This window comes from Choloepus didactylus, chromosome 2 (assembly GCF_015220235.1).
Source record: "Choloepus didactylus isolate mChoDid1 chromosome 2, mChoDid1.pri, whole genome shotgun sequence".
Lineage (NCBI taxonomy): Eukaryota > Metazoa > Chordata > Mammalia > Pilosa > Megalonychidae > Choloepus > Choloepus didactylus.
Genome location: NC_051308.1, coordinates 104265680 through 104319724, shown reverse-complemented (window position 1 = coordinate 104319724; position 54045 = coordinate 104265680). Strand labels below are relative to the sequence as shown.

The 54045-nt window shown below is 43.8% G+C and overlaps 2 protein-coding genes across 2 annotated transcripts; one reads left to right on the top strand and one right to left on the bottom strand.

The window, feature by feature from the left end:
* Positions 1-6767: 6767 nt before the first annotated feature.
* Positions 6768-25267, top strand: SLAMF7 (SLAM family member 7). The gene is made up of 7 exons (XM_037825564.1): positions 6768-6916; positions 18277-18600; positions 19876-20148; positions 20365-20484; positions 21431-21540; positions 22835-22894; positions 23728-25267. The coding sequence occupies exons 1-7, from the start codon at positions 6862-6864 to the stop codon at positions 23797-23799; spliced, it is 1014 nt and encodes a 337-aa protein (XP_037681492.1). The 5' UTR covers positions 6768-6861; the 3' UTR covers positions 23800-25267.
* A 10092-nt stretch (positions 25268-35359) lies between these two features.
* On the bottom strand, positions 35360-45756 carry LOC119512462 (T-lymphocyte surface antigen Ly-9-like). Its single transcript, XM_037807139.1, has 7 exons — positions 45660-45756; positions 45344-45367; positions 43878-44228; positions 40946-41218; positions 40328-40669; positions 39957-40223; positions 35360-38349 (listed from the first exon to the last, which is right to left on the bottom strand). Exons 1-7 carry the CDS (start codon positions 45754-45756, stop codon positions 38276-38278), a joined length of 1428 nt encoding a protein of 475 aa, XP_037663067.1. The 3' UTR covers positions 35360-38275.
* Positions 45757-54045: the final 8289 nt, after the last annotated feature.

The window sequence follows — 54045 nt, the reverse complement described above, 5'->3', positions numbered from 1 at the left end:
TAGTTTTCTTTTCCTGTTTTTTCATGATTTTGGTATCAAGGTTCCTCCAAAACCCATATGACCTCCCCTTTCCACATTTGCTATAGATTTCTCATCATTTCTCATTCCCAGAAATTATCTTCTTTTTGGCCAAGGACTTATGCCGTAATACATTTGATAATATTTCATCTATTATTTTCTATGTTTTAGTAGGAAAGTGTCCACATGGACTCATCTTGCCACTTGACAAGAAGTCCTTTCTTAAGATCTTCACCATTATTTCAATGGAGTCAGAGGAGAGGGGAGATATAAAAACACATAATATACTTCTGCCTCAGTCCCAACAATGTAGACACATTTCTCCCTATACTTCCCACTAATCACAGATAAAAACCTTGAACATTATATATAAAACTAACGTAAGAAGATTCTAAAAAGTGGGGCGAAGAAGGACTGACTAGGAACCTTCCCAAGGAACAATATGTTAGTGAGTTCACTCTTTTGGGTTTTTTTTTGTTTTTGTTTTTTATTGTTGTTGTTATTGTTGTTGCCTCTTATATGTCCTGAACTGTGTGCTGGAGAAGACCAAAACCCAGAAATGCCAAGAAAATCCTGTTCTCTCTTTCCAAAGGACTTGGAAGTGTACAGCCTAGAAAAACAAACATTTTTCACATTAACCACTCTATTCTAGCCAAATACTATGGAAAAACACACACACACACCCCAATACCATCAGCAATGGTTGAGTGGAGAGCCTAGACTCCCACCCTCCTCTGGCAACAATGAAGCATTGCTTCCCCTCCCTGCTTGGAGTAGTGTCGGAGAAGGTGAAAGGGGAGGCTGGAATTTCACAGTTATCTAGCAGTAACAAGATGGTCCTCTCCCATCCCATGCCTGCAATGTCCAAAATCACTCATCATACCAAGAACCAGGAAATTCTCAACTAGAATGAAAAAAACAATAAATAGATACCAAAACCAAGATGACACAGATGTGGGAATCATCTGACACAAAGTTTACAGTAGCATCATATAAATACTTCAACAAGCAATTGTGAACACATTTGAAACAAAAAGTAGAAAGTCTTAGCAAAAAAAAAAAAAAAAAAAGAAGGAAATATTTTTAAAAAACCTAAATAGAAATGTTAGAATTAAAATTTAATAAATGAAATTTTTTAAATTCACTGGATAGGCTTAATTGCAGAATAGAGATGACAAAGGAAAGAATTAGTGTACTTGAAGATAACACAGTAGAAAAATATCCAACCCAAACAACAGAGAGAAATAGATTCTTTAGAAATTCAAGTAACCCACAAGATGGAACAAAAAACAGATGGAACAAATTGAAAACAAATAATAAAATGCCAGACTTCAGCCCTAAACATATAAATAATTACATTAATGTAAATGTTCTAAATATGTCAATTAAAGACAGACATTGGCCAATGGATTTCTTAAAATGACCCACCCATATGCTGGATACGAGAAACTTACTTTAAATATAATGATATAGGTAGTTTGAAAGTAAAGGATGTTAAAAATATGCCATGCAAGCATTAATAAAAGAAATCAGAAGTCACTACATTAGTATCATATAAAACAGATTTCAGAGCAAAGAAAATTAACAGGGACTTAATAAAGAGTCTATCCACCAAGAAAGCATACCAATGCTAAATGTGTATGCACCAAAAAACAGATCCTTCAGGTACATGAAGCAAAAACTGATAGAACTGAAAGGAAAAATAGAGTTCTATGGGATATTTTCCTAGGAGTAGAATTTCTGGGTCACAGGTGATACATAATATTAGTTTGACAGATGCTGCCAAATAATTTTCCAAATAGTACCAATTTACATTACTTCCCACAGCATTTGAGAGTTCCAGCTGTTCCACATCTTTGCCAACACTTGGTATTTCTTGTCTTTTTCATTTTAGCTTTACTAGTTGGTGTGTAGCGATATTGCATTATGATCAAATGGCATTGCCTTGTCATGTAATGAAGTTGAATGCCTTTTCATGTTTATTGGCCATTTGGTATGTTGGTATATTCCTTATCACTCATTTTTAAATATTTTCTAATTTTCCTTGTGATTTCTTCATGGATTATTTAGAAGTGTAATTATTTGATTTCCAAAGATTTTGGGCTGCTTCTTCACATTATTGTTGTTCAACACTAATTGAATTCCTTTGTAGTCAGAGAATACATAATGTATAATTGTCTTAGTGAACATACCATATACACTTGAAAAGAATATCTATTCTTCAGTTGTTGCGTGTAGTGTTCTACATGTAGCAATTAGTTGAAACTGATAATACTTTTCAGATAAAGTAAGACTGTACTGATTTTTTGTCTGGTTATATTGTCAGTTACCAAAAGAATGATAAAATCTCCCACTGTGATTGTGAAACTGTCTATTTCTTGCTTTAATTATGTCCAGTTTTGTTTCTTGTATTTTGAAGCTCTGTTATTAGGAGTATACACATTTATGATCATTATTATTCTCAATAAATTGATTCCTTTATCATTAGGAATTGGCCCTCTTAATCTCTTTGTCATGGTGATTAATATAGCCACTCCAACCTTATCATACTTATTGAATGAATGATATATCTTTATTGATCCATTTACTTTCAGCCCGTCTGTATCTTTTTATTTAAAGTGCTCCTCTTACAGTTAGGGTATTTTTGTATTGTGTTTTTTTTATCCATTTTGACAATCTTTCCCTTTTAATTAGAATGCAATTATTGATATAGTTTGATTTAGGTCTAACATACTATTATTTGTTTTCTGTTTGTTCTGTGTTTGATTTTATAATTTCTCCTTTCCTCTCTTTTAAAAATTATTTGTAGAATTTTGGGAAGAATTCCATTTTAGTCCTTCTACTGACTTTTTTTTTAATGTGAAAATTAAGAGGATTTTTATATGATCTTGCAGAAAACCATTCACATGTAAAAGTTGGACATTTATTCACACTGTATTTTACATGTAAATTCTTTAATTTGGGAGCAGACAGAATTTTTCATTTCAACAGGACTTTCACATCATTACAGACACAAAATTGGCACACTAGATTAAAAAACTAAATCAAACAGCTAGACAAAGTATGCAGCTTTTATGCCAATTTAAATCTCAACATGCGCCACCCATCATACATGATCCTGGTAGCACCTGCTGTAAGCATATTAAAATTTTAAACAGAGGATGTCTGAGGTCACAAATGATTGCTTACAAAATAAAACCTCTTTTCCTAGTGCTACTTATTTCATTATAGAAAAATATTACGAATAAAAATTAGTGCTATTCAAGGTGTTCATTTCAAAATCACAGATGACCCATAAGTTCAAGCTGAGTTTTCCCCCTCTCACATAGAGACATCACAATACACTCTATGAAAAACTGAACTACTTGTTAAATGTACCTGCCAACTGCTAACAGCTGAGTAATGATGCATTTTTTAATATGCTGACTGATTACAAGTGAGTGGAAATTAAAACTTTTGCAGATACTGGGGACACTTATAATTTGTTCCTAGTTTCAGACTCAGAAAAAACTGCTAGAGAAACATGACAAAATCTGTATTTCTTGCTGATATAAGAAATTTTGTCTAAAAATCTGTAATTATAAAACAGATTTGCCTTTTTATAAAGAAATGACTAACTTTTCATGGTTGGATTCTTATTTGGAGATGACTCAAATTTTAATGGGGGCCCTCTTTACCTGGAGGGTGGGGGTGGGGGTGGCCAGGTATTTATAAAGTGTTTTCCACCAACAGAGGGTTGTTTCAGAGAGGGATACAGAGCACTGTCACAGCCGATCAGGCTGTGATTGTTTCCTTTCCTGTGATTATGTAAATTGTAAAGAAAAGGGGTCTCACAAGCTGTATACAGCAGTTTACACGTCAGTGTTTCCTTTACATGTGATACCATAAAGTTAATTTATGACAAATGCTTGTCACGTGGGTTTCTGTAGGCACGTCGAAGTCAATCTCCAGCTTTACTGCAGGGACGAGGTCTTCATCGGGATCATGATCCTGGATTCCATCTCCTGAATGAGTGGGACTGTATAATAGACGAGCTCTTCCCAGCCATGTTTATGCCATGCTGCATTCCGTCTGTCTTCCCTGGTCTGAAGATCCTTATAAGTCCAAAGATAATGCACCATATATAGCTGCCCAATCTGAGAGAAGAATCTTCCAAGGGCTTCATCACCGTCCTGCCTGGAGCGAATTGCACGAGCCCTGCCTTAGTCTGGTAATAATCAGAAGCATGTACTGAAGAGGAGATCACCATCTTAAATAGTGACCAGTAATTGCCCCATTCAATCAGGGTTCCTGGTCTAAGTTGATAAGACCTGAGTTCATATATGTTAGGTCCTGACCGGGGGATAGACTCATTCCAGAAGCTGAACTGCAATAGCAGCTGATTCTTCCTAGAGAGAAGCATGTCGCCTCTTGCCTTACGGAAATGCGTAAATTCCTGATTTTCTCTGAGTTTATTCATGACCTCGGTGAGGGCTGGATAGCCTCCTTCATGCCTCCAGAGGTGGACGGAGCCCGGGCAGGAGGCTGCAGGGAGCGGCGCGTCCTGAGAGGCCGCCGGCCGAGGCCACTCCGCAGGCCGCAGCACTCGCGGCTCCATTTTGCTCCGGCGCCTCGGCTCCCATCGCCCCTCTACTGACTTTTCAACAATACTTGTTTGCTTTAGTTTCTCACTGGTTTCTCTTTATTGGCCATTTGGATATCCTTTTTTATGAAGTACCTATTTAAGTCTCTCACCACTTGGGTTGTCTGGCTAATTCTTATTGATTTCTAGGACTCCTTTATATATATACACAGATCTGGGTATAAGACCTTCGTGAGATACATGCAGCACAGATACCTACTCCCCCACTGTGGCTTGCCTTTTCACTATCATAATATTGTGGCTTTTTTTTTTCATTAAAAGTAGTTCTTAATTTTACTGCAATCTAATTTACCAAATTTTCTCTTTATGGCTAGTGCTTTTTTGTGCTGCTTAAGAAATCTTTGCTTACCCCAAGGTCATAAGCAGAGCCTTTTATTTTTTTTCTAGAATATTTATTGTTTTATGTTTCATATTTAGATCTACAATCCATCTGGAATTTATTTTTGTGCATGGTGTGAATTAGGAGTCAAGATAATTTTTTCCATGTGGATATTCAGTTGCCATGTGGATATTCAGTTGATCCAGCACCATTTATTGAAAATTCCATCCTTTTCTTATTTCACAGAAGTATCACCTTTATCATAAATCTAGTGACTATATAGGTATGGGTCTGTTTCTGATCCTTTTGTTATATTCTGTTGATACATTTGAATATCCTTGTACCAATACCACACTAACTTAATGTAGCTTTATATTAAATGTTGCAATCTGGTAGTGTAAGTCTTCCAGCTTTGTTCTTCTTTATGATTACACTGGCTATTCTTGGTCTTTGAATTTCCAAATAAATTGTAGAATCAGCTCACATTTTAAAAAAAAACCTGCTGAGTTTTTATTGGGAGCCTGCTGAACCTATACATTAATTTTGGGAGAATTGGTATCTCTACAACATTGAGTCTTCTGATTCATGAATATGGATTTCCTTCTTTATATTCAAGTCTTAAAATTTCTGTGCCCTTATATTTTAAAATAAAAATTGGTAAATTTAAGTTGATAGCCAACACGTTAAGAAGCCAAAACGAATTTTAAAACTTACTTTGCCATCCAAACTGAAACATGAAATCAGTTTGTCTTCAGTGCAAAGTTTGTTCTGCATCAGTCTCTGATTACACACTAGGAAAAGTACAAGACATGCATAAATTTGAAAACATAACACAAAATTTTACACCTTTTCCATGTTTTTCCTATTTTTTTTAAATTTAGGGAAGACCATTTAGTTTCATGTTTAGTTATTATAAACTAATAGCGATTTAATGTTATAGTTCTATTTCCTTATTAATAGCACATCAGAGTTAATTTGGGGAAAAATTGAGGGCAAAGACATTGTGGTGGAAGATAAGGAGCAAAGCTTTAGGTCTGAGCTTTTGGTTTGAGTACAAGAAGGGGAACCCAAGGAGAAAGGAAGAGGCAGGGCTCAACACATTACATTGTAGAGCCCCTGGCATTTTGCTACAGCCCAGAGCTGTGCAAGGGAGAGATGCTCCATTCTGGCATAGGACAAAAGGTGTTACAACCTTCCACACTATGCTATCACTGTATTGCACCCCTCCCCAGCTGCACACAGGTGCATGCCACCTCAGCTCCTCTCCGGGCTTAGAGACCCAGGCTGGCTCCTGATGCAGCTCAGGCTTTCTCCAGCCATATTAATTAACAACCTGGACCAAATACTCAAAATTCTCTAAGCCTCCATTTTCTCATCTGTAAATCAGAGATTGTCATATCTCATTCACACAGTTGTTATGAAGACAAAAATTTTAAAAGTGCATGTACTCCTAAGACAGTTCCTGGCACATAGCAAGACTCAATTAATAGTATTATAATTACCTACAGTGCCACTCTTTTGTCCCCCATATAACCTCCCGTTTTCTTCCATTTCCTCTGTTTCTGGGTCTCTGCTAAGTCATGTGGTGTAACAGAAAAAAAGAACAACATGGTTTGGGTCAATTCTCAGTCTCTCTGAGACTGTGATTCATCAGTAAAATGGAGATTCCATTACTTTGGGGGTTCAGTTCATTTTTCCCTTCCTTTATTGAGCACCTACTCTTGCTAACCACAGAGAACACATGAAACAAAGTCAGAGATGACACAGTCTCACGTTTCAACCCTATGACCCCTCCTACTTTTTAAAGCTCAGCTGGAGGAAGATAAGTGAGCCCTACAAGAGAGAAGCAGGCTCATTTTAGTCATTGGCGTCCAGAGGAAACATGGTTGGTTTCCCAGCATGCTTCATCCGCCTCTCCCTCCTTTGCCAACTGACAGGTGAGTTCAGCCAGATCTTCTCCTGTTCTCCTGACTGCCTTCCCCATCCTGGGATGTGGATCCAGGCTTCTGGGTCCACTCAGGAAGCTCTCCTCCCTCATCTACCATTGCTTTTTCCCATCCTCTGGTCCCTGTACCAAGGAGGGCAGGAATGGCTCTGGGGATTGACTCTCCTTCTGACTGTCCCCAGGAAGGAAGGGCTGAAAGAAGTGGCACTGGGTATCAGTAGACCTGTGTCCTAATCCAGACTCTTCCATGAATTAGACAAGGAATGTCAGACCTTTCCTAAAGACTTCCCAGAGTCTTCATCTTCCAGCCCCTCCAGTTGAGAGCAACTTTAAGAGGAAAATGAGGTTGTACAGGTGAAAGAATATATTTTTTAAATGATTATGCTTAACAACAATATTAATGGAAGGAACCATTTGAATGATCCGACTTAAGCAACCCAATCAGTTGCCACTTGGAAAACACATTCCTAACAGGCATTTTATGCTTAATCCCATTGGGGACTGAGAACTTTTCTATATCTGTCACTGATATAGTAATCTTTGAAGATTTTACTCTCTCCAGAGCTCTCAGAAAGGACAAGGAACCCTATAAGAAGGTTCCACCTTCTGTGGACTTGGACAGCTATTTCATTCACATGTACCCCAGGCCTGCCTAAAGGGCATAAGGAGGGAGAAAGTTACAAAATCTCAGCAGCACATATACAAGCAGAAGGAATGATAGAGCTTAGCAGTCATACTCACAAAAGAAAATCAAGTTATCAGGAAGCCTGGTTTACAGAGCGGTTAACCAATACGATATTTCTGAGACATTAGTCAGCTATAATAGGAATAAGCAATCTTGAACAAAGGAGATGATAGCTCTGCAATGGTCAGACCTCTTGTACTATTATAGAGAGAGCCGGGCACCATATATGAGAGACATTTACAAGCTAGAGCAAATCCAAAGAGAAGAGCGAGGATCCCAAGGATATTGAGAAACTCCAAGGAAAAAAACATGTATTGAATACTACTTTCAGGTTGCTGTTGTGTAACATCTGAAATAATGAAAGGCTGTAAGGTGAAAGAAAGCATAAATATGTTCTTTGTGACTGCATGGAGATAGACAAGGTCCAGAAGTAGAAGCTTTGGGGGTCAGATTTGGGGTCTTTTCATGAAAAAGTTTCTTATGATCAGAGCTGTGCAGAGAAAGTCTGGGAGACTGCAAGCAGCAGACAGTAGCTGAGCTTTCTTGTAAGTGGAGGAATTCCTGTGAAGCTAGGTGGCAGTTAAGGGAGTCTTACAGGACATTCAAGCAGAAGTAGGGAGTTTGGACTAGGGTTCCTGAACACCAAGATTCTACGAGTGTGCTGTGGTGTGTATGTAAATGAAAGAGCTTGTATAGTCTCAAGTGAAGAGTTGAGCATATTGTTTTATTATCATTTCATACAAGGGAAGAAAGATGCTCTGCTAGAGATATACAGAGGAACATGTCAGGATGGGCAAAATCCTGGGGGTTTTTCCAGGGTCTGGTCCTCAGCTTTAAAGATGAAAATCTCTGCTATATATGGAGAGACACTTCTGGTCAGCTTCTGGGCCTGGGTCATTGCGACTCAGCTCAGAAAATAACACCCTTCAAACCTTCACGGTCACTCTGCTGTGATGTATTTCTGCCCCCAAGGCTGAAATAGTCACATCTGCTAAAAATTTCGGGCTGACTGCACTCTATGTTAGACAAGCCCATTTGACCTCCAGGCCTGGTGTGACTCCAGCTCTCTTGCTTCAAAGATGAGGAAAATGAGGCTCAGAGAGTTTAAGTGACCTGCCCAGGACCACACAGCCAGTCAGTGCTGCTGCCAACAGGCCTCACTAAGATAAGGGATCCATACCAGTAGACTCTAACCTCCCTTGAATCTGTTAGAAGTTTGCTTTTTCAGGAAGCACCTGACTCTAAGCAGGTGGTCCTGGAATAGTTTCTCACTTTTAAAATCACTCCCTGAACAGAAATGAAGAGCAGAAGTAGAACCTGGGGGGTGGGGGTGGAGAAGCTAACAGGGCTTTCAAAGCCCAGGTGCCCACCCAAATCCTGAACTGTGGGCAACAGGATGCAGGTATAAAACTGTCTCAGGAGGACCCCTGCCCTGCCTCATGTGCTCTTCCACAATTGGAAGGTCAGAGGCCCTCCTGCAGCCTCCAGTGGGCAGAACAGTGCAAGGGGGGGCCGGCCCCAAGCAAAGGACAAACTGGGTTTGACTGAGAAGCTGTGTTATCTTGGGCAAGTTACTCATCCTCTGAACTGCGGTCTTCACAAGTGCATAATAGATAATGATCTCTATCTTGCAGAATTATTGCAATGCTTTGAATGAGATATCAAATGTAAAGTAATTACAATGATAATCACCATTTATTATGCTCCTCCTACAGCTAAGTCATTTTCCATACAATCTTCTCACATCAGCTATAAAATAGTCATTATCACTCCCCATTTTACAGGTGAGGAAACCTAGACTCAGAGAAGTCAAATGTCTTGGCCAAGGTTGCCAGCTGTTAAGAGGTAGAGCAGAAGTTCAGGCTCCAAAGTAGTGCCTCCCAGGAGCCGCTCAGTAAATGTGTATTTGAGCTGAAATTTCCTCAGGGAAAGTCTTTTGGGATTCCTCCTCTTTCCATGCCCCCCTAACCAAGACTTCCCTGAAGGTCCCCAGAGACCCTGTGGCACTGCCACAGACCCCACAGGTGGCAAGGGGGCACAGTTTGAGAAGCCCTGTCTTAGGAGTCCTGTTTCCTAATCCTGGCCTTCCACGGACTTTGGGCATGTCACCCTAACCCTTCGAGCATCAGCCTCCTCATCCGTGAACTGGGATTGGACAAAGTAGTCCCTAAGATTCCTGCTAGCTCTGAGATACCCTGGCCCTAGGTTTCCACGAGGAGGGTGTCACGACTTGCTGGTGCATTCTGACGGAGTCCTAGGAAAGGTGCTTGGGGACTGGGCTGGGAAGCAGGAGGTATGACTTTGCATCTTGCCCTACCCCAAAGTCTTCCTTCTGGCTCACCATCCTTGGTTCTGGCTTACAATTATTTGTAAGCCTTTCTCATAAACTGGCCCTCTCCCCCGACTTAACGCCTGAGGTTTGGGGGAACGGAGAAGAGGAAGAGGTGATAACCAAGGAAAGGGAAGTGGCAAAGGGGAGGAGATTTTGTCCCTTCCTGTTGTGGAGGGTACCTCAGGGCTGACTTTTCTGGGGCCACAAACATCTGAGTTTTAGCCAGAGCAGAAAGCAAAGGGGCTCCTACCCAGCTCCATCCACCTCCAAATGCAGGGTGGCTGGGGGACATTCACTCACCTCTTCACCTCCTGGCTCACCTTTCCGAGAAGCCATCCAAAGTAGTTTTGGGAAATCTCTCTTTCACTTTTAGCTGCCCTTGAAGAACTGAGATGAATAAATGGGAAGCCTCCTCAAGGCCGGTGTCTTATGACACTGTGCTTGCCCTTCTCTCCCACTTCCCAGCAGTTGTTAGACTGCTCTGTACTTCTCAAAATGCTTTCAAATCCACATTCACACTTAACCTTCCCCAAAGTCCAGGCAAAAGGCGTCATTCTTTTTCTCCTGTGAGATTTCAGGAAACTGAGTCTCAAAGTGGCGGAGGCGAGACCACGGAGTGCAGAACCCAAGCCTCAGGGTCAGACATAACTAATTCCTCATCCTGCTTGTTACACTTCTGCCCCTTCACAATTTGGCTCCTCAGAAAAGTCACTCAGCCTTTCAGAGCCCCAGAGTCCTCATCTATAAAATGGAGCTGAACCTACCTTTATCTCAGGGGGATGCTGTGATGATCAATAGAGATAAAGCCCACTGAACTGGTTTACAAACTACAGAGAGATGCCAAATGCTGGTTGCTGGAGTTAGTATGGAGGAACCAGGATGGAACCCAGGTCTCCTGACTCCCAGTTAAGCCAGAGTTCTTTTGTCCACCATCTCCACACCTCCCTGGCCTGGGCCCCATGACCCCATCACCAGATGATCTGGATCCTAATGTCTATAGATGGGTCACTGGCTAGTTCACAGCAAAAAGTGTGTCCAGTCACCACCCAGTAGGACATCTCCTTCTGGGGAATTTAAACAGGAAACTGAAAAGACACTAGTGGTGGATTTTCAAGAGGTGAATGTGAGAAGAATTGGAGACTTCCTCAGGAAAGGGCTTTGAACTAGACTTTACTGATCTTGAAAAAGATTTACATGGTCAGAGAGGAAGATAAAGCACAAACAAAAGCATGAGGTGGAGAGTGAGCTGAGGGTCAGGAGAGGGAGGAGATGCAGCTGCAGGTGGCAGCCAAGAGGGTGGTGGTACCAGGCTTCATCTCTTCACACAGCTTTGCGTGGTCACCCTGGCCATAGAGCAGAAGTGCTGGGCTTCTCTCAGATAGGACCAACCTGGGTTGCATGACTTCCCTGAACTAATTACTGTGCCAGGGGAAGGCTATCACCTGAGTGAATGCTGGTCAGTCTTACCCAAGCCACCTGGCTGCTCCAAAATGAGAAAGCAGTGGATGCAGAGGAGGCAACCTGCCGTAGTCACTGAACTCTTTCAGGCAGAAGGGTGGACATCTGAGGAGGGTGAATGAGTCTCCTGGAGCCCAGTCTCCCAGGGCCTTGTAAGCAGGTGGTATCAGCCACCTATTCTCTGTCTGGAGAGTCTTCTGAGCCCCAGATCAAGTTGAGTCTCCCCATTGTGTGTTCACACAGAACCTGGTACTTCCCCTTTCATAACACATGAAATTACTTATTTAATGACTGTCTCTCCTGCTAGAAACTCAGTGAGTGCCGGGACCATGACTGTCGTGTATCCCCAGAACCTAACACAGCTCTTGGCACAAAGATGGAACTCAGTAACTTCTTGTTAAAGGAGGAAAGAATGTGTGAACTACCAAGTGTGACCTGCCTAGACATTGTAAAATTCTTTGGGTTCACACACTGCAGGTGGAGATGCCCCACAGAAGGAGAGCATCAATTCAGCCTGTAAAAGAAGGCCCTTGTTTCTAGATCTCTTGTTCCAGAAAAAAGAGAAGAGAAAGCAAAACTGGTTAGAGATCACAACCCTGCTCCCACAGGACTACTTTCTTCTTGCATTATCCCTCTTCCCATCCTGAAGATGCAGATAAGATAGCACACTGTGCTTCACCCAGGTTCATGTTGGCAATTTGCCCTCATGTCTCCCTCCAATTTCATTCTAACATGGAACAATGAATTTGAAAACATTTTCTTATGCTTCCACCTAATTCACATCTCTTGGCATTTACCCTGAAAATATAGTACCACGTTGGTGAAAGGATGAAAGAAGTTAATTGCCCAGGGCTTAAATGTATGCACACTTGCTGAAGCCATATCCTTGCAGTTTCGCCACCTCTCTGCCTTAAACATCCCCCCAAAACCTAATGTGCAAGTGAAAATGACTCAAATGTTGTCCTAAATTCAGAGATTGCACCCACTTGTGAATAAGTGATACCCAATCCTTCAAAATCACTCCATTTTTGAAGTGAAAGAATGAAGGAATGAAATGATCAATCAAAAATTCAAAATGAAATTGATTTTGTCTATAAAAGTTACTAGGACTATTGTGACATCCCTTGAGATGACCAAAGAGAGAGCACTAGAAAAATCTTCCTGGCCTTCATATTAGGGAAATAGGAAGAGCAGCTTTTTGGAAAATCAGTTTACTTAACAAGATGACTCAATAAAGGCTCAAAGTATCCTACGTGTTTATGTACTGACTGATAAATTTCAGGGAAAAAAAAAGGTTTGGAAACAGGAGTCAGATCCTAAAAGTTATTTGCCCAGGAAGAGAAACCAGTACGCTGGGAGACAAATTTGGTGAAGAACTGGTAGAGACCTCAGGCCTGTATCAAGTGAGTAGGTAGCCTTCAGACACATCAGATCTTCTCACCCCATGAGGCTGGTAGAGCAGCTTGTGCTTGAGGGAAGGTCACCAACAGACATGAAGGGGAGAACTGGGGTTCCATGAAGGCCCAAGGCCTTTGGAGTTGACCCCTGAGTCCTTGAGCAGGATGGGGAAGGGGGTTGGAGAGCCCTGGAGCTGGCACTAGTGCCTCCAGAGCAAATGCCAGAGCACCTTTAAAGGAAAGAGGCAGGTTTCGGAGCTGGAGAGACGTTGGGTAAATCCTCAACTCATTATCTTAGACAAGTTCTTAGTTTTTCTGTCTCTCAGGGTTCTCATCTGCAAAACCAAGAATCAGCAAACTTTTTCTGTAAAGTGCCAAATAGTAAATATTTTAGGTTTTGCAGACAATACAGTCTCTGCTGCAACTATTCAACTCCACCTTTGGAGCACGAAAGCAGGCATAGACAGTTTGTAAATGGAGCATAGCCATGTTCCAATAAAACTTTATTTACAAAAACAGGCATTTCAATTTCGCCCATGGGCCGTAGTTTATTGATCCCTATGTAAAAGATTCAAAATCCCTAAACAGCTTTAAGTATTAGGCAAAATCTTTACAATAAATGTCTAGCACAGAGTAGATCCTTAATACATGGCAACTAGTATTTGGGAGCTCTTGCCAAAGTAGTTGAGGAGAAACAGATCTCTAATGAAACAATTTTAGCTATCTGGATAGGCCAATACAGATTCTTACCAGAAATGGCATGAATTACATCAAAACTGGGGTATCACAAAAGGGGGATGCAAAATGAGACGAAATAGTTTCAGTGGCTGAGAGATTCCAAATGGAGTCGAGAGGTCACTCCGGTGGACATTCTTATGCACTATATAGATAACACCTCTTAGGCTTTAATGTATTGGAATAGCTAGAAGTAAATACCTGAAACTACCAAACTCCAACCCAGCAGTCTGGACTCCTGAAGACAATTATATAATAATGTGGATTACAAGGGGTGACAGTGTGATTGTGAAGACCTTGTGGATCACACCCCCTTTATCTAGTGTATGGATGAGTGGAGAAATGGGGATAAAAACTAAAGGACAAATGGGGTGGGATGGGGGGGATGATTTGGGTTTTCTTTTTACTTTTATTTTTTATTCTTGTTCTGGTTCTTTCTGATGTAAGGAAAATGTTCAGAGATAGATTGTGGTGATGAACGCATAACTATGTTATCATACTGTGGACAGTGGATTGTATACCATGGATGATTGTATGGTGTGTGAATGTATTTCAATAAAACTGAATTTAATAAAAAAAAAAAAAAACTGTGGTATCAGGAAATGTTATGGACTAACAAGTTATAAAATGAGATAGAACCTAGATGCCTGAACAATAGCACAGGGCCAGTTAGGCACAGAAGGCACAGGACCTAGGGCCCGTGATGGTTTTCATTTTAATCTGCTTTAAAATTAGAAGAAAAGAATATAATAGTAATAACAATAATGAATATATAATAATGAATCCAGCCTGAATTACATTCATCTTCATAAACCAAGTTTCAAAATATAATTTTTAATATATTTCATGGAGGAAGGGACCCATGAAGGCAGAGATGCTAGGGCCCACAAGGGTGGTAAGGCAGTAGCATCACTGTACCACAACTGTCAGGAGCCCATAGATTGGCTGCTGTGTTGGGTTTTAAGTATTTTCTTTGTTTCTTCCTATTTGTGCTTTCCATGATGTTTTTTTTAAATTCAATTTTATTGAGATATATTCACATACCATAAAATCATCAAAAGTGTCCAGTCACTTCCTCACCTGGACTGGTGTTGATGTTGTCACAAAGATTGGAACTGGCAGTTTGATGTGCTGAGCCCTTGATCATGGGACTTGCCCTTATGAAGCTCGTTACTGCAAAGGAGAGGCTAAACTTGCATATAGTTGTGCCTAAGAGTGTGCCCCTGAGTACCTCTTTGTTGCTCAGATGTGGCCCTTTCTCTTTCTAACTGAGCCACCTCAACAGGTGAACTCGCTGCCCTCCCCCCTACGTGGGACCCGACTCCCAGGGGTGTAAATCTCCCTGGCAATGCAGGATATGACTCCCGGGGATGAATCTGGACCCAGCATCGTGGGACTGAGAGTATTTTCTTGACCAAAAGGGGGATGCAAAATGAGACGAAATAGTTTCAGTGGCTGAGAGATTTCAAATGGAGTCGAGAGGTCACTCTGGTGGACATTCTTACACACTATATAGATAACACCCCTTAGAGTTTTAATGTATTGGAATAGCTAGAAGTAAATGCCTGAAACTACCAAACTCCAACCCAGCAGTCTGGACTCCTGAAGACGATTATATAATAATGTAGATTACAAGGGGTGACAGTGTGATTGTGAAAACCTTGTGGATCACACCCCCTTTATCTAGTATATGGATGGATGAGTAGAAAAATGGGGATAAAAACTAAATGACAAATAGGGTGGGATGGGGGGATGATTTGGGTGTTCTTTTTTCACTTTTATTTTTTATTCTTGTTCTGATTCTTTCTGATGTAAGGAAAATGTTCAGAAATAGACTGTGGTGATTAACGCGTAACTATATGATCATACTGTGAACAGTTGATTGTATACCATGGATGATTGTATGGTATATGAATACATTTCAATAAAACTGAACTTAAAAAAAAAAAGTGTCCAGTCAAATGTTCACAATACCATCATATAGCTGTGCATTCCTCACCCCAATCTATTTTTTGAACATTTTCCTTGTACCAGAAAAAAGTGAAAATAAGCATAAAAAATAAACATAAAGAAGAACACCCAAAACATCCACCCTCCCACCCTATTTTTCATTTCGTTTTCTGTCCCCATTTTTCTACTCATCCATCCATACACTGGACAAAGGGAGTGTGATAGTGTGATCCACAAGGCTTTCACAATCACACTGTCACCTCTTGTAAGCTTCATTGTTATACAATCGTCTTCAAGAGTCAAGGCTACTGGGTTGCAGTTTGATAATTTCAGGTATTTACTTCTAGCTCCTCCAATACATTAAAACCTAAGAAGGGATTTCTATATAGTGCATAAGAATGTCCACCAGAGTGACCTCTCAACTCCATTTGAAATCTCTCAGCCACTGAAACTTTATTTCATTTCATTTCGCATCCCCCTTTTGGTCAAGAAGATGTTCTCAATCCCATGGTCTCGGGTCCAGATTCATCCCTGGGAGTCATATCCCATGTTGCCAGGGAGATTTACACACCTGGGAGTCAGATCCCACATAGGGAGGAGGGCAGTGAGTTCAGCTGCCAAGTTGGCTTAGCTAGAGAGAGAGAGGGCCACATCTGAGCAACAAAGAGGCATTCAGGAAGAGACACTTAGGCACAATTATAAGCAGGTTTAGCCTCTCCTTTGCAGTGACGAGCTTCATAAGGTCCATGATGTTTTAATAAAGCTCCTTTTGAAAAGTTTCAGCCTGAAATTATTTTAAGGGGAAGAAACAAAAATAATTGTGGGTTTTGTTCCTTTAAGGAGAAATTCTGGTTTTTGTTGTGCCACAATTTTAAGGGGAAGAAACAAAAATAATTGTGTGGTTTGTTCCTTTAAGGAGAAGTTCTGGTTTTTGTTGTGCCACAATTTCTATGAGCTTTGACTAAGATCTTCCATTTCTGCTATTTCATTTTTTCACCTGTAAAATATACGCTTTGAGGCTGGGACCCTCTGCCTGATTTGCCTTGTTCTTCTTTACAACCCCAAAGACCAGCAAAGTCCCTGCCCTGTAACAAGCATTCAGTCAAGGTTAAGTGTAGGAGTGGCTTACAAGTCTGAACAATGTGTGGAAACAGCATGGGGCTTGGAGTCAGATCTCTGCCACTCAGAGTAAGTTGAGTAAGTTATTTAACCAAATTGTGCCTTGGGTTCCTTATCTGTAAAATGGGAATATTAAGAAATCCTTCCTCTAAGGATTGTTATGAGGGTGAAATGAGATCACAATAGGTGCTTTTAACCCTCTATTCCCTATCTGAATTCCGTTACTGCTCTGTGCTTCCATGAGACTTTCTAAGGGGGATGGTCAGTTCCTCAGATCTTATCTTCCAGAGGATGACTCATTCCACATACCTGTTCACTGGAAATGCTCGGTTGACCACTCCTGGAGGTCCCAGCAGCTGCTATTCTTAACTGTTTTGTTAGCAAGGAATATTCTCTGGGGTACACTGAGATTGTAGTGAAATAAAAAACATCCTGGGGAAGTGAAACCCTACTATAATTCTTATAATTCGCGGTGTGAGCACCACGAGATAGCCGTGGCATGTCACAGAGCTCCCCATCACTCACCCTTTTCCTTCCCACTCAAGGAAGTGAATTAGAATGCAAGTGGGGGAGAATCTCAATTGGGCATGACCTTGAATCCGCTGTAATCTACCTGAAATCAGAAAGATAAACCATTCCCCAACTTCTAAGCTATCACTATCATTAGGAACTTCTATCGCACCCCCTAATGTCCTAACCCATGGTTGAGAACCTCTGTCCCCAGGGGAGGCAGGTGGCTGCCTGCTTCATCTGTATCAGAATCAGCCCTCTCAGGACCAACCCGGGAGTCACAGGGTGAGGCTTGGACAGTGTTCCAGTTTGCTAATGCTGTTGTTATTCAAAATACCAGAAATGGGCTGGTTTTTATAAAGGGGGTTTATTTAGTTACAAAATTACAGTCTTAAGACCATAAAGTGTCCAAGGTAAGGGGGTACCTTCACTGAAGGATGGCCATTGGTGTCCAGAAAACCCATTATCTCGGAAGGCTCATAGCTGGCAACCACTTGCTCCCAGGTTACGTTTCAAAATGGCATTCTCCAAAATGTTGCTCTTGGGGCATTTTGTCTTCTCTTAGCTGCAGCATCTCCAGAATGTCACTCTCAGTTGCTCTGAGGTCCTTGTCTGTGAACTCCTTTATACAACTCCAGCGATCCAATTAACACCCACCCTGAATAGGCAGGGTAAAACCTCCATGGAAATTATCCAATCAAACGTTTCACTCACAGTTGATTGAGTTACATCTCCATGGAAATACTCAATCAAAGAATTCCAATCTAATCAACACTAGTATGTCTGCCCACACAAGATTGCATGAAAGAACATGGAGTTTTGGGGGACATAATACATCCAAACTGGCACAGACAGTAACCTCCCATCTGGTCCCTCCAGGAGAACTTGTCTAGACTGCACTGGGCTTCCTGAGTCTACCCCAGAGCTTGATCTTTTCAGCCAGTCATCTCTGGGAAAGGAGTTGGGTCATCGGCAGTCATTTCTCTCAGGCAGAGAATTCTGACCTCAGGGCCTGCATGTGAGTGAGGTTCAGAAGGATTTTCCCCGGGGCTGGTGGGGTTGGACTGAGGTTTCTCTGGACTTCGCCCAGGGCTCAGAGGGTGTTAGTAATTGGTGGCAGGGTCAGGAACTTGGGTTTATTTTAAGTTCCCTCTCTGTGTCTGCAGGGTCAGCAGCCTCTGGGGCCCTGAAGGAGCTGTTTGGTGCCCTTGGCGGGTCTGTAACATTCCCTCTGGAGCTCCCAGAACAGCCGGTTGACAGCATTGTCTGGACCTTCAACTCAGCTCTTGCCATCATACAGCCAGCAGGGGCGAACGAGTCAGCTAACGTCATAGTGATCCAAAGCCGCAACAAGGACAGGGTGAGCTTCCTGGACAGAAACTACTCCCTGTCTCTCAGCCAACTGAGGAAGAATGACTCAGGTGCCTACCGTGTGGAGATACACAGCTTATTCCAGATCTTCACCCAGAAATACGTGCTGCGTGTCTATGGTGAGCAGAATCAATTCCAGGGCCTAAGTGAGGTGGTGAGCTGACAATGGAGAAGTTCAAGCAGAAACCAGATAAACACTTGTCAAGAATGTGGGAGAGGGGATTCCCATGTGGATGAAGTAGATGTAGCTGACCCCTGAGGTCCCTTCCTGCTCATGGATTCTGTAAGAGGCTGTATGGTACAGCAGACGGGTGAATAGAGGTTGGCAATCACAGACCTAAGTCAAATGCTGGGTTCTCTGCTTACAAGTTATTTAATCTCTTTAAGCCTTGGTTTCCATATTTGAAATGGGGAGGAAGGTAATACGTACCTTAGCTTGTTTACTGTGGTTTGAGCGTCAGTCACACCTCTTCCCTTCTAGATTCTAACCAATTTAGAAATAAGCACAAGAATCAGAAGAAAGATAAAACTGTCAGCTTTATTTTGGGTAAAGCTAGAGCTTTCCGTCTAGACCTTGGTGCCCATCTAGGGAAGTCGAACAACAATTACTCAACCAGCGACACAGAGCATAGCTGCCTCACACTCACTGGGCCTTAATATCAGGGATGCTGGGAGATGGGCCTGCAGACTTGCTTGTAGGAGGCAGCACATGTACCTTGATCCGGTGTGTCCTCCACAGAGACATCGTTGAAGGTAGCAGAGACATGCATTCTGCAGGCAAGCTAGCCTGGGAGGGAAGAAAAGGGCAAACCACACAAAAAAGAGTGACATTTGACAGTTCCAACCCACCTAGTGGAGGAATGTAGGTGATGGGTGTCAAACTCTCACCATCTCACCAGTGAACCATTGCTCATCCTCTGATGAGAAAGATTGAGCATAAGGTAGAGCGGGGGACCAGAAGTGTTACTCCAATACTGCTTTCTCCTGGAGGGTAAAGTGAAAGCCTCTTCAAGGAGCCTGAGGTCATGGGAATAGGAAACCCCTAAGAAGACAAAATGAGCTAACATCTAAAATGCATGCAACTCAGTGCTTGGCATATGGCTGTGTTTGTAAATGGCTGTTGCATTCTTGTCACATTGTAAAAAAAAAATAGTTATTTTCTGTTATTATTGTGGTTAGCATTAATTTCATTACCATTATTATATAATTGTGGACTAGAAGACCTAGATAGTTCTCTTTCCCAGATAGGAATGAGAATTCTGCTCTGCATTGTTGCTTCCTCTGCACTCTGGAGCAACCAGAGAGATTCGGGTTCAAGGTATCCAGGGCTAATTCAGAGAAAGGAGGCCTATAGATTTGGTTTCCACCTGTGGTTGTCCATTTCTCTTTCACAGAGCACCTACCAAAGCCTCAAATCAACGTGGGTCTGCAGACCAATGAGAACGGTACCTGTATGACAAATCTGTCTTGCTCCATGGAACAGGAAGGAGAGGATGTGATTTACAGCTGGAATTCCCTGGGGCAGACAGCCAATGAGTACCATGAGGGCTCTATCCTCCCCATCACCTGGAGGCCAGAAGAAGGCAATGTGACCTTCATCTGCATGGTCAGGAACCCCATCAGCTGCAACCTGTCAAACCCCATCTCTGCCTGGAAGCTCTGTGAAGGTGACTGTCTCCCCCCTCTCTCCAGGAGCCTCTGCCCCTAGGACAAATACCTTCTTCAGCCCCAGGTACCCATGGGAACAGGCCCTGTGTGAAAAGTGGAGGCCACTGGGAAGTCACCGGGCTGGGAGGGAAGGTGGCAGTTTCTCCAACATGTGGGTCTGTTTCCCTCACTGACCTTTCTCCTTCCCCTGTGTCCCACCCATTCTCTCTTCAAAGGTGCTGCTGGTGGCAAAGATACCTCTGTGGTCTTCCTGTACCTCCTGTCGTCATTCTTCCTGCTCAGTCTCCTTGTACTGGGGCTAGTGATTTCAATAATAAAGAGAGAACGGAGAAAAGGTTTGGACTTCCTCAAAGTAGAGCATGTACTGCTTTTGTCCTCATCCTCATTCATGCATTTGCTCTCTCATTTACTCAACAAGCTTATATTGAGCTGCGTGCTAGGCTTGGTGCTGGGCATGACATGGAGAACACAGTCAGCCTGCTCCTTAGTTCTGGAGAGGAGAGAGTACTGGAGTCCCTAATTGAGTCCTGAGCCCAAGGTTCTCCCAGCCCCTTTCTGGTACCCCCTCCTCTGCTTCCCCCATAGGGACTCGCTGCTGTGGCCCTTCTGTTGAGACAGTTCCCACACTGCTGACTCTGCTCCCCTGATCTGGGAAGCAAAGACCTCCAAATTGAGGTCCCCAAAGCCCAGCACCCTCCCCTCAGCCCCTCTTACCCCCATTACTGTCAGAACCCCCAAACCAGTCGCAGCCCTTTCCATGGCATCAACCCCAGAGACCTCTCTACTTCCCTCAGTGTAGACACATCCCTCCTAGAGAAGCCTTAAGAGGCAGAAGAGTGAATCAACCTCTGTCTCTGTCCACCCAGCACCCCATGTTCTGTGTCCCTGACCCTTCTGATCTGGCTTCTCAGGCCCCCACCGATACTGTCCATGTGGGATGTTGGGGAGGGACCTAAGTAAACATCAATCTTGTGTGAACTGCAGTCTTTGAGATCCTCTCTCCCTCTTGGAAGCACTCGGAATACATTTCTGACCTCTGCTTCTCACTTTGGCTGCCTTGGTCCAGAGAGCAAGAAGCAAAGTGACTAGGGAAACCAATTCATTCCAGTTTGCCTGGGACTTTCCTGTTTTAGCACTGAAAGTCCTGTGTACTGGGAAATTCTTCAGTTCCAGGGAAACCAGGCTGGGTGGTCACCCTAAGTGGGTTGTTCAGGTGGGAAGGGGGGCCAGTGTGAGAGGTGAGTGGTAGGAGGGGCCAGCTCTGATTCTCTCCTAAATCAGTTTCAGAAATCATTGAAGAGAAGAAGGGAATGGACAATCATCAGGAAATTCCTAAGTTCTACCCGCTTTCTGGAGAGAACACAGAGGATTACACAATCCCTCACCCTAATGTGAGTCCTCTCCCACATTTCCTCAGGCTGATCCTCCTCTCTGAGGCCCTCCCTGTTTTACTTGAGATTTTTCCATGAGTGGAGGGGGCGGTGGGATGAGGCTGTATAGCCCAGTGCACCTGTGTCTCCCCCAAGTCGTTATGAATTCCCTCTTGGGTAGGAGAACTAGGAGAACCCCTAGTTCTGACCCAGTCAGGAATGCTCACACTGGGGAATCAGCCCCTCCCCTCTGCAGCTCACACTGGCTGCTCAACAGGCTGGTTCCTCTTAGGTTATGTGGCAGGCAGAGAAGTGTGGATTTGGCATTATGGTAGGGTCATGGTCTCAGAAGACCGGCTCTTTTTCCTCTGAAGCAACTCAAGTTGTTATCAGAGGAGGAGTCAGAGGGCCATAGTGGCTCCCAGGCCCAAAGGCAGGCTTCTCAAAGGTGGGCTACTGAGTAGAAGTGAATGAACCCAAACTTAACTCAAAGGAAACTCTTTGAAAAGAAAATCTAAACAACAAGAGACAGTTTGGGGACACGAAATGAGTGGACAGCTTTGAAAGGCTCCCCAGGAACAGCCTGGGCTACCTCATTAGAGGTCACAGAGCTGCTTTCCACACCAGAGCCTCAAACCCCCAGTTTTGCTCCAGCCAATCAGGTGCTGTCTTCCAAGAGGAGACATTACATTTATCTTCAAAGTTCTTAGTGTCCTGAAAGCTCTGTCCTTCTTCACAGGGGAGACTACTCTGTGCTCCACTCAGCCTGATATATGTTAAATTTTAACTTTATAATCATCCTTTCTCTTCCCCCGCCCAATGCACAGCCTTAGGAGGCCACAGGACTCCCTTAGATATTCAGGATTAAACTTAACTGATCCAGGATGCTTTTTCTTCCATAAGGAAGGGGCTCATGGTATTGTTTTGTTTTGTTTTTGTACTGTCAGTCATCCTTACTAATTTGTTTCAATGGCACTTTTGGCTGGTGGAAAAGTTTATTTGCAACATTAAATTATCCTTTAACCACTTTAGGAGGCTCATAGCTCCTGAGAGTTACCTATTTTTTAATTCATTGATATACAATACAATAAAAATAATGCAATGGCGTCCTGAAAAAAGTTATTACTAATTATAACAACAGTCACCAGCAAGAGCACTTCCCACTTCCCCTCCTTGTTCCAGAGCCCTTTCTTCCCTCTCGCCATCTCTGTCCACCTCTGCTTTCCCCTCTCTGGATTTTGAGTGTCTCTCTGGCCTTGTCTATGTGACTCAGTGATTGAATGATGATTTCTTTTTGTTGCTTGTTTTTAAATAGAAAACTGTATCGGAAGATCCAGTAAATACGATCTATTCCATTGTGCAGACACCTAAAAAGGTAAAAAGCTTTACAACTGAGCTTCATCTTGGTGATCCCATCTCACTTCCTGGTTCATGCTTAGATTAAAATTTCTTGGGTCCTAGGGATCCCATATTCCCTGGTATTAAAAGACATCCCACTATTTCCCCATCTCCTACTATTAGGATTACACAAGGATATGGGGACCACAAGAGAACTGTGTCTTTGGAATGGAATGGGGGTAATCTCAAACAAATAGAGTAGGAGAGGGGTTCTAGGTAGGAATGGCAAGGAAAATCAGAAGGATCCTACCTGAGGTCACAGATGAGGCACGAGTTGATGACAGAACCCGTGCACGGGTGGGGAGGGTGACTGGGGACGAGACTCCAGCTTGCTTCTTGGCCACCAGGAAACTGGAGGAGGGAGAGACTTGTTTTTCTCAGTGTAGCTCTGTTATATCTGGTGTGTACCCTCTCCCCAGTCAAACTATGAGTGCAGTAAGCTTTAAAGCTTCTTCCTTCACAGATCATGCTTGGCAGAAGCAATGATACTGTCCTGTCTCCTCTCCCCTCCTCTCCCAACCAGATCAGAAAAGATGGGGGTCATTAAAGCAGCTGCTTAGTGACAGGAAAGATTGGTTCTGATGGATTATTGGAAGGAAAGTTTGGCTCGTTAAATATTCAGCAAGAAAAATGTGGGTTACAATTAAAGAATTGTTTCTCTAAATTAAGATTGATTAAACAGGGGGAGCAGGCACTGTGGGGGGGGGTTGGGTAGCCTTGGAAAGGAAGGTGTCTGCATGGCAGGGTCCCCGCGGAAGACCCAGAGCCACGCGCATCTCCAGTAGCTGCATCCTTCTGTCTGCCCCACAGGTGGAGAAACCACACTCGCCATCCAGGACTTCAGACACCCCAGGCCTATTTATCTATGAGCAGATCATCTAAACAGGCATGCATTCTGCTTACATCTGGCCCCAAAGAAAACGAACAAGAGAATTCACTGACTTAATCAGAAACATCAAGGAAGAATGAGGACCATTGATTTCCTTCCAGAATAAAGCAGACTCAGGATTCCAGGGACCATCCTTTATGCTCCTTCTCATTCAAGAGTTCATAATTCTACCCACTGCCAAGAAATCTCCATAAACCCAGAAGGAATAACTCCCCTTTCTGGAAATATTATGGTGAATAGATCAGCCAACCCCAAGAAAGATGCTTAGAAGTGTCTCTGTTGAAGTGTAAATGCAGCATCACACACATTAATGTCTGCCCCTGTCTAATATGCGGCCTGGAGTCAGTTCAGCCCTGAGGCCAAGGGTCTGTTGCCAAGAGGCCAAGAAGGTCGGAACAGATAGACTCGTCCAGCAGAAGGAGACATAGCAGCCAGAAATGGATTTATTAATTGATTCAAAAAATCTTTATTGAGTGTCAACTATGCATCTGGCACTGTGCTGAGCTTTTGCTGATTGGTCGGGCTTTGCTTTCTGTTTCTCATGAAACAGACCCCTCCTGAACTACTTCCATGAGCAGCCAGAGCAGGCCTGGCCACAGATTCCCAACATCCAGAGGGTCAGGCATGGATCCGCAGGCTTTGGGGGTCAAAGCACACAGGTTTGTCCGGCACCATCAACAGAGACTCAGAAGTGTGCATGGCCCAAGGCCGGGGACCACTGCCCCCAGCCTCAGTTACACTCTCGGGCTACAGACAAGAAGCATGGGCCCTAAGGCCTGTGCAGGAGTCCATCTCATGGGGAAACTGAGCCTGAGCCCCTCAGTGGGGAAAGCACAAGCTGAATCTAGGATTGGAGACCTGGAGTTGGGGAGGGAGGCTTCCTTGCAAAAGTTTAAAGTCGTTTATTTAATTCAACAAATATTTATTGAGAACCTCTGCTATGTCAGTCTGGTAAATAAGACAGACATGATCCCTGTTCCTGTAGAGCTCATCCTCTTTGTAAAGAAGTGAAACGCAGGGGGAGGGGAGGCTGGGGCTTGCTTTTGCTGTATTCCCTTAAATGGAGATATTGGGAAGGGATCGTATGTCACAGCTCAGGGGTGCCAAGTAAGGTGGAGAAGTGTGTGTTAAATTCTTTGAAAAGAGAAAAGAAACTGAAAAAAATCTTCATGTATAAGATGGCCAAGGTAAGAGGCAATAAACCTTGCAGAGGAAACTACAAGGGAACAGCCTGAGGCTGGTGTGAGAGGACTTGAAGGTCGGAAGTAGGAGCTACTCCCCTGACTCAGAAGCCCCCAGAGGAGGGCTAGCCTGGCCTCCGTGGAGAACAGAGCAAGTGGGCCCTGTCTAAGGCACAGGGTCAGGGGGAGCCATTCACGTCACGGATACTGTAAATGTGTATATTTATTACCACAATTTTCTGGGGGAAAAGTAATAAAGTGTCTTATTTTAATAAAATCAGTATGTCTTGAGGAATGGGTCCTTTTAAATCTTGCAAAGGTGTCCCAGGGCAGAAGAGGGTGGGGTGGTTATGGCTATAGCAGCATCTAGAGGAGAGAATTCTTGGCAAAGGAACCAGCCATGGAGGCTTTATGCTTGTCCTGCGACCACTGAGTATTTGTGTGGCCTGCACTGCTGCTCCCTCGGCCGTGACACTGTACTGTGTGTTCAAGGACAGAGACGAAGGTGAGGTGAGGGACGTGCTTACCTCTGTGCAGTACCAAAAACCCCAGCCATCAAGATAATATCTTAGTGCAACATTTTTAAACATAAAAATTAATACAAAAAAAAAATCCACGATGAACAACAACGTAACAAAATTTTAAAATAAAAAGTGCCATTGTCAGACTGAAACTGAGGGAAAAGGAAAAGTCAGCAATACTGATTCTGTCTTTGGTCAAAAAATTTTTTTGATTTTTTTTTTTATCAGAGAAGTTGTAGGTGTACAGAAAAATCAGGCAGAAAATAGAATTCCCATATACCCCCTGCCTCACACACAAAGTTCTCCCTATTATTAACACTTAGCATTAGTATGGTAACTTTGTTAGAGTTGACAAAAAAATTAATATAATTGTACTATTAACTCTAGCTCCTAATTTACATTAGGGATCACTGTGTTGTACAGTTGTTTTTTTTTTTTAAATTTGTATTCTAATAACGTATATACAACCTAAAATTTCTGCCTTTTACCAATATATAATTTTCACACATTTATAATTCAGCGGTTTTAATTACATTCACAATGTTGTGAATTCATCACCATCCATTACCAAAATATTTACATCTCCCAAACCGAAAACTCTTTACCAACTGGGCATGAAATCCCCACTCCCCATGCCCACCCTGGCCTGTGGTATCATGTACAATATTCTAACTTCTGTATTTTGATCCTTCATTTGCCAAGCTGCATCATTCTCCTTCAAGTCTGTAGCCAGGTGGGCCTTCATGTAACGGTGAAAGCCCCTAATCTTCTAACTGGCAAAATGAATCCAAAAACCCCAAGTAAACAAGAAAAAAACTAATGTACAGCACTCCTCACACTGAATCACAGCCTCTATGAGTGAGACCTCAGGTGTTTGTTTGCCTGACTTCGCTGGGGAAAATGTGTCATTCAGATTCCACCAGCAGTTTGCACCTGCCTGAACCGCCCAACATCAGGCAGGTCTTCTGACACCCCCTGACCAGTCCCTTGCTGTGGGGCAGTTGCTTTAATGTAAATTAGTTCTGTGCATCCTCATAAGATTCCTATGAGACAAGCTGGTCTGGGATATGTATGTCCAGTTACAGATGTTGAAATAGAGACCCAGAGAACTAGGAGATTTGCCTTAAGTTTCACACTTCAGTGAGGCAGAACCAAGGCTAGACGAAAAGCAGTGCCCTCTCCACCATCCGTTTCCCACAGCAGAGGGCAAGGAAGTCAGGACTCAGGGCTTGAGAGGGGCAGCTCTCTCTCTTTCCAAGTATAGTGTGGGGGAAAGGACTTAGCTTTGGAGACTGACAGGCCTGGGTTCAAATCCCCTTACTACAGAGTGACCATGGCCAATGACTTGGATTCTGTCAGCCTCTGTCTTCTTGTCTCTAAAACCCTTTTGGGCCGAAGATGTGTAGAGTATATGAAACAAGTTTAACTGTTTGGTACTTCGTATGGGGTTCATCCATGATAGGTGAAACTTAGGGAAGGGGACAGTGCATAATAAATGTTTATAACTTCCTAACTCTTCCAACTCTTGAGATAAGACATAGAAGCACTAAAATGGAGAATCAGCTCTTAAAAGAGAGGTATCTGGATTATAGCAAAGAGGGGAAGGAAGAAAGGGGGAAAATGGTAGTTTGATTCCCCCTCCTGGTGTTGAAAGAACTAAAAACCAACCAAAAAAAAAAAAAAAAAATGCTTCTTGGGGAGGAATGCAATTGAGAAACCATCTCATCTCAAAAAAGCACTGCAAGATTCATGCAGAAAAAAACATGCTTTATTCCTTATTTACAATACTGAAATTCTGTAAATTACCTAAGATTCTGACCATAGGCAAAGGTTAAGTAAACTCAGACATTAGGAAATATGGATTGGCTATAAGGCTATGTAAATAACATAGAAAATGCCATGACATCATGAGTGAAAAAAGTCCAATGTAAAATTTAATGTGCCATAGGATTACAACTATGTTTAAAAAGCACCTAACCATTGGAAGGAAGTACATCAAAATATTAACACTGTTATTTGGGGTGGGTAAAAGCTTAGGCGGCTTGATATTTTTCTACTTGTCTTCATTTTCCAAATTTTCTTCACTGAGGAAGTCTGTATTATATAACATGATGGAAGTAGTTTTAAAATAAATGTCAAGTGAAGAAAAAGAAAAGGTGTTGCCTACTGTGAGGGGCTGAGGGTAAAGTCTGAAACCACATGTTGGGAGGGTGGGATGGAAAGTGCGTCCTCGGGGTGAGAAGGGGGCGGGGAGGAGGGAGGAAGCCCCTCAGTGTGGCCACGATCAGAGGAAAAGATAATTCTCCTTCAGAAACGGTGGTGTGAGGCTGGTGGGAGTTTTGATTAGATGAAGATTTGGGGAGGTGGAAAGCAGGAACTACCGGTTTTAGAATTAATCCATTCCCCACGCATCTTCTCTCCTCCGAGCCAGTTCCAATAGTAAAATAATGAGGATTAGTCACCCATTTTTGGCAGTGAGGAAAATGGGACCCAGGGAGACCAATTGATCTGCAGTCTGGACACTGTATAAGATGTTCCCCAAAGCCAGCTGAAGAAAGAGCTTTTGCCTCATGAGCTGAGCCAGCAGGCAAAGGAAACCACCAGCATGTGAGAAGTTGCCTGCTGCTTCAGAGGCCCACCACATGCAGCCCCCAGGTTGTGGTTTGGGGCTTGTGAGGTGTGAGCACTGGTTCTCAAACAGAGCAACTCTCATGTAGACTTATAGATGTCTGCCATGAAGGTAGTCTCTCCCTCATGCATGCATGCATTCAGTCATTTATTCATTTAGCAGCTCTGATTAAACTATATTAAACACAAGGAATACAAGAGTGAGCCAAAACAGAGGTCTCTGCCTTCAGGATGCTTACATTCTAATGAGGGAGGTCAACAGTCAAATTATCCTTCAAATAACATTACAACAGTGATATCTGCTTTGAAAGAGAGGTACGTGGTACTATAAAAGAACCTGTAATAGAGGGATTTTCCTAGGACCAGGGAAGGAAGCTTCTCAGAAGCTGCAAAGATTGAGCTGAGGTCTAAAGATGAGTTGGAGCTACTTACAAGAAGAATGGAGGGTGAAAGCCCAGTTCTAGTTAGTGGAAAGAGCACATGCTAAAAAGGCCCTGTGATAGGAGAGCCTAAAAGAAGGAAAGTCAGTATGACTAAAGTAGAGAGAGTTGTGCTTCTAAAGTTTCATTGGTTGCAGTAGGGCAAACAGATGATAGTGGGTGAAGGCTGGGTACAGAGAAACTAGTTAGGAGACTATTACTGTGGTCCAGGGGAGAGGTGACATGTTAGACAAGGATGGCAGAATGGAGATGAAGAGGGAAGGATGGTTTCAAGAAATACGTAAGGGCCAGGAGGACTTCTGCATCCAGGACTGCCTTGGGGGTATTTGCTGATCTGAAAGAGTAGGCTGGAAGGCTGACCTTTGCTTCTAATAGCCTCTTGGAACTAGATGGGCAAAAACTGGGGTCCAGGGTCTCACAGATAGATAACTGGTAAACCACCTGTCCCTTTGACCTGGGACCCCAAAAGGCTTACCCTAGGAGGAAGGAAGACTAAGAAGCACGCCAGCCTTCACCAGCTTTAAGTCATCTGTGTAGCCAAGAAAATCTCAAACCTGGAACTGGATTAAGGAAATCCAAGATTACTAGTGCCCACAGGTAACTGGCAGAAGAAAAGAAAGATCATCTCTAAAAGAAAATAACATTTTTTGGTCTCAAATTCTTCCTACAAATAGTTTTACATAAAAAATCTCCATCATGCAATCAGGGTAACCAGGCACATGAGGAAGTAAGATACCATGAGTGAGAATCTCCTGGTGGGCAGATCTCATCCCAAGCAGACTCCTCTGGATGCACACAGCCCCAACCCCTCTTATTTCATCCCCATAAGAGGGAGAGAATAACTTCATACCTCCTTGGTTCATGTATCTGTAGACAAATTTAAAGGATGCTTTGAATTCTACTGAGATATAGTGCCATATACCAAGAAGTTGCCCAGCAAGGGAGAGGAGGTCTGCAACCATAAAATTAGTGTCATAATATTTAATATTTATTGAGAATTGACTATGTACCAAGCATTGTTCTAAGTGCATTTAATATATCTGTATATGTGTATATGTATATATTCATGCATTCATGTACATATTCATAACAAATACAGCCATTTTACAGACAGGATAACTGAGGCAAAAAGAAATTATTTTTTGTCTTGTTGGTTTTTGTTTGTTGTTGTTGTTGTTTGGCTAACAAATAATACTGCCCTGGACATTCGTTCTTTTTAAATAAATAGATATATTGGTTACCGTTTCTAGAGAGAAAAGTTGTTTACTATTTCAATAAACATCGGTTACCAGCTACAAATGTGCTGACATGCTTGAAGGAGCTCACAGACAGATGTATAAAAATACACTAAGAGATGAGAACACTAGGTAAGAAAAGTGGGGTGTGTACAAGATCCATCAGACCATGATGTTATTTCCTCTTCGCCAAGTTAGAGCCTGCACATGAGGCTGACAAGGCCCCAGTGAGAAAGCTTCCAGAAGGAATGATCCTGGAGCCAAGTGGTCTGGGAAGAATGCAAACAAGAAAAGGCCAGGAAGAGATGAAGGAGAGGCAGAGGGGAGGACAGAGACAAGAGGAGTGGTGGGATGGTTGAGAGAGACCAGGGAGTCGAGAGGTGGCAGGGATGGGGAGCTGTATTCCTTTCTTAGGGCTGCAGTAACAAATTGACAAAGACTGGGTGGCTTTAAAAAAAAAAAGAAATTTATTCTTTCAGAGTTCTGGAGGTCAGAATTCCAAAATTGAGGTGTCAACAGGGGCTCACTCCCCTGGGAGGCTCTAGGGGAGAATCTGTTCCTTGCCTCCTCCAGTGTCTGGTGCCAGGCAATCCTTGGCTTGTGGCAGCATAACTCCAATCTCTGCTTCCCTCTTCACATGGGCTTCTCCTCTGTGTGTCTCAAAAGAACACTTGTCATTGGATTTAGGGCCCACCCAGATAATCCAGGATGATCTTATCTTGAGATCTTTAATTTAAACACATCTGCAAAGACCTTTTTTCCAAATAAGGTCACATACACAGGCTTCTGATCCAGGAAGGCAAATCTTTTTGGAGAGAGTTGGGGGGGGTCACCATTCAACCCAATAGAGGGATCACGGCTTCCCCAGAGTCTAGAACTGCTCAAAGTTGTTGCTCTTACACTTCTAGGCAGAATAAAAAACAAGGGTTGTATTGGCTTTGAGCACCAGGGGATCAAATTAAAAGGATTTCTTGTTTAAAATAAAGAGGAAGGAGGAGTGGGAGGAGAAGGAGAAGAAGAAAACCCAGGCTCCCAACAGTGTTCAGTCTCTAATCTGCATTACTGTTGTTACCCTGAAAATTGAGAGGAGACAGAAAGAGAGAGAAATGAACCAGCTCTAAGCATCCTATATTTCTCCCTGATCCTACAACCATAAGCAAGGTGTTTAGCACCTCTGAACCTGTTTCCTCCTCTATAAAATATGGATGATCGTTTCTCCCTGAGTTACAATGAGATTAAAGAAATATGTTATATTTCTTACATAATAAAACTTGAAAGTCAAAACGACTCCTTGATCCATGGACTGCAGAATGGATGTTGCGTTGGCAGGCATGAGAACATTAATCTCATTGTGCTTCTCCGTCAGAGCTCTTGGATGATGTTCTGGTTTGCTAATGCTGCCCATTATGCAAAACACCAGAAATGGATTGGCTTTTATAAAGGTGGTTTATTTGGTTACAAAGTTACATTCTTAAGGCCATAAAAGTGTTCAAGCTATGGCGTCAACAAGTACACCTTCACAGAAGGAAGGCCAATGGCATCCGGAAAACCTCTGTTAGTTGGGAAGGCACATGGCTGGTGACTGTTGATCCCAGGTTGTGTTCCAGCTCCTCTCTCAGCTCCTGTGAGTTCTTCAAAGTGTTCCTCTTGGCTGTAACAAATAAGCTCCTTCCATCTGAGCTCTTTTATAGTGCTCTAGTAAACTAATCACGGCCCATGCTGAATGGGCGGGGCCACACCTCTATGGAAATTATCAAATCAGAGTTACCACCTGCAGTTGGGTGGGTCACATCTCCATGAAAACAGCCTAATCCAAAGGTTCTAACCTAATCAACACTAATACATCTGCCCCCACAAGACGGCATTAAAGAATATGGCTTTTGGCAGGACATAATATATACAAACTAGCACAGGTGACTAGATGCATTGTCAAATGAACAGTAATATTTTGAAAGGAATCTTTTTTTTCTGAGAAGTAGTTCTCAACAGTGGGTGTAAAATATTTAGTAAACCATGTGGTAAACTGACATGCCGTCACTCAGGTTTTGTCGTTCCATTTATAGAGCACAGGCAGAGTAGATTTAGCATAACTCTTAAGGGCCCTAGGATTTTTGGAATGATAAATTAGAACTGGCTTCAACTCAGAGTCACTCAGCTGCATTAGCCCATAACGATAAAGTCAGCCTGTCCTTTGAAGCTTTGAAGCCAGGCATTGACTTCTCCTCTCTAGCTAGGGAAGTCCTAGATGCATCTTCTTCCAATAAGGTTGTTTCATATACATTGAAAATCTGTTGCTTAGTGTACCCACCTTCATCAATTATCTTTGCTAGACCTTCTGTATAACTTGCTGCAGCTTCTGCATCAGCACATGCTGCTTCACATTGCACTTTATGTTATGGAGACAGCTTCTTTCCTTCTTAAACATCATGAACAAACCTCTGCTATCCTAAAAATTTTCTTCTGCAGCTTCCTCACCTCTCTCAGCTTTCATAGAATAGAAGAGAGTTAGGACCTTCCTCTGGATTAGCCTTTGGCTTAAAGGAGTGTTGTGGCTGCTTTGATCTTCTTTCCAGACCACTAAAACGTCCTACGTATCAGCAATAAGGCTGTTTTGCTTCCTTGTCATTCGTGTGTTCGCTGGAGTAGCACTTTTAATTTCCTTCAAAAACTGTTTTTTTGCATTCACAACTTGGCTAATTGTTTGTCAAGAGGCCTAATTTTCAGCCTAGCTGAACTTAACACATGACTTCCTCACAAAATCTAGCTTTTGATTTAAAGTGAAAGAGGTGTGATTCTTCCTTTCTCTTGAACACTTAGAGGCCATTGTACATTATTAATCAACCTAATTTCAATATTGTTGTGTCTCAGAGAATAGGGAGGCCCAAGGAGAGGGAGAGAGGTGGGAAAGGCTGGTCGGTGGAGCAGTCAGAACACACACAACATATTTCAATTAAGTTCGCCGTCTTGTATGAGTGTAGTTCATTGCACCCCAAAACAATTATTATAGTAACACCAAAGATCACTGATCACAGATCACATAACAGATATAATAATAATGAAAAAGTTTGAAATGTTGCAAGAATTACCAAAATGTGACACAGAGACACAAAGAGAGCACATGCTGTTGGAAAAATTGTGCCGATAGAGTTACTCGATGCAGGGTTGCCAGAAATCTTCAATTTGTAAAAAAATACGACATCTGTGAAGTGCAACAAAGTGGAATGCAATAAAGCAAGTTATGCCAATAGTCTGAACTGAACTCAAAGACACACAGAATCTCAGAGCTGGAAGAGATTTTAAGGAAAGTGAAGCGCAATAAAGTGAGTTATGCCAGTAGTCTGAACTGAACTCAAAGACTTGCAGAATTTCAGAACTAGAAGAGATTTTAAGGATCACCTAATACAACCCCCTAATTTCATAGATGAGAAATCAGACACCTGGGGACCCAGGGAGAAAAAAATGATAAAAGCCAGTTCATAATGCAACTTATAGGCAAAATCAGGATTTTCCAAGTCACACAGCAAGCTCTGGGTCAGCTCATTGCTTCCCCCTCCTGGCTCCAGTTGGCAAACCATACACAAATTTGGCCAATTTAGTCAATTTTTTTCAATAAAATATAAAACCTTATGAAAACACCTGCTTTTAAGATTTATGAAAACAGGATAAACAGTGTATGTTCTGGAAGAGTAAAACTGTCAACTAGTATCTACTTTTTAAAGTCTTCTGAGAGAAAAATACACAGTAATTTATAATATGGAAGGGAATCTAAAAAGAATACAGGGAAGAAAATAGCTTAGAAGGCAAAAAACATAATTGCCGTAAGAGACATGTAAGACCCATTAAAAAAGAGTCCCATTTCTGAATTTCCTTATTTCTGCGTAATTTTAAATAGGTAACAGAGAGGTGTGAATGCTTCCTAACCGGACCCAGAACTGTGGGCTAGGCAAAACTGAAATGGATGGATTCCTTCTCCCACCAAGATTTTAATTCATTCATTCATTCATCCTTTTTTCATTCATTCACTCACTCAACATTTAATGGGCACTGTGCCGGTTTGTATGTATTATGTCCTCAGAAAAAGCCATATTGTGTAATGCAATCTTGTAGGGGCAGATTGATTAATCTTTTTGATTAGAGATGACCTCTTGATTGAATGTTTCCATGGATATTTGGCCCTGCCCGTTCAGAGTAGGTATTGCTTAGTTTACTGGAGTCCTTTAAAAAGAGCTGACGTGGGCCCAGATGCTTTCTGACACTTTGAGATGCTAGCCCAGAGTTTGCTCTGGAGAAGCTAAGAGACCCAAGCCCAGAGACATTTTGGAGAAAGCCGTTTTGAAACACAACCTGGGAGCAAAGGAACAGCAGACGCCAGCCACATGCCTTCTCAGCTAACAGAGGTATTCTGGACACCATCGGCCATTCCTCAGTGAAGGCGTCCTCTTGTTAATGCCTTAGTTTGGACACTTTTATGTATGGACTTAGGACTGTAAATTTGTAACCAGATAAACTCCCTTTATAAAAGCCAATCCATTTCTGGTATTTTGCATAACAGCAGCTTTAGCAAACCAGAACAAGCACCTACTATGTGGTTTGGCCAAATGCATAGGATGAAGCAGAGCTGAATAAAGCATGATCCCTAATATCAAGGAATTCACATCTGTTGGGAAAAAGAGCTGAACCAATCAGCAGGTAGAAACAGTGTGAGTTTCGATAAAGAATTATGGGAACTGGGAGGAGGGAAGTCTTCATACAAGGTGTGGTATTTAAACTGAGCCAAGCAGGATGGGTCAGACAGATGGAAAAAAGCAAGGAGCGTCTGTTGTGACTGTGGTGCTTTAATGGCTGCCATTGAGAATGCAAAGAGGGAGGGCAAGTGCATAAAGCTGTGGAGACACGCCACCTTGGAAATCTGTTTACTTCGCAGTAGAAAAGCTAAGGGGGTGCTCCAATTTGTTTCTGCATAGTTGAGCTACCAACGTACTCTTTCATAGGATGGTGGTTGCAAGGAGAGGACCCAGGGCCCCTCCCCCTCCCCTATTATGGGATACGTGCAGCCACCTACACAACCAGGCAACAGGCCCCTCCCCTTCTCCAGGGTGGAGGGAAGCATTAAAACTTTTCTTCCCTAATCACAGTTTGTAACCAAATCACACGAGACCTTGTTGTAACCAAATCTTGTGAGAAACTCCATTGTCACAAACTTTTTAAGGCCCCCACCCCCACCCCACCTTGGCACCTCTCTTGCCCTCACTCTGTGTAGAATGCTGACTTCACTGTTCTCCACCGGCCGCTATCAGGAAGATTTGTTTCCTGTGTGTAAGTCCCTAATTAAACGTATGGGTAACTCTGTGCCAGGCATGTTCTTTGGCCTTGGAGCTTGTCACAGGTTCATCTCTCCACATCTTAAACCTAGGATCTCCGTTAGAAAAGGGCTGAGCCTTACCAGGTCATGAGTTAGTCTGTTTGGGCTTCATCAAGTAAACTCCCACTCAATTAAGAGTATAGGGACAGACAATAGTTTAAAAGTAAAGACCATTCAAGACAAAAATTCAAATTCAACACATTTTTACTAATGGAGAACTTAAGGTAAAAGGTACAAGTTTACAATGTAAAAATTGATTGATATATTACCAAGCCTGGGAGCCCCTGCTTGGTCCAGATGCAGCTGGTCATGAGATCAGAGAGCTCCCCCTTGTACGAGTTACAGAGTACTTATAGCATTTTTATTTACATTTGATCAAATCATATTCTATTTTTACATTTGAACTACGAGTGATTCACAAAGCGTCTTGATCCATGAGTGGTTCAGGATCAAAGGAGGATATCTACAGCGTTATCAGAGACTTAGCCTTGAATGTCTATAAAATCTACTGATAATATTTCTACTGATTAAGCTATGACTTCTGTAAGAGCAATATAACATAATTTTTACTTATATAAAATCTAAAAATTAGAAGAGATTAGTATTACTTATCTCTAACTTCTTAATATAGTTTTCTTATTTCATTCTATGATTAGTTTAGCCATTACATCATGTTGACAAACATACATTTGATTAGAACTGTATTCAGCCTTGCTGCATTACTTATGACTTCTCTATGATTAAAGTAGCAGCTGCAGCCCTATCTGTTTACTTTTTACATAGAGGACCAGACGGTTACATGTTATCTATTTCTAAGAAGGTTGAGAGGCCCTCTCTGCTTTCTTGAAAATATTCACAGCTTTTTTCAACTATTTAGCTTCTTCTTCAGTATAATCTTCTAATATAGGACTTGAAGATATGAATCATCTTTTCTAGTTATTATAGTAAGGCCTTTCCACTTTTTATCATTTGGAAATTGTACTTGAGTGTTTTTAGGTAAAAGTTCTGTTAAATATGCTTCTATATCAGAAGGAATAACTGGCTCTTCACTATCAGAACAGAAAACATCAGGTAGTATAGGAAAGCACCATAGACAGGAGTCAGTGTCCGCATCAGATTCCTCAGTAAAGATTATCCTGTGATAGGCTAATCTGGGTTGAAACAGTGGTTAATTTACTCCTGAGGGTCAGTCATTCCCTCCTCTTTCTTCCAATCTGTCCTTCTTCCTGCCACACAGCAAGTACCTCTGGCTGCATGAAGGCAGGCAGGCAGGACACCCTCAGATGCACACCATCCTCCCCTCACACCTAAAACAACTTCCAATTAATGTCCACTCTTGGTAATTAAGGGCAAATATTTGAGACCTTTCCTCCTCTGGGGGAATCTCAGGGCTTTCAATAATTCAGGACATTTACCATCAGGAACTAGCCTCCTATTTTGCTACCCAGCCTGAGACTGGAGGCTGGGGATGAAGCATTCCATGCCCACAAGAGTTGGTGACTTCTCCGAGATTGCTCAGACAGACACTGAACTAATTCTTCCTCCTCCTTCACATGCCAATTCCAGGCTACAACCCATGCAGTTAAGGGGTGCTGGGGCCCTTCAGATGCAAAGAGTAAAATTGTGACCTAGATTTGCATTTGCACATCTGGACCTTCAATAGCCGTGTGTTTCCTTTCAGTGATCACGCCCCCTGGAATGCCTGATTGACAGATGTGTGAGAAAAAGGCGAGATAGCTGACAGTCCCAGAGCTGCCTTCCCCAGCTATGAAAGTTTTATTATCTTTTAAAATACGCCTACATATTAACTATTTACTAGTGTTGAATTATGTTGAGTGCATAAATGGAGCTATATTTAGTGAAAAGATAGCCAAGTGTAATTACGGGTATGTGTTTCAACTACAATTTTGCGGATTAATCTCTGCATCTTTTTTATATTGTTCACTCTTCCTGCTGTCCTTTTTCTCATAACCCCACCTCTAATTTCCCAGTCTCCCCATTTCCTTCTAGTCAGTTTCCTAGACCTCTGAATTTTCTTTTTTGTTCTTTGTCTCTTTGTGTATGTGTTTTGTATTTTTCTTGTTTCAAAATACTACATGTACATATGTATATACATAGTTAAAAATACAATAAAAAACAGACCTCTGCCACACCCCACCCCAGACTATAGCTGCATAAAGACAACTACTGTCAATTCTTCGATCCGTTTCTTCTGAGATTTCCTTGATTATTCAAAGTAATACATTTAATCTGCTTTTTCTTGGTTTTAGACATTATGTACTGTCTTCCTGCTATGAGTCTCTTATCCCCCCGCCCTCCACATTCCCTCAATAACCCTCAACACACAGTCTTTCCACCCACTCTCCCAGGAAAGTTATGCCATAAATTTTTGTTAAATTACTATTGAATGTTTATGATAATATGCATTCACATTTAAACCATGTGATTCCATTCCTTTTGAACAACTCTTTCTTTTACTTATGGTTGATAATGTTCTGTTTTAAATGTACTTATTTTATATGTATCTGTTACTGTGAAACTTATCTAAATATGGTCAAAGCCATCAGGCAATCAAGCAATCTAGCAATTCCATTGTTTCTATTCCCCCAGAGGTGACAAGTGCTTTGACAAAATTGAACTGGGTACAATAATTATGAATAAAAGGGAAGATCTACTTAAGTGTGGTGGTAAAAGGCTGCTCCAAGGAGATGGATTTAAGCTGAAACTAGGCCCTTTGCACCCATTTACTTAAACACCAACAAAAAACTAATAAAATGTATGCAATAAACTTAATAATTTTACTAACCTTCTGATGTTTCAAACCACTTAATTTTTCGTGAAAGAATAAGGCCTCTTTTCTTTATGACACAATTAAACCCAACACGGACTATTTTAAACAGAAGATATGTAGTCATTTCCTCATAATTCTGAGCTCAGCTTGCAAATGAAATAGGTTTTATGCCTTCATCAATGTCAAAGTCCCTCTCTCACTCACACCCTGAGATGCTGGCTTTGAGGACTCTCCATGTGCAAAGACTTCTTTACCTCTGTATCTCTTTGGGTGCCTGCCTTCTGCCATTCCTCCATGGGTCACCATCAAGTCTATTCAATTCTCAAGGCTCCAAGGATCAAAAAGAGAAGAAACTCCTTCCTCAGGGAGCAGGGCAGAATGGAGGCTGGATGAGGGAGGACCACAGGTTAGGAATTGGTAAAAGGCAGGGAAGAGAAGAAAAGGCAAGACAGGGACACAGGAGAAGGGATTTTCAAGGAAGAAAGGCTGGAGGAGTAGACGAGTTGGTGGGGGCCCTTTAGGAAGCCAAATATGAGAGACTGGCCTGGGAATGGAACTGAAATGTCCTCCCGGCCTCATAGAGAGGGAGGGAGAACACTCATGTCTGAAGCCCATTATCATGCTTTCTTGTGTCCCATAACACCCAGCACATGATGCTCATTACATGTTTGCTTGCCAGATCAAAACATTTTTTTTTTTGGAACACCTATTGCATACTCCATATTGGAGGTACAGAGAAAAGTAAGAATGGGCTCTGCTTACAGTTCAGTGGAAAAGACACATAAACAAAGACCACAACACACCATGCTCAGCACTCTCCTAAAGTCTTTTATGAGGGCTAACTAGAAAGCAAAATGGTTAGAAAGCTCATCAGAGGCAGATGGCGATGATTCCCTGAAGGCTGGGAATTTATTTTAACCTCTTCTTCACTGTATCTTCAATGACTAGAACAACACGGGCGCATACAAAACGCCCAATAAATATATGTCATGCCAATGAATGAATAGAGGGTAAAATATTTATACTTTAGATAATCAACAGACCTGATAGGATTTTAAGAAGAAAAATAACACAAGCATTTCTGTAATTTAGAATTAACCCGCAGGGGCAATCAGGAGGCCGAGTGTCAGAGAGACCAACTGGGAGGCAGTGGGAAGGATGCGCAACAACAGGGAGTGGCATGGGAAAGAGGAAAAGCTAAAGCAGCAGAGGGAAAACAAGGGAGTGCAAGAGGCCTGGGCACAGGCAGCATGGGTCCTGGGAAGGACTGAGGTCAAAGAGGAGCAGCACAGGAGGGGGCAGCCCAGGTGGCCGAGGAGAGCACTTCAGCCGCGGCAGCTGCTCCTGAGACGTCGAGGATGAGAGTTGAGAAGAGGCCACTGAATTTAGCAGCCAGGATGTCACTAGTGGGGAAACCATTAGCAAGGCATTAAAGAGAGACAGTGAGCAGAGACACCTTTTTGACTGAGAACAGAAGATAGACAGGACGTGTTCGGACTAAGATGGTTCTCCGGTGGCCTGTGACTGAGTAGCAAGGGGCCGGGGGAGCCAGAAGAGGCCACTCTGTCCCCCAGAGGAGCACAGCCTCAGGTTGCTCTCAGAACTCGAGGCAGGTGCAGGGCCTGAGGATGTGGCTTAGAGCCAGGCCCTTCCAAGGGGTTCCAGGCTCCCTCCTTAGTGGGCTCTTCAGGACTGAAACTGAGTGGGGCTGGGGGAGCACCTTCCCTCGGGGAGTGCCAAGAGCAAGCTGGGTGCCCAGCTGGGTCAGCAGCAAGTGGAGGCACAGGGGACCTGAGCTCACAGATGGAAGTTAGACAGAGGGAGGCCCCTGGGATGGTGGCTAAGGAGCCCTCATCTCCTGGCACCCCAGAGACATTGCCTGCTGCAAACTAATCCTGCCCCTGTTTTCCTTCAACTGCCCCCAGAACCCGGAGAAAGGCAGCAGGGCTGCTGAGAACCTGGAAGGAAGGAGAGTTCACAGAAGAGGCTTACCTGAGCAGAGTGGCCGAGCACAGATGGAGCGGGAGCTCTGGCTGACAGGGTTCCTGGCAGTGCAGCGGTAGCTGTCACTGTCCCCAGATCTCCAGGAGGCGCTGAGAGTGGTTCCCCCATGGGATACAACTGCCCCCTGGCCATGGGGTTCCCAGCTGTACTGAACATCCTCTCCAGCCCATTCCAGAAAGCAGGCCAGAGTGATGAAGCAGGTCCCATCCCTCACAATCCGGGAGCTAACGGTAATGTTGGGCTCCTGCAGCCTCCCTGTGCCAAGAAGGGAAGGCTCCAGCTGTGAGAAGGCTCTGGTCTGGCCCAGCAGGGGAGAAGAGCAGTCAGAGCTCAAATGCAGGGCCCTCTACCCCACTCACCATAGACACGGAGGGTGAAATCCTTGGTGATGTTGACTGGAGGAGAACGCAAAGTGATCCAGGCTCTGTAGGGGCCAGAGTCCTGCAGCCTCAGAGGGCTGATCTGCAGGGAATAGCCCCGGAGGGGCACACTCAGCCGCCCGCTGTAGGGTCCCTGAGTCTCCACAACCAGGACTGGTTTGCCTGCTGGTCCTGGCTGCAGAACAGCAAGGAACTCTGGAGAGCTCCACGTGACGTTTTCTGCCTCCTGCCCGTCGGGTATCTCGAGGGGTAGAGTAACCGACTCCCCGAGGGTGCCGATCACAATCTCCCCTACAATGACCCCTCGCAGGGTTCCTGGGCCTACATACAGATGGAGAGGAAATTGCAGCCATCAGGCTTGCCTGGCCCAAACCCCTACAGATGGTCTCCCTCCAGCCTCCCCCTCAGCCCCAGTGAGTCTTCTCCCACATCTAAGATCACGCTTGGCACACTTACCTAGATGCACCCACCCCTGGCCCACCCCACCCCCTCAGGGGTGTGAGCCCCCCTCCCCAGGGGCTGCAGGGACCAGGACTCCTGTCTCTGTCTGCTCCAGAGCAGCTGCACAGGGCCTGTGCAGACTGAGGAGTCAGGTACCTGAGCAGAGGTGAGGCACTGAGATGGGGAGGGAGCTGCTGTTACTGACTGGGTTCTGGACCATGCAGGTAAAGGTCAGAGCACTGTCCCCGGCCCTCAAGGAGACACTGAGGACAGACCCTCCATCGGACACCACAGTCCGGGGCCCCAGGGGCATCCAACTGTAGGTCACAGTGTCGCCTGTGCTTTCCATTGCACATGTCAGGATGATGATACAGTCTCCATTCTCGCCCCTCCTGGAGTTGAGTGTGACACGGGGCTGGGCCAGCTGCTCTGTGTGCAGAAAAAGGAACAAACTGAGCACTGGAAAACCGCACTGGGCCTGCCCTTCCGGGGCAGAAGGCATAGGGCAGCACCACCCAAGATCTTGCATCACCCTGAGTACAACTGGCCAGCAACAGAGGCAGAATCTGCCTGAGTCTGCTCTAGTGCTGAGGGCTCTACAAAGCACCATCACTTAATACCTCCTTTGATTCCCAGGACAACTCTATGAAGTAAGTAGGGTAGGTGCAATCATCAACTCCATTTCGACCTGCCCAAAGTGCCATCTAATAAATGCTGAATCCAGGACCAAAACCCAGGTAGATATGACTCCAAATCCTGGGCACCGGCCCCTGCCTTGAATAAAGACCATACATGCAGGCATAAAACGTTCTTGTAATTAGATCTCTCCCCAGTAGAGGGCGCTGCGGTTTATGCTGAGCTTTCAGATGCTGAACGAGGCTGGGGAGGATGTGGCCTGTGCCTGTGACGTTTCTCCAACCTCTGTTGCACTCCCTTGGTCCCCCCAGGCCCATGCACCAAGAGGGTCTCCTTCAGGTACCACACTGCTCTTATTTGCCCACCTGCCTCTCCCCAAGCCACAGCCAGGGGCCATGTGGGGAGTCGGCCAGAGACGCTGCAGAGACAACAGACAACCAAGACAGGCTGCACAAAATCAGAGTGTGGGAGAAGCCTGCTCTGCTTTCAGCCTCAGCCTGTGGCCCACCTGACGGCAGCCTCAGGGGCTGTGAATAGGAGCACAGGTACAGAGGGTCCCCCGGGAGAAGGCCACGGAGCATTTTCACTGCTGGGTAACTTTCAGCCACTTCACTCCAGTGTGTCTGCTAGAGACCCGGCCCTGGGATCCAACTCTTTTCCCCTTTGACTTCTTCTGTGGACCCTTCTCTCCTTCAGTTCAGGCAGATAAATACAGGACATACTAGAAACCTAGAGACCAGGGCACAGGGTTCAGGCTCAGGGTATCCGAGTTCTATTTCTGGCCCTGGGTCATTGGTGTGTTACTCTTCCACTCTGAGACTATTTCCTCAGCCTGGAAACAAAAGACACTGTCTGCTGGCAGGATAGCTATGAGGCTCGAATGACTTGAGAAACCCCTTATAAAGGATAAAATCCTGGCCCATTATCACTGTTATTGCACCTGCAGTGTCAGCCCAAAGGGAAAAGCTCTCTGGAAGCCCCCGCTTACTCATCAGTGAGCACAGCCCTGTTTGCTGCTCAGAATCCAACCACTGCACGCTGAGCTGGCCCTGTCAGGACAACCTTGACATCCATCAGCATGGCGAGAGGGACTCTCCCACCAGTTCTGAGCCCACCCTGGTGAACATCCTACCCCAGGTCCCAGCAGCCCCCTGCCTCCAGTGTCCCATGTCATGCTGTGAGGAGCAGGCCACAACCAGCCCAGGCTGATTCATGGCAGAAATGCTTTCTCTCCTACCATGCAAACCCTGGCCAGGGAGCCTTTTCATCCTCTCCCACTAAAAAAAAAAAAAAAACTGTCAAAGCCTTAATCTAATGGGAATATTTCCTATTACAAAACCCAAGAAAATGTCTGAGAAGGTTCTCTGCCTTCCCTCCATCAGTCAGTTTTCCCAGGTCCATCTCCACTTCTCTCCTACCTGACCCCCCTACCCACTTGAGGGAGTGGCTCTACCCTGGCACCCCAGCAACCTTGCATATATCCATATAGACCACGCAGGCAGAGGCTGGAAACACAGCTGAGCTGAGTCTTGGAAATACATCTTTTGATGCTCCTGGAACACAAGAGGATGGGTGGCCTGTGAGGTGCTAACTCAAGGCTGTCTCCCACTTGCCTCTCTGTCTCCTCTGGGAGGCTGTCAGGAGACAGTTTCTCAAGGCCTCCCAGGTTCCGACCAGGTTATGTGACTTCCTGCCCATCCCCTTTGGGACAGAACCTCAGACCATAGACCCACTTAGCTGACATCTAGAATGGGCTCCTCAGCAATGGGGCATCCTACACTTCCCATTTCAGTCACTGGCTCCTTTTGTTTCGGTGTCATCATTTTTGATGTGTGGGACAAAGGCCTGGGAAGCTGCCCCTTTGGCTACTCGCCCTTTCATGTCTATGTAGGTAATAAACTGTCTGAATCTAAAAATGATACCAGCCAAATCGTTCAGGCCATGGCCTTGCTTGTTGCTGTGTGCTTGACCTGCACCCCTATTGTTTCCTGGTTAAAGAAGAAGAAATCAATAATTTAAAATAATAATAATAATAATAAAATTTTAAAACAATTCCTTAAGGAATATGATAATGGCATTCTATTTCATCTGAATAAAATTTTACAAAGTTCTTTCACATGCAATTATTCTCACAAGAAGGTAGTGCTCCTATTTTGGCAGTGAGGAAGCTCAAGGCCAAACAAGCAGGTTGTGGCAGTTCTCGAGGCCTGAAATTCCATTCTCTATCCATGAAATACATACCCAGGAGTTCTGCTTCAATTGGTCTGGGGTAGGTCCTGGGCCTTGGCATTTTTCAGGAGATTCTCCCAGGCAATTCTTCTTTATATGACTTTTTTACAGTGAGCATATATTACTCTTGTGATTGGAACCAATTGTAAATGTAACTAAAAGGGAAGTAAGGCCATAAGAAATGACTGAAAGCCTGGCCTATGGCCATCCCCAGGGCACTCACCGTAGACTCGCAGACTGTACTCCCGGGTGTGGGTGACGTGGGACCCCCTCAGGTTAAGGTGGGCTCGATAGAGCCCTGCGTCCTCCCTGCTCAGGTTGCTGATCCGCAGGGAGTGGTGTGGGCCCACGACACTCACACGGCTCCGGTATCGGGATTCCGCCTGGTAAAGGGTGACTGGTCCTCCAGCTTCTACCACGGTTACTGTGGCGAATGCCACAGGGACTGAACGGGATATCCAGGAGATGCTCTGCACCTGCTGTCCTGACAGCAGCTGCAGGGGCAGAGTGACAGATGCCCCTAGGGTCCCAGTTACCACCAAGGGGGCTGGATCCTCTGTGGAAGCCCCTGGCCCTGCAGAGACAGAACAGAAGCTTCAGGGACAGCCTCACTAAGCAGTAGGGTCACAAGCATCCTGAGAGCTGGTCAGATACGGGATTAGTATCCCTGTTTCTAGATGAGAAATAGAGACCCAAGAAATTTAGAACAGAACTAGAACACAGGTCAGGGCCCTTGGCTTCAGAGAATGCTCTTCTTCAGTATTTATATTACTTAATTAACATAAAATTAAATTGTTACATGAATGGTTCTCTAAGGGTTGCAGGTGCTGAGTGAAATGAGAGTTAAGGAAAATTCTGTGAGGCTGATTCTTGCTGTTTCTCTTAGTCGCCCTCTAGCCTATCCATGGGATGAGGCCAAAACTCATTCAGCCCCACTCCAAACACAGTGGGAATTGCTTTGCAGCATCCCCCATAGTTGCTGGTCCAGTCACTTCTGAAACAGAAGTTGGCTCCCCAGGGGCCCAGCGGGATTCCTGCAGGTGTATCTTCCTGCCCCGAGGGCAGGAGGCCACACCAGTTTAAGGGTGGTCAGTGGGACAGTCATTATAGCAGCCTATAATGCTGTTGGGGATTGAATCATGTCCCCCACAAAAGGTATGTTCGGGTCCCAACCCCCAGTCCTGTGGGTGTGAACCCATTTGTAAATAAGACCTTTGAAGATGTTATTCTCTAAGTTGTGCCCAGACTGAATGAGGGGGGCCTCAATCCAGTATGACTGACGACCTATAAGCAGAGGAAATCTGACACAGAAGGAGAAGCCACAGGAGCAGCCTGAAGCTGGAAGTCAACGGAACCTGGAACAGAAAGGGGAAGATGCCTCCAGGAGCATTGACAAGTGATGGTAAAAACAAGGAACCCCAAGATTGCCAGCCAGACAGAAGACACCAACCCAGGGAGGAAGCAAGCCTTCTAGCCTCTCAAACCATGAGCCAATAAATTCCTGTTGTTAAGCCAATCCACTGTGTGGTATTTGTTTTAGCAACCAGGAAACTAAAATGCAGGCCTTGCAAGAAGAGTGTATGTGCCAAAGCACTAGTCAGACTGCCTGAGGTCAAATCCCTGCCCCACCATGTACTAGCTTTGTGATCTTGAGCAGGTGACATAACCCCTCTGAGTTTATTTTCTCACCTGTGAAATAGGGAGCGCCATCTTCTGGGGTTTTGTAAGGATTGAAAGAATTAATTCCAGTTTAAGTGCCTCGTTATTAGTTTTATTTTATCACTGAATTCCCACTCTCTTCAAAATTAGTCAGCACCCTTGCAGAGAAATAAAAATCACTCATTGGTAGCATGACCCACCTCGGAGTATCTTTGCAAAACAGACCTGCAGTTCTAGGAGGCAGAAAGTCTGAAACTAACCAAGGTCTGCTGCAGTTTTTCAGAGAGAAAAGGCAGCAAGTCTCAGGGTCCTGATTTGAACCTGAGATCCGGAAGCACTGGCTGACCTGAGAAGTTGTGTGGCGATAGCTGAGGTGACAAGGGGCAGGAGGGTAGTTGCTGCCTTGTGGGGGTGTACAGGCCACGATGGGGGAAGTGCACCATCCTGTGCACCCACCACAGAATCTGTTTGACTTCCTGCTGCTAGTTTCTTCCACAGAACCATTCAGGTTCCACCAGGAGAATCATGGCAGCTGACAGGGTCACTGCCAGAGTGGCATGGACACCAGAAAGACCTCTCCTCTCGCTGGGCCCAGGGCCTGAAACCCGGCCTGGAGGAATATAACCTTGAATAAGCAGCTTGGCTTGCCCTTGCGCCCCTCTAGTGAAGCAACTTGTTAGGCTCAGTTCCTATGCTGCTTTCTTCCTAGAGCCTGCTCTGACTCCCCTACTTGTGGTCCAGACATGTTTTTTCCTGATCTCCTTCAGCCTGTGTGTTTGTTGGATGGTTTCATTTTAGGAGGAAGTCGGGGCCAGAGGAATCTTACAGAAATGCAGCCTTTCAGTTTCAGTTCGCTAACTTTGGTCAGGGACGCTGTGGTTCTCTGAGACTCCTCTTGCAATCTCTTAACTGGGGTTGCACCAACATTTGGTTTCAGGAATTTCTGGTCATGTGCTTGGAAGATATCACCTAATCTCTCTGAGTCTTAGTCCATCATCTGTGAAAATGGGGATAATACTATCTGCCCTTTCTATGTCACAAGATTGTCATGGAGATCGGAATTTTAAAAATCTAAGTGGAAGTTTATAAACGCAAAGTTTTAAACACATCTAATGGGTTCACTAGCATGCTAAAGGACACCCTAAAGGCTGGGGTAGTGCAACCCTGAAGGCATGTGATGTTGTTGGCCAAACCTAGCTGGTTTTCCCCATAAAGGAGAATGAAAGTGAAAACTTGAAATTCTACATACTAAGAGCAGAACCCAGCCCCTGGCCATGGATTTCTAAAAAGCATTGTTTCTCTGACCTCCAGTTCCAAAGCTCATCTCCCCCCATCTCTCAGGTCTTTGGGAGTATGGGTGAATAGTAAGAATCCAAAGAGCCAGGAGCTGCTGCTAGCTGCCAGGTTTAAGATCCCCTACTGAAGTCAATCACAGGACATGGAGGGCCCATTCATGATGAAGGGTGAGTCTCAAGGGCTGGTGGGAGAGAAAGAAGGAGAAAGAGATGCGAGATGGTCTGATACACTGCACCCCTATGGGGCCTTAAAAACTGGAATGTCCCAGGAAACATGCTCAGGATGGCAAGAGGCAGATGTGGGGAATACTGGAACTGTGTGGTGATCCTCTTTCTCATAACCCCACTATTCAGTCTGCCTGGAAACACCCAGTCTTTTTGTGATGAATCAGTAGAAGAAATGTGAAGATGACAAGGACACAGTCCAAGCCTGTGAGATTAGAGTGCATGTGCATGCACACACACATACACATGCAGAAATACCACACACACACACACACACACACACATGCACACACACACACAGCCTGGCTCCCACAGAGGCAACCTCATCAAGGAAAATTACCCACTCCTAGAGAAAACCAATGGGCTGGGCAAGCAGCCATGCCCAGGAGGAAGTGGCAGGGGCAGACTTACCCATGAAAAGACCAAGGAGAAGCAAGGGCCACTGTAGAGAATGCCCCATAATATTCACCAGCAGATTGACTTGCCTCCGGACAGGACGGCTGGTGAACGGTGCATGTGTAAATGTTAGCCCACAGACATTTCCTGCTTTGGGAGCGTCACACTTTAACCACATGTAGTTTTTGAGTCACAAGATGAGAACATGAGGGAGAATGGAAGAAAGAAGTGAGCTATTTAAAAGCCAAAAACCCTTTAAATAGCTATTTAAACCCTCCATAGGCGCCCCATCCTCTGCAAGGCTAGAGCCTAGGGTCACGATCCTCGTGGACAAGGCCATTCCTGATCTGCTTGCTCCTTGCCAACGTCCCTATGTCCTGTCACCAAGTCTCACACCTTGGAATCCAATTCACCACAACTGCTTTTAGATTCTCCCACTCACCCCCCCCATGATTTCTCACTCATCGAATTCAGTTTATTGGATTCCCCTAGGCCCTGCCACCCTCACCTACCTCACTGAAACATCCTCCCATTCCCCATCTAAAGTCATCACTACCTTGGAAAAGGCTTCCCTAGAGCCCCCGGCTGCTGTAGGTGTCCTCATCTGCACCTGTGCTTACCTCTATCTTAACACGTATCACACTGCATCATAAATATCTGCTTATTTGTGCATTCTCCCCAGTAGACTCTCAGCCCCTTGACTTTCAATTCCCTGTGACTGTCTCAGTGTCAGCACATAAAAAGGGCTAAGTTTCTACATGCTTGGTGAACGCATGAGTGGACACTGAGTCAGCAGGCCGAGTAACAGCAAGCTGAGAATTGCCCAGGTACAAAAGGGTAGAAGGCACAGGCTGTTGGCTGTAGCTTCTTTAGCACAGAAACCAGGCTGTAAAGGACCCGAGGGCAAGAACTTTGGGACCTATTCCTACCACAAAGGATGAGGTCAGATATTAGTTTGGATGGAGGGAGAGGGGAGATCTGGAATGGGTGTGGAGCTCCCTTCCCCACCCCCCACCGCTCCACACCATAGATTCCTGATGGCTTTGCTGGGATATGCAGACTCCGCTGACATCTCTGTGAGGAGTGACAACTCCTGGATGGGTAGCTGGTGTCTCCTGTCAGTCCCCTTTGCTCAGCCCCGGGAAGGAATCTCCCTTCACAGACAAAGGCCTTCAGCGTTGGAGGCCAAGAGCACCGGCAAAATAGAAAGAGGATCCACTGGACTTTCAGGAAGATCACCAATGCTCTCCTATTGGTCACACCCTATAGACCCTTTGAGCTTTTTTATGTGACCGCCATGTAGAATGTGATTCTAGCACCCTCCCTGCTCAAAATGCTCACCTCCTTTCAACTCCAAAATACCAGTCTCACTGGTTTCTCCTCACTCATTTATTCAGCACAGAGGCATCGTACTAAGAACTGGTGATACAAAGATGAAAGGCAGTCTCTGCAATCACTTTGCTCACAGTTTAGTTAAAAAGAAAATCATGTCAAGAGAAAAATAAAAGTAATGCAGGGTGGCTTAGCCTTGGGACTAGCTGCAGTGGGGTATGGCTCAAGTTTTCTGGTTTGAATCCTGCTTCTGATGTTCATCGGCTATGTGTCCTCAGCAAACTGATAACCAGTCAAAAAGAGTTCTTCATTATAATTTTTTTTTTCTTGAAGGTGGTTTTTGTGCACAGAAAAGATTATTCATAGACTATATTGTCTTTAAAAATTAAAATCCAATTTATTAAAGAAACAAATTAAAAACCTAGATCAGCCTTAAGCTGAGTTCAGTTTACAAGTTTACAATTATTCTACTTAGCAACTGACAAATTTTAACAACTCTTTTAAGGAGCTATTGATATTTGACTCCTTTTACAAATGTACAAGTTGACTCCTTTAAAGACTTTTAAGCCCACTAATAAATTGAATATATTTTATTTCCTTTTAAAGTATTTCAATCAACAAACAAGCCTTCCCAGAAACTTAAAGAAGGCTAATAAAGCTAATACATTAAACTTATAAATATGGTAATTCTTATGTTGTCTTAAAATTTTCAACTCCATGTAAACTTAGTGATATTTCCAATTAAAATGACAAATGGAAATTAATTACTCAATTACATAGTTCAAATCAGAACCACAAAGTTGATTGTTACTTTAATAAGCCAAATTCCCTCAAGCAAAACTAAAACTAAAAATATTAACTGATTATCTTAAACATGTCTACTCTTAATTCTTTATTTCTCCAGGTTTGAAATACTCATAACCACAAGGAAAACAATGATGTCACAGCAATCCCAGTCATTTCCTCCAGCTCCTTTTCAATCAGCTAAGGTTGTTCACTGACCAGAAATAACACTGAGATGGTTTTTACTCGCTCTGTCAGTGTCGCCTAAAAGGCTGGTCTCATAGCCTGTATCCCCTAGATTCAACCTGCACTCTATGACGTTAACTAATTCTTCACTCCTCTGCGGCTACAGCTCTTGATTAGATGTTGCTTTTCTTTAGCTGTTAAGACATGTATTCCAATCGGGTCTAAAGAGCTTTGACCTTGTTGAAATTCTATTTTCTTTTCATGTTCTCCCAATGTGTAGGAGTATATAGATGTTAAAATTCCACATGGTATTAAGTCCAAAACATGCAGTTACATAAAATGCAGGGTTGTCTTAAATTGCAAGGTGAAGGAAGGACCAGCTGTGGGCTGGTGATGAGCCTACACAACTGTGTTTGGAGCTGTGTTCGCAGGATCTAAACCTTAGCTCAGGCGGAGGTTTGATGCCACCTGAGGGCAAAGCCCAGTAGATGCTGGGGTGATTCTGGGGCCCGTGATGAGCTGGACTCCCAAGACAGTGGCAAGGATTCCAGAAATCTTCAAGTCTGTTCGCCCATTTGCTGGCCTGGTTCAGGGACACTGAAAAGGGAGAACACTGGTGATGCTGGGACCAGCATGCTTCCTCCCCGCTCCCAAAACTAGGTGCCCTCACCTCCACTTCCGATGAGAATTTTAGGACTCCCCATATGAGGACAGGGGCTGGGCATGTACAGATCCACTTGCCAACAGCATTATATTAAAATCAAATTATGGTAGGATCTTACTGCACTTAAATGATGTCTAATTAGATTCTGCATATCACAAGACTGTGTCCATCTTTGGTTGCAAATTCAAAGAAGGTCATCTGGTGACACTTACCTCTCTGAGCCTCAGTTTCCTCAGCTCTGAAATGGGGATAATAGGAATACCAACCAAATAGCATTGAATTGAGGATTAAAGGAGAAAATCTCTAAGCACAAAGCCTCACTCATAGTAATTACTCAATAAATTTTTATTATTATCTATCTTTGAACCCTCTCCCACTTTTGTCCTCTCCTCGCACCCAGACTGCCCCTGCTCTTGTGCTCTTACCTGTCTTCTCCTCTAGAGTCTCATCCCTTCCATCCATCTGCCACTCTGCTGCTAGAGTAAGTTTTCTAAAAGAGTCCTTGATCATGTCCCACCTCTGCTTTAAACTGCTTCTGGCTGGCTCCTCATTGCCTTTAGCTTGGGTTATAAGACACTTTATCTGGATTAGGGCAATTCTTGTGGCCACATGTTCTGCAACTCCCTGTAAACAGCCTACTTTTTACCCACAGGGCCAGGACGAGGGGCAGGCAAGAGAGGTGCCCAGGGCATAAAATTTAAGAAGATGCCCCACTCTCAGGATCATGTAACATCAGATCACAACCAGCCTCTGAAATGAGTTCTATGGGCAGAGCCCACTTTCCTATCCTAATTGTCCCTTTCTCCCCACTCCCTCCTTCCAGACTGCCTGGGTTCACAAATCCTTACTACCTACAAGATTCAGGGTAAACTACTTACCTCTCTGTGCCCAGTTTCCTCATCTATAAAATAGGGATGATAAATAAAATATCTATCTCGTAAAGTTGTGTGAGGATTAAATTAGTTAATACATGTGTAAACTGTTGGAGAGGTGGTAGCCCATTGCATGCACTCACTGGATGTTAACTAAAACCACATATCCCACCATCCTGAAGTTTTCTTACCAAGTCCTTTAATGCCACAGCTAAGTAAACATTTCTGAATCTCAAAAGACACAACAGGCAACAGTTTAACTGGCTATTTCAACACCAACTTTTTAAAAAGCCAATTTCACAAACCACAATGAAGGAAGCGTCCCCCCAATCTACCTTCTCAACTCAGCCAATTCCATAACTGTCACTTGCAACATCCACTCCTGGTGCAGTTTTCCTGATACATTTTCCATGAAAGTTAGAAGTCTTTCAGTTCCTTCATGTGGCAGGAAGCCAAAGCAAACTGGCTTAAGCAAAATAGGAAATTTATCCATCCATTGTATTCATTATCTATTGCTGCATAACAAATTACTCCAAATTGAGCAGCTTAAAACAACAAATATAGAGACTTCCAGGTAAGATGATGGAGTAGGGAGCTCCAGGACTCCGTGCTTCCTCCAAAACAACCATTAAACAGGTAGGAACTGTCTAAAACATCCATTTTGAAACTCTGGATGCCAGAAGAATATTGCATAGCATGGGGGAAGAGAAGGAGGAAGACACTGATAAATTACAAGAAACAACAGTAAATTGCTCTCTCCATGTGGCAACTACCAGCTCCCAAACCCCATTCTCGTGACAGGCTGCTGTGGGTTCCAGTCCCTGGCTAGCTCCCTGGTGACAGAAAGGGACATAAAAATTCTCTTCCCTAAGAACAGAGATGGACATGGCCAATCACTGATCACAGTTTTGATTAGCAAACTCAGATGGGGGAGGGGGGCAGGGCTGTGAATGAAGCCATTGTTTCAACCCTCCCTGAACTGGGGCAGAGTTTAAAGATGCAGTACTTCCTCACCACTACAGGGGACAGTAGGCAGAGGAGCTGCATTTGATTGGCAGGCCAGGAAAGCTCAACTTTCAGGAGTCATCAGAGAAGCTCTTGGAGCCCTTCCTGATCCCTTCCCCAGGGCACTTTGGAGCTGGTCAGCACCTCCTTTATGGGTCCCTGGCCCTGTTTTGGCTGGAAAAGACTGACTTAGAAAAGTCCTCTCTCAGGTGTCCTCCTCCCAGAATTTGCCCTCTAGGCAAAAGCAGCTTGAGAAAACAAAAGGAGTGAAAAACCAAAGAGGTGGATAATCGGAGACAAAGACCTGCCAGCTTCAAAACGCTGCCCCGGGAGAGTGAGGTCTGTCTCCTGGGAAATCTAGGGGCGAACCAAACTCCTGTAAACAGGGCAATTCCAAAACAACTAAGAGGCAAATCCCAGGACAAGGCAGGGGCCCAGAAAGACAGGGAAAACCCTGCACACTGCATTCACCTTGGGCAGATCTTCCTGATAGGAGGGCTGAGCTCAAGAAAATCTCTGTCTTATCCCCAGCTAGTTATAAAATCAAGAAACAGACATTCCAGGGAGTAAAACTCAGAGTTAACATTTAAAAATTTTTAAATGTACACTGTGCCACACAAGAGTACGAGACAAACAAAGAAACGGGAAGTGATGGCTCATCCAAAGAAAGAGGATAAAAATACAGAAAATAACAACAAAGAAGAAGAGAATGTGGACATACTGAACAAAGCCTTTAAAAAATTATCTTAAAAATGATCAAGGATGTGGCCTCTCTCTCTCAGCCTACTAGGCAGGTAAACTCACTGCCCTCACCCCTACGTGAGACATGACTCCCAGGGGCGTAAATCTCCCTAGCAATGTGGGACATGACTCTTGGGGGTGAACTGAGCTTGACCCTAGCATTGTGGGATTGAAAAAACCTACTTGGACCAAAAGGGTAAAGAGAAATGAAAAAGATAGAGTTTCAGTGGCTGAGAGATTTCAAATAGAGTTGAGAGGTCATTCTAGAGGTTATTCTTACGCATTTTATAGATATCCCTTTGTAGTTTTTAGTGTACTAGAATACCAGAAGGAAATACCTGAAACTGTTGAACTGTAATCCAGTAGCCTTGATTCTTGAGGATGATTGTATAACTATATAGCTCTTAAGGTGTGACTATGTAATTGTGAAAACCTTGTGATTGACACTCCCTTTATCCAGTGAATGGACAGATGAGTAAGAAAACAGAGACAAATAATAAATAAATAATAGGGGGATAAGGAGCATGGGATATTTTGGGGTGTTCTTTTTTTTTTATTTTTATTTTTGTTTTTTTTTTCTTGAGTAATGAAAATGTTCAAAAATTGTGGTGATGAATGCACAACTATATAATGCTGTGCACTTTGGGTGATTATCTGGTATATGAATATATCTCAATAAAATTTTATTTAAAAAAGAAGCAAAGCAAAAAATGATCAAGGAGATGAAGGAAAGTACAGAGAAAGAACTAAAGGAAATCAGGAAAACAATTAATGAGCAATATGAGAGTCTAAGTAAAGAGATAGAAATTTTTAAAAGAATCCTGACAGAACTACTGGAGTTGAAGACCACAATAACTGAAATGAAAATTTTGCAGGAGGGTTTCAGGAGCAGATCGGAGCTGACAGAAGAAAGAATCATGGAGCTGGCAGAAGAAAGAACCAGTGAACTTGAGGACAAGACCCTTGAAATGAGTCTGGCTAAGGAGCAGAAAGAAAACAGAATTATTAAAAGTGAAAACAGCCTAAGACACTTCTGGGACACCATCAAGCACACCAATATATGCATTATGGGAGTCCTGGAAGGAGAAGAAAGAGAGAAAGGTGTCGGCCAGGGCTGCAGTTACCTCAAGACCCTACTAGTAGAGGATCCACTTCCAAGCTCATTCATGTGGCTCTTGGTGGGTGTCAGATCCTCACAGGGTGTTGGCTGGAGGCCTCCCTCAGTTCTCATGG

What these genes read in the sequence shown, in the direction of transcription:
- SLAMF7 (XM_037825564.1), top strand. Translation starts at nt 6,862, where the DNA reads ATGGTTGGTTTCCCAGCATGCTTCATCCGCCTCTCCCTCCTTTGCCAA. An exon ending in ATACGTGCTGCGTGTCTATG is followed by an intron (nt 18,601 to 19,875) that starts GTGAGCAGAATC and finishes TCTCTTTCACAG; the next exon opens with AGCACCTACCAAAGCCTCAA. An exon ending in ACACAATCCCTCACCCTAAT is followed by an intron (nt 21,541 to 22,834) that starts GTGAGTCCTCTC and finishes GTTTTTAAATAG; the next exon opens with AAAACTGTATCGGAAGATCC.
- LOC119512462 (XM_037807139.1), bottom strand. Translation starts at nt 45,756, where the DNA reads ATGGTGCACTTCCCCCATCGTGGCCTGTACACCCCCACAAGGCAGCAA. An exon ending in ATCGCCACACAACTTCTCAG is followed by an intron (nt 45,368 to 45,659) that starts GTCAGCCAGTGC and finishes ACAAAACCCCAG; the next exon opens with AAGATGGCGCTCCCTATTTC. An exon ending in TGCTCGGCCACTCTGCTCAG is followed by an intron (nt 38,350 to 39,956) that starts GTAAGCCTCTTC and finishes TCCCTCATCCAG; the next exon opens with CCTCCATTCTGCCCTGCTCC.